Source organism: Callospermophilus lateralis, unplaced genomic scaffold (genome assembly GCF_048772815.1).
Source record: "Callospermophilus lateralis isolate mCalLat2 unplaced genomic scaffold, mCalLat2.hap1 Scaffold_52, whole genome shotgun sequence".
NCBI lineage: Eukaryota > Metazoa > Chordata > Mammalia > Rodentia > Sciuridae > Callospermophilus > Callospermophilus lateralis.
The window spans coordinates 6,004,342-6,076,430 of NW_027514454.1; the positions used below are offsets into that span (position 1 = coordinate 6,004,342).

Consider the following 72,089-nt stretch of genomic DNA (forward strand, 5'->3'; position numbering starts at 1 on the left):
CAGGTCATGCCCCTCCCTGGCTAGTGCTAGAGTCTGGAATATAACCCTTCCCTATTTCCAAAAGGACTGGTGAACCTCATTGCTCTAGTGTTAACTTTTTATTGTTGTTAAAAAGATACGTGTTAATTTCTGCTCTACATCTTTGTTTTGATTTGTGGTCCCACTCAGAATCTGAGAAAAATAGAAATCAAACAAAGAAAATCATTTAAGAACAGAATGAAACCCACAGATAGCAATATAGATAATTTCACAGAACAAGTGGGACACATGGTAAGAGGACACAATGAAAGAAAATGACAGCATTTTCCAGTCTGTGGTAAATGTAGTGCAGGATTATCAGCCCCATCTTGTGACTTTCTTTAGATATTGCTTTTAAATTCAATTTAAAAAAAATACCTATCTTTTAGTTGGACACAATATCTTTATTTATTTATTTTTATGTGGTGCTGAGGATCGAACCCAGGGTCTCACATGTGCTAGGTGAGCACTCTACCATGAAACCACAACCCCAGGCCCTAAGATTCGTTTTTGAACCAGTAACCATCACTGGACACCTAACAATTTGTTGGGTGAGAAGATCTAGAACAATGACTCTCAAACTTTAGTGTGCCTGAGAATTACATGGTGATCAAATGAAAATGCAGATTCCTGGCCAAGACAGGTAAGAAGGATGAAATGGAGTCTGGGAATCTCCATTTACAAAGCTCCCCAGGTGAATATAGATCACAGAAAAGAAATACTGAAGGCAATGAAAATTAGTGATGTGCATTCCCTATGAGGAAAGGGCTATTCTGAAGAAGTTTGGAAGAAAATTATCTAGAACTGTAAAGGGTTTGAAATTTTATCCTACTTGCAAGCAGTTAACTTGATACAGTTTCATGAATGCTGGTAGGAAATATGAGTCCACTGGGTCAGAGACAGAGGACAATTCATAACAGCAGTAAGTGTAGTCAGCATTGTTACTGGGCCAATTTCCTGAGCTTCAATTCCCACAAGTCTTTGTGATGAGGGCCCCAGTAGGTTGCATTATAGAAGAGAAATTCCCAAATTTAGGAAACTGGAATCTATAATGGGGACTAGTTCTGCCAGAACTTTATCTGGAGGAGAAATTATTTCTGCCTTCCAAAGTTATTCACCACAGAAACATCCTTGGAAAATTGAGACAGTGCCTCTGCTCTCAAGACATACAGGCAACAACACCAAGAGTCATTTCTCAGCAGAAACCAGGAATAGAAGCACTGCATGTGAACAGTATCCTACATGTGAAAGCTGCAAAATAATCACACTGATGCAGGAAAGGGGAATCAGAGGGGCTCAGTCTCGCAAACCTTGCAGGAATTCAGCTTGGATTCTAGTTCAAAGAAGTCTTTTATTTCTTTGCTTTAATGGAGACCTGCCTGATGTCAGGAGCACGCTTCACCCTTACCTCACTTTCAGCCTCACATTTCATAGGGACGAGATAGGTTACAGTCATTTTCCTCACAAGCAAACACATCCTGAAACACTAGATTCATTCAACCCCGGGACAAGAACCGTGTCTTCTGTCTTCTCAGAGGTCTTCCCACCACCCGCTTTCCTCGCCTGTTTCCTCCAGGCCAGAAGACTGGCAAAAAGAAGTGATGGAGGATGGCTTGAGTGACAAGCCTTTACGAAGGCACCGCCACTCTAAGCGCGAGCCCACAGAAGCTGCTTTAAGACCCAGCCACGACTTGGGAACCAAGTCAAGATCCTGGGTGTCTCCCATGTCGCTGGCCAGAGGTTTCCAGGACTCAGTTAAGAAAGGGGTTCCTAGACTTCATTTCCCACTTCAATAAGGACGCAGGCGTCCAGTGACACCAGGGCCCGCAGTGCGGCTGGGGGAGGTGCCCATAGGCAGAGGGCGGCTACAGCCAGCTCCGCAGCCGGACAGCTCTTCCCGCCTTCATGCGCAAACAGGAAGTGGGGCGGAACCAGGCAAGCACTCCATTCACCATTGGCCAGCACCACCGCCGCTCACCGCTGGAAGAGGAAGGGGTCGGGCACTGCCTACCGCCCCGCAGTCTGCCGCTTAGCGGTTTGGGAGGGACGCAAGCCAAAGTTACTGGTGCTGGAGCCCGCCGCGTCCCCCGGGCCTTACGGCTCATTCAAAGAGGAGCTGCTCTGTGCCGTCTGCTGCGACCCCTTCCGCCATGCGGTGACACTGCACTGTGGTCACAACTTTGCCGCTGGTGCGTGAGCCTCTAAGGGAAGTGCAAATAGCGCCCACATGCCCAGTGTGCGAGGACCGGGCATCGCCCGCAGACCTGCGCACCAACCACACCCTGAACAAACTGGTGGAGAAGCTGCTGCGCGAGGAGGCCGAGGACGCGGGCTGGACAGGCTCCTCATCCTCGCGCCTCTGCGGCTTGCACCGCGGCCAGTTGAGTCTCTTCTGCCTGGAGGACAAGGAGCTGCTCTGCTGCTCATGCCAGACCGACCCCCGCCACTGGGGACATTGCGTGCAGCCAGTGAAGGACACTGCCCACGATTTTCGGGTAAGAGTGGCGGTGAGCGCCCAGTGATCCAGCACACACGTGGTGGCCGGGGCTGTACCGCATCCCTGCACCCGGGCTCCGCCCTCCAGCTTGCTAGCGCTGCACTTGCTCAGGCCTCCAGGGCTCCCCGCTCCAGCTCCGGGGGCTTCCTTAAGACCCCCACCGCGAATGTGGTTATCTATTGGTCTGCCTTCTTCAAGGCCGGCCCAGGATGGGTCAGAGTGCAAACAGGAAGTGGGATACAGGGTCAGCGACCTTCCCAGACAGCCCTGCCCCTTTTTGAATGGCCTGGCCCAGCCAGCAGAGGTGGCCAGGTCCCACGAACCCTCAGTTTAGAAGTGGGGGAGGAGCCCAGGACCTGGAAAGGGATGTAGAGCCTTAAGGTTTCCGCAGCTCAGTCACTGTCCTCAGCTGATCCCGAAGTTTGTGTAACTGCCAGGAGAAGCCCTTGGCTCAGGCCCACTGGTTGGTTCTTTATCATTCTTTTAGCATCTTAATGCGTAGAGTTCCAATAGGTATAAACCAGGGAACAACTTAGAGGGTAAAAGTAATGTGGAGAAGTCTTTGTTATAGAAAGGAAAAAGTGATTAGGAAATAAGGGTTAACCTAGCTAAGAATTTTTCAGAAATATTTAGACTTTAGCCGTTAGAAACACATTCGTTTTTCGGCTCGTTTGTCTGTGAATGAATGAGTCACACCCTACATCACCTATATATATGTAAAAAAATAAAAGTAAAATTCTGGAAATGTCCATTGTACTTTGGAAGAAGTTACACAATGTGAAAACACTAAAATTTGGAGCTGGGGATGTGGCTCAGTTGTAGAGCTTTTGCCTGGTGTGTATGAGGTCCTGGGTCCCATCCCCAGCACTCAAAAAGGAAAGAAGCAGTAAATTTATTTTATCACCTACTAATGCATGTATCAGAACAACAGTTTGAAGAACATTGGTTAGCTGGCAGGAAGCTGACTGTGCCCAGAAGGAGGTACTCCACACACCCCCTCTCCTTTCTTTGCAGTGCCTTTATTAAGAAATAATTTTAAGTTTGTTATAGTTCCACACACATTTTGGCATAGACAAGTAAAAGAGAACTCAGGAGTGCCATCATTATGCATGTTTAATTGAGTAACCCTGTGACTCCTATGCACTCCCACTAGCAGAAGTGATGGATACTGATTTGAGACAGCTGAAGAAAGTGCTGGACTCACTGGGAATTGGGGTCTAGATAGTGGGACCATGAGTCAAGGTGTAACTAATTCTCATGGGGCTGGCAGAGCTGCAGATCAGGAGATGGGCAGGAGTCAAGGCCAGGAACACTCACAGACCCTCCCCAGTTTGGAGCCAAGCCCCAAGCCAGGATTTAAGAGCAGTGAGCCTGGGGCCAGGAAGCATGAGGGTCCATGACAGCTTTCTTAATTAGCAGATGCTTTGCCCTGCTAGTCCTAGAAGAGCTGCAGGAGATGAGATAGAGAATTCTCACCCTCAAGGAGCTTCCAGGAGAGACCTGAGGGCTCTGGAGGTATTAGCCAGGGGAAGGAATGAGGGAGGGTATATGGCAGAGACAGTAGTGTCTGGAAGGGTCTGGAAGTGAGGAAACCTGACTTTCCAGGCACCTAGAGAATTTCAGTGGTTACAACAGGATGGAGATGCAGATGGAGCCTTGTGTCAGGCCAGTGGGTCCTCAGGGTGATGCCTGAGAGGCAGGGAATAGTCTAGTCCAGGGCCGCCTGAAGCAGGGTGGGACTCATTCATTTACCAGACAAACATGAGCTGAGGGCCTCCTGTGTGCCAAAACCTGTTCTGGATGCCCAGGTCCCTGAGATAGCCCCTTATCTTATGAAGTTCGTGTTTTAGAGGGGGAAGTCAGGAGTTAGTAAACAAGACATGGTTCTGCATGGTTGGACATGCGTGGTGGTTCTGGGGGGAACAGTGTGGGATCCCCCCTCCCATCCCACTGCCATGTGAGAAGGAGCTAGGTCAAAAGTCCTGCTGGCTATGGGGATCCCTGTGGGATTCACAGACGGGGGGTTGTGATGAGATAGTATGTTTTAGAAAAAAGATCTCTTTGGCCACCATCTAAGGATGAAGCAAAACTAAAAATCATGTGGGTGGATACTTGTAGAGAACTTACTATATGTTAAATTCTCTTAAGCATGTACATGTTAGCAAATGTAATGCTCACAAATGTTCAACAAGGCTGGGTGTGTTAGTTTTCTATCATTGATACAGTAAACTGGCACAAACACAGTGGTTTAAAACAGCATAAGTTGATTGTAGTTCTAGAGGTCAGAAGGCCCAAATTAAAGCTGTCTGCACAGCTGCCTTCCTTTTGAAGGTTTCAGGGAAGAACATGTTTCCTTGTCATCTCCATCTTTAAGGAGCATGACTCTGACTTCTGCTTCAGTTGTCTTATTGCCTTCCTTGGCTGACTACCACCTCTCTCATAAGGCCCTCATGATTACAGTGGACCCACTCAGATTATCCAGAGGAATCTCCCTGTATCAAGATCCTTAATTCTGTCATCTGCAGAATCCCTTTTGCCATAACATTCATGGTTGTATTGATTAGAACTTGGGCTTTGCAGGGTTGTGGGACATTTCAGCTTGCTGTAGTTAGTAGCGTTATCCCTATCTTACAGTGTAATGAGGTACAGTATAAAGACAGTCTCAGTTTAAGTAACTGCCAAAGTCACAGAACTCATAGCTAGATTTCCCCTGGGCCTAGTTTGGTCTGTGCTCTGGTCATTGGCTTTGAGAGAGCCTTCTCTCAGTGCTGCTTGTGCTCTGATCCCAGAGCTGTGGGCAGCCAAGTGTGTTTGGATAATCAGGCATCTGGGTGGCTGTTGATCATTGTCAGTGTGCAGAAAGCAGGTAGGTTGAACACCTGCAATGTTCTGGGCACAGTGTGTCCAGCAGAATTCATTCCAGTCTTAGAGACCCTGCCTGGGTGAAGTTGACAGATACAGTTGAATACTCTCACTAACAATTGAAGTTTCAGTGAAGGATGGGACACTCTAAGAGGAAGGCCTACTTTTTTCATCTGTTGAGGCATAGTAAGGAGCCTCTGAACAACTGATTTCACAAGACCTGAAGGCCCAGAGGAGTAAACGAAGGCCAGTAGCAGTAGTGGGGGCATAGGGTGGGGCCTGCAGTGACCAAAGGACATTCTACATGAGGAATGAAGAAGTTTGGGACAGATCCCACAGGACATCGAAGGGCATGTTAAAGAGCTTGCCTGGTGTCCTCAGCACAGGGAGATATGACCAAAAAGACTTAGGAGATTTTGGAATATAACGAAATGTTTAAACAGAGCTCTAGAAAGAACACAAGTGCTTGTGGGACCTTAAGAAGTCCTGGAGCGCAGTGTTTCTCAAACCTGAACAACGTGCTTGCTCTTCTTAAAGGAAAAACTGTTCCAATAATGTGGCTTAAATATGTTACCATGTAGGTGCACACAAACACAAAACATATAAATTGCTCTTGCCTATATCACAGATATGCAATAAACCAAAGGAAGTTGCCAGATTAAGTCCAAGCAAAATTAGGATATGTACAATTCCAGTTAAAATATTAATTACAAGATTTTATTTTGCTGAAACTAAATCTCTACTCTTGGCAGAGATCCTTTTGATTGATTCTCTTTACTGTGTTCCAAGTGCTGGCTTGATTCAGGAGTCAAAGCTTCCCTGTTTGAAGAACTCAGAAACTCAAACTCAGTTGATGCACATGGTTGGCCTGCTTACAGCACCCATACACCCTCTACATGCTGAGTGTATTGCTCTTCCCTCATTAGGCCAAGACCATGACACTCATACAGACTAGTGCCTGGTAATCATTAACACATTTACACATGCTAGTGCTAATGTTGTAGGAACCAAGAGCATGTGTCACACTGTGTATGAGGTAACTCAGGATGGGCTTATCTTGGTGGGTTTTTTTTTTTTTTGGTTCATCATTCAATGAAAACACTATCTCAGAATACTCTTACACTACTTGCAAATCCACAAAATACTCAGACACAGACCCTTCCAGGGGACTTTGAAGATAGTTACATTTACTAATGAGAAAATGGAAACTTGGGAAAATTTATTCATGCACTTCTTGAAGCTTTGGGGTAAACATGATAAAATTCTTGGGTCAGAACTCAAGTTTAGTGTTTTCAATACCAGACACACTCCAAATTCCCTCAGAGGCCCAGGCCTCTAACTGCCTTGTCTGGAACCCTTTCTTATACATGCCTCTGGACTTTGACGTAGGTCCTGAAGCCTTGGTCCCCTGCCTGGGGCTACCTTCTCAGAATCAGCCTGAGAAGTGTCATCTCAGGGATTCCAGTTACTCTTAGCCACATTCAGAGGTCTCCCCACCATGGTTTGCATGTGGTTCATCCTCTCCAAAAACAAAGGTTGACATTTAATCTCCATTGCAAGGTATTAAGAGGGTAGAAACTTAATGTGACTGGTGTTTAGAGGTGAAGCCTTTGAGTAGGATTAGATAGGAGTGTCAGAGCTCCCACCATCCTGGTGGCTTTATGAGAGGGGAAGAATCAGAATTCACATGCACTTCCTATTTCCCACTGCATGATGCCCTCACCCATACTGGAACTCAGCTATCCTGGAAGACTGTCACCAGACATGGCCCTAAGTCTCAGCTCAGAACTCTGAGCCAGAATAGCCTGTTTCCTAATAGCTTATCCTATGCTGTTGTATTACTGCAAATGGAAAATGGACTAAGACATTCCCCTTCTAGTTCTTTCTACCCTTTCCTAACTACTCACTACTTTCTGGGTCCTCAGCTTTCAATTCAAGCCTGGCAGATACCTAGTTTCAATAGAGGATATTCATTGCCTCCTTGTTAAGCCTGTACCCCTGGCAGAGAGGGAGTCTCAGTTGCCCACTGTGGCTCCTGAGTGAAGAGGTCCCAGCAGTAGGCAGCATGGTAAACACCTATTGTGTGACGAGTCTACATATCAAGGGGGAAGAAAGATCTGGAAAACAAATTGGAGTTGGATCTTAGCATTTATGCTGTACATTAAGTAACCTGGAACATCTGGTAGGAGAATTAAATTTCTTGGCTCACAAGTGGCACTTATTGGTACTAAGAGTTAGACCTTGCAGCACGTACTTTGTGCCTGCCCGCTTCTCAGCCCTTGACATGCACTGATTTGTCAACCCATGAACTCTTATAGTGATATCCCTCTAATTGGGTAGGAAACTGGTATTAAGTAATTAGCCCTGTCCCAGCTACATGTAGGTGTTCCATAAATGGTGATGGTAATTTACCAGTACTATTATTAGAATCATTATTATTTTTATTAGAATTAATCTAATATTAGTAATATTAGATTATTATTATTAGAATACTTACTATTTTTCCAAAAGAAAATATATGAAAAGGTTTCTCACAATGTAGATGAAAATGTAGGAATCCAACCTAAAATTTACAGTGTTCTTCAGGGAGTCCAGAAAGTTCAGAAGCAATAATTCAAATTTAAGAAACAAAAACTACTGAAGAGATAAATATTTAGATTTGACAATTAAAGTCTGTCACATCATCTGAGCAATATGAGAATGTCAGGAGAAGGAGGGGTCTGGAGGGAAATGTGTAGAGAAGGCCTTATGGGAAATAACTTCATTTGATGGGAAATGAGGGCGTCAGACCCCCTAAGATTAGTGACTTCAGACCAGTACAGTCTGGAACATTTCAAAGGGAGCCTGTGGTCCCTCCCCCTGCCTTATCCCCACAGCTCAGGGACTCAGCTCAGCCTGGACCAGTCCCAGGCTGAGCAGGATGCCTTTCTGTGCTGTATTATGGCAGCTTGAGAGACAATAGGCCCCTCTACCTCCTCAGCCCTGTTCCCTGTACCAGGCATAGGACAAGGGAGCAGGGCTACAGGACATCTGAGGGCCCTTAGCATTATAAAGAAATGATTTGAAATCAGGACTAACATTCAGCTGTGCCCCAGGGGACTGGCATGGACCAGATTCAGTAAATGCTGTTTTCATGCTCTTATCAAAGTGGAATTCCAGTAATAAATGTGGTGTTTGTCCTCCCTGTCTGGCCTCCAGTCCTAACTTGCCTTCCTGCCTCCTTCTCATTCCCCACATCAGGCCAAGTGTAGAAACATGGAGTACACGCTGCAGGAGAAAGCCAAGGCCTTCTGGGCCATGCGACCCTCCTACGAGGCCATCGCCAAGCACAATCAGGTGAGTGCTTGGACCCAGCGTACAGCCAGGGAGAAGCAGGGGATGGTTGGCCTTGGCTCTGTTGATGCCGCCCGTGGACTAGCTGTGGATTGGAAGTCTCATACAGCCTTGTTCTCAGCTGCTGCCTGGGCTATACTGCCTCACTGAAGACCTGGGCATGGCACACCAGCAGCACACGCATGGCTTAAGAAGCCACCTGTGCCATTGCACTGTCATTTAATAATAACCTCAGTGTGTGTTGCATTTTGCTGTTCACTCAGTGCAAGCCCCTGCGATTCCTGTGATTCTGGGTTTCCTTTCAGTGCCCATGTCCACTCCACCACAGCCCTGTTCCCTGTCTCTGAACCATACATGTCCATCGAACTCCACCTGCATTGCTGCGCCTCCTTCCTGGCTGCTCCCTGCTTCTGTTCTTGGTTTTCTGTTCTTTGTTCTGTTCTTTCCATTCTCCAAGCACTCCAGTGATCTTTTGGAAAAGCACATCGCTGTGTCATTCCTCTGCTTAAAATCGCCTAGTGTAGTTCCATGCCCCAGACTGCGGTCCCGACTCCTTCCCATGGCCAAGGCTGTTGTCTGCCCCTTGCCTGCCCCAAGTTCATCTGCTGTTCTTTGGCTTGGTGCTCTGTGCTTCTGCCACTTCTTTGGCCTTCTCTGTCCCTTAAATGAGCTAAAGCTGTTCCCCTGGCCCTATAGTTAAAGATGCCATTAAAATTTAAGCTTACACGTTCCTTGGGAAGCTTTCCCTGCTGCTACCCAGACTAGCCCTTCCCTTTTACCTGGCTTCAGGTCTCCTTCATTTTCTTCAAGACACTTCATTACATTGTTATTTTGTAGTTTGTCCCCTCTCATCAAAATACAAGGAAAGTGAGCACATTCCCAATGTCTGGAAGTTCTGGGCACCTGCAGGGTACCAGTAATGAGCTTGTGGCTGGTTCCATGGCTAGATATTAGGAGGCTTCCCTGAGCCCAGTCCTTGGCCACTCAGGCACTGTAGGGACTTCAGGGGAGTGCCCAGCAGCCCAAACCAGGTGTGTCAGCTGTGGCTGAGATGAGTGGTAATTACTAGAAGCAGTCATCTCTCAGAAGGTGACAGACCAGAGCCAGGGTCAGCAAGACAGAAACCAGCCTGTCCCAAGCTGGAGGAGCAGAGAAGGAGTCGAGGCTGTGAAATACAGAGTCCAGGGCAGTAAGCTGCAGGCTGACCATGGAAATCCAACCCTGTGTTTACAGGCAGATCCCTCGGCCTCCACCAAACTCATGCACTCACCTGTAGAAAGAAATTCCCTCTTCCTAGGATTTTTGTGAAACTTTGATATAAGGTAATGCATCTGAGTGCCCACAGAGAGAGGCCATTCAATGTTTGTGATGTTTTGGAGACCAAGAAGCTGAGTTGACAGAGTGGCACCATTTGATCATCTTAGGTCAGAGCCATGAGTACAGACCAAGATTCCAGTCCACAAAAGAGATTGCAGCCTGCCGCTGCTAGAGGACACGGTTTGTGGTGTTCTTCTGGTGCTGTCATGGAGTCATTAGGCTTCATTTCTGCCCTGTAACCAATGTCGTCATGGCCAAAGCTGTTTGCCTAGCTTTGTGTGTAAAAAAAATAAGAAAGGGAGACACAGAGATGAGATGCAGAGGCAGGGAAGGTGTCCAAGTGGCCACGTTTATTTATACCAATAGGTTACGTTTGGTTATTAGTACCATAACTACATTATTGTTTAGAGTATCAGTAAGGTTGCTTATTCTGCAAGTAAATTTTACAGTTATAGTATGCAATGTAGGAGCTTTGTGCAGTTCATAAGAAAGTCCATTGTTTAAAGTTACTGTTAGGCAGGCAGCTCCAGGAGCAGCAGAGCTTGGTGAAACATTGCAGTTATCTAGCAAATAAGTTCCTTTATTCCTAGGAACTATGTGCCTGCAATCAAGGTCGAGGTTTGATGAGCCTCTGATGAGCCTCTAACACAGAGGCTTCTCAGGGCGTTGCCATACCAGCTAGACATTGCACATATATTAGCTATGTTACTAGATCCTAAGAGAGATTGCAGGGCATTCTAAAGGTGGGAAACAAGGTGCCTGTTACCCTCCGGGAGTTTGCTAACCAGGGGAATGCTTCCCTGTACACTTCCATGATCAGAATACCTACATTTGTGGGTATGGGGCTGGACTAGGGAGAAGGGGGGTGCATCCATCTCTCCCTGCCAGGCAGCAGAGAGTTCTTAGGCTTCTTGTGGAGGCCAGGGTTCTTAAGGTGGTCAGGTTGAGGCCTCCAGAGTTCTAGCTGGATGGGTGCTTTTCCCTTTAAATTCTCTGAATCCAAGTCGCTGAGTATACATTCTGTTGTTTACCCCTTTACCATGAGGCTGTCCCTGCTGGTGTAACAGTGGCTGGAGTTGCCTTGGCTCTTGCCAAGTTTTCCTCTTTGCTCCATCCTTTCTTGTCCTGTGTGAGAAGAATCAGTAGATTCCACTCTTCCTACGTGGTCCCTTCTCGTTTGCCCATCTTTTCACAGTATAGATTTCTTTTGTGAATGATGTGAATGCCAATTCATATTCTTTTTTTGTTCTTGGAATATTTGTCTTTTCTCCCATTGGATTTTTGGAGCACTTTTGTATATTAAGACTAATACTAGTTTGTTGAATATATTGCAAACATTTTCCCCAGTTTGTCATTTTTTTTTCAATGAATTATTTTCAGGGTTTTTTTTTGGGGGGGGGGTCATTTATATAGTAGTCATTTTGGAATTACATGCATGTATTTAACCCTGCTTATAAGGTCTTGACATTTAAAGCTTATCTTTAATATACATTCATTTATCTCATTGTTTGAGTCTTTTTTGCTTCATATTATGCTAAGCAATTTCTTCCTTATTCTCAGGCAAGAAGTATTTCTTTGCTTTTTCTCTGAGAATTTTTATGGTTTGGGTCTCATTTTCTTAATATTTTTGTGGTTATGATTTGGAATGTGCACAATTTTATGATTGAGTGTTAAATACTTCCCACTGTTTTAGAAAACCTTTTGATCAGACATATTTAAGGGCAAAAGATTTGAAGGCAAACAAGTTTTAAAAATTGTTGCTATTTGAAATAATTCACTTCCGTCACACAGAGTTTTCCATGCTATTGAGAACCCAAATGAGACACAGACTGTTGTGTGTGAGGAGGTTACAGTACTAGGGTTATCATCAATAAGCAATGATTTCTTTTTCTTTTTTTCTAAAGAGGGTCCCACTAAGCTGCTCAGGGCCTTGCTGAGTTGCTGAGGCTGATCTTGAACTTGAAACCCTCCTGCCTTAGTGTTCCCAATCACTGGGATTGCAGGCGTGCACCACCATGCTTGACTAGTGATTTCTAAAAAATTATCAAAACAGCTGCTATGCTCTCCCATTTGAAATTTAAACTTATAAATTTGTGCTAGTCAAGTCTTGCATTGGTGCTTCATCTCTGGGGTTCTACATAGGATTTTTTCTGAAAATCTGAAGGTCACCAGCTTGGGGACAGCAGAGGCTCCCCAGGTCTGAGTCACTGATTCCAGCTCTCTGCTGCCGGTGGAGGCGGCAGGGCTGAAAGGCTGCATCTGGCAGGAGTTCCACAAGCTCTGTGAGTTCCTGAGGGTGGAGGAGCAGGCTGTTCTGGATGCTGTGGCCCAGGAGACCAGGCAGAAGCAGCTCCTGGCTGATGAGAGATGAAGCAACTCATAGAAGAGACAGAGGTGCTGGCCCACGAGATCAAGCGTCTGCAGATGGAACTGAAGGAAGATGACGTCTCTTTTCTTATAGTGAGGAGCGTGGCCCCCACGTTCTGTGATGGGGCCGGATGTTCAGGGACTAGAGTACCATTGTCATCAGCCCCGCCATGCCAGTCTTCCTGTGACCTCTTGGCTTTGGTCCTGAGGGATGACATCTGTGTGCTGCTTGTCAGAGGCCAGGGGCATGACAGGGGTGGCGTCTCCAGCCTCTTCTCTCCCCTGCTCTCCTCATCTCTCTCTCTTGCTCCCCCTGTTCTCTTTGCTTTTGTGCCTTCCTTGGTTTCTTCTCTCTCTACCCCTAGTAAACATGGTCTTTCAAAACCATATTTTTTAATATTTAAATATGGCTTGTTCTCTCTTAAGAATGATTCCATTCTCACTTAAAAAAACAAATGCCATTGAGTTTATTTTTTCTCACTTTGGTTGATTGCATCATTGGGCCCCACAGAGAAGTTTTTGTAACTTGAAGGCTGGTTTGTAAATCAGGATGATCAGGATGACACACTATCCTCTTCACCACCGACAGCTCACCTTCTGGAACGGGGGGCAAATACTGTGTTCCAGCAGTGTGTCCCATTCTGGGGAGGACCTTTGTGGGTTGACCACCTCATGTCAAGCCATGATATGCCTTGTCTCCAGAGGGCACTGATTACAGAATCACTCAAAGGATTTAAATTGTTTCTTTCTTTGACGATTCTGCTAAGGAAATTGTCATCCTGCCAATGATTTTGGTTTGTGATTTTGTTTTTCTAAATAACAGCTTTATTGAGATATAATTTATATATTGCACTGTGTAAATCACCCATTTTTTTTGTTGTTGTTATTTAGTTTTTTCAAAGATAGGATCTCATTCTTGCTTTTGCTGGCTTCAAATTGCTGGGCTCGAGTGACCTTCTTGCTTCCCGAGTAATTGGAACTACAGCCCCACACCACTACACCCAGCTTGTCACTTATTTAAAACATACAGTTCAGTGATTTCAGCACTATACAGTTGTGCAACCATCATGACAATCTGTATTTCAGATCATTTCATCTATCCATAAAGAAGCTCCAAATCCTTCAGCTGTCACTCCCCTATTCCTCCTGTCCTGGTGCCTTTCAGCCACCAATCTCTCTTGTCTACCTAATTTGCCTATTTTACACATTTCACATAAATGGAGTCATATAATATGTACCTTTTGTGACTGGTTTCTTTCACTCAGCATATTTTGCAACTTCATCCATGTCTTAGCAACTAATAGTTCTTTCCTTGTTATGGTGGAATGATACTATTCTATTGTATATTACATTTTATCTGTTCATCAATTTGTGATTATTTGGGTTGTTTTTACTTTTTGCTCTTGTAGGTAATAGGGCTATAAACATTCATATACCAGTGTTTTGGTTTGTTTTGTACTGGGGGTGGAACCCAGGGTGCTTTTACCACTGAGCTATATCCCTAGTGCTAGTTTTTTTCAATCTTGAGACAGAGTCTGGCTGACTTGCTTGAGGTCTAAGTTGCTGAGGCTGGCCTCGAATTTGTGATCCTGTCTCAGCCTTCCAAGTCACTGGGATGACAGGCAAACACCACCACACCCAACTAATGTACCAGCTATATGTACATGTTTTCACTTCTCTTGGATGTTGCTAGCTTCTTTGGTAACTCTGACCCTTTGAAGATCTGCCAGATTCTTTTGCAAGGCAAATGCACTGTTTTATATTGCCATCAGCGGTGAAAAATGATTCTTCTTTCTCTATATCCTTTCCAACTCTCTCTCTCTCTATATATATATGTGTGTGTGTGTGTGTGTGTGTGTGTACATGTGTGTGTGTGTGTGTGTGTGTGTGTGTGTGTGTATATATATATATATATATATATATATATATATATATAAAACGTAAGTAGCCATCCCATTGAGTTTGAAGTGGTATCTCATTATTTTGATTTGCATTTCATGATGGCTAACAATATTTAGCATCTTTTCATGTGCTTATTGGTCATTTGTAGATCTTCTTTGGAGAAGTATCAATTCTACTTTTTTATCCATTTTTACTTAGGTTGTTTCATTGTCCTTTGTAAAAATTCTTTGTGTTCTAGGCACAAGTTCTTTCTCAGTTTTAGCTCTATATTTAGGCCTTTGATGTATTTTATGTCATTTTTTTAATATGGCATCAAGTTAGGGTCCACCTTTAACAATTTAGTGTGTACTTTAATAATTTTTACAATTTGTTGGAAAGACCATTCCTCTCTTAAATGATTTTGCTGTCCTCATAGATAATTGGCTGACAGTGAATGTGAGGGTTTACTTCTGGACTTTCAGTTCTGTTCTTTCCATTGATCTCCCCATCTGCCCACATGTTAGTCCTGCACTCCCTTTACTATTCTTGCTCTATAATAAGCTGTGAAATTGGGGAGTGTGAGTCCTCCAACTTTATTCTTCTTTTTCAAGAATATTTGGCTCTTTGGGGTTCCTTGAATTTCCATATGAAATTTAGAATCAGTTTCTACAAAGAAAGTACCTGGGATTTTGAAAGATCAGCTTGGGGAGAATGGACATCTTAACAATATTAAGTCTTCTGATCCATGAACATGGGGTGCATGGCTCCTCTTGAGGTCAGAAACTTACCATGCTTTCTCTGTGTCTGTGTCTGTGTCTTTTCTTTCAGAAACACAAGCACTGAAAGCGCCAGTAAGTTGACAAGTCTGGTGGAGGGGAGGGGAAGAGCAGGCAGAAACACCAAAGGTGCAAAATCCAGTGGCTCCAGGGCCAGGCAGGTAACGCAGCCAGCTGTTGGGATCCACAGGGAGTGGTGGGGACAGCTAGATGGAGAGACCTTTCTTTGAGGCTCTCCAATTCTGACTGGCATGGAGCGTCTCCAGCCACTGTGAGGGGAGGGAGAGCAGCATGCATCTGCTCATGCTTTTCAGTGGCCATCTAACATTTAAACATCTTTCTTGACCAGCCTTCTCCCTCTGAGAGCTTCAGGACAGGCCCTTGTCCTGCACACTCGTGTGCCTTGATGGCTTTGGGTTCTCTGGGATGAATAATTAAGAATTATGTCCCTGTCTGAGCCGTCCAAAGATAAGAGTGGGATTTGGGAATTAGGGGAAGTAGTGAGTTCCCTGTCACCAGAGGTGCTCAAGCAAAGGACTGTGACCTCTTGGTTTTGTTGGAGTAGAGCACTGTTAAGGTCCCTTCCAATTTGTTACACATGCCACAAGCAGATGTGTAAGTGTGATTTCTGTCCACAAGGATGGCAGCCGTGTTGGAGAACCTCCTATTTCTATTTTTCCCAGCTGGGGCGGGATGAGCCGTCCTACTGAATCCTGAAGGGTGTAGTAGCTCAGTCAGTTCCCTGACCAATCAGGTTTGTCTTGGGAAAGGCGGCCAGGAAACCTAGACCTGAGGCAAGGGAGCAAGGCCTGTTGCCCATTTCCAGTGAACCCAGTTAAGCCTAGGTGCTTTGCTCCAACTACACCCACCATGCCCAGTCCTCCTTCCACAGGCTTTTCTGCACGGTGGAGCTGGAGCCCATCCAGCCTGGCATGCTCATCAACCCCTGCCGGTACCTGGATTCCCTGCAGTACCGTGTGTGGAAGAAGATGATCAGTTCCATCAAATCTGGTAAGGGCTTCTGGGAGGTGTTCGCACCCAGGGAAGGTACTTCATGCTAGCACAGAGCTGCCAAGCTCCACTCTGACAGGCTCTACCCATTCTCTCCACTGACCTCCCAGCAGGACCTTGACCCTGGTCATCTCCCTCCTGCCTGATGGCTGCAGCCCCTCCTGGCAGACCACCTTCCTATACAGGCCCTGACCCTCTGTCCTCTTCAGAAAGAGAAGTACTTCCTCTATTCAGAATTGTAATGTGTATAATGAAAGGCTTTCTCAATCCAAGGTCACCAAAGGACCACACATGGGGTGCTTCAAATGACAGAAACATATTCTCTCATGGTTGTGAAGGCTAGAAGCTCATGTTCAGGTGACATCAGGGCTGTGGTCCTCTGAAACCTGTGGCAGGGGCCCTCTGTGTCGCTTCTAGCTTCTGGTGTTGGCTGGCAGGCGTGGCTGCCCTTGGCCTGCAGCTGCAGCACCTCACCCTCTGCCCTCTGCCGCATGGCTTTTCCCCTCATGTGTTGTCTCCATTCCCCTTTTTATAAGGGCACAGTCAAGGTGGTTCAAGTTCCACCCTGCTCCAGTCTGACTTTGTCTTAACTGTATTTATAGTAATAAATACAGTTAAGTATTTATTACTATAACTGTATTTATAGTAATGCCCATTTCCAAATAAAGGCACATTCTGGGCCACTGGGTGGGGGCTAGGATTTTCACATACATTTTGGCCATTACATTTGAACCCATGATTTCCATCAACCCAGAGCAACTAGAACTGAGGTGGTCATTTTGGGGCCCTGGGGACACCACCTGGTGTGGCAGGTGGGAGAGTATCAGGTTTGCTGACTGTCCCCCTTCTGCCCTAAGTGCCCTTCAGCTTCGATCCCAACACTGCAGCAGTCTGGCTCTTGGTGTCTGATGATCTCACCAGCGTCACCAACCATGGCTACCGCCTGCAGGTGGAAAACCAGAGCGCTTCTCCTCAGCACCCTGCCTGCTGGGATCCTGCACCTTCTCTCAAGGCTCCCATGCTTGGGAGGTGGCCCTGGGTGACCTGCAGAGCTGGCAGGTGGATGTGGTGTGGTTGCAGCCAGATACAGGTGCAGAAGGCCACTCACAAAGCTGCCACCATGACACATGCTCTGGCTTCTGGTACGTGTGCCACACGCACGGTGTGGAGGTGGACCACTGTGTGACCTCGGACCCGGCCACCTCGCCCCTGGTCCTGACCATCCTGTGCTGCCTACATGTGGAGCTGGACTGTGAAGAGGGTGAGCTGTCCTTCTATGATGCTGAACATAACTGCCACCTATACACCTTCCATGCACGCTTCTGGGACGTGCGGCCCTACTTTTACCTTGGGGTTGTGCGGGGTGATGGGCCTCCTGAGCCCTTGAGTATCTGCCCCTTGCGCATCACTATAAAGAAAGAGCTGGACATCTGAACTGGCCCAGGCCTGCTGGATGCTGTGCCGTGGGCCTGCTTTATTCCTACCTCTTCCTGAAGCCCATCCCCGGCCTTGGCACCTCTGCCCACTACCTTGTGAGGTGCCAGCATCCTCTGCCATTCTGTCTTGCCTTTTTCTGTGACTCTAGGCCCTATGCCTCTTCTTTATTTTTGGTCCCTTCTCTGTTCAGTTAAAAGCCATCCAGGAAGTATCTCATTGGATCCAGTCTCTACCCAGGGTGTGAATTTTTAAGTCCTCATTTGAGAATTTCTGGAGAAAATGTTTACTTCTAGAACAGGCCTGTTTTAAAATGTAGGTTTTATTATTTTCCAGGTATGGTTAAACCAATTAATCAGGAGATGACTGCTGTTGGAAAGAGTCTGTCACTCATTTCCCAGCCATGCCACCTGGAGCCACACAGGAAAGCACTAGGGTCAGTCAAGATACAAAGGGAAAGAGGGGGAAGGTGCTGGCAAAGCCTTTGTTGTGGTTTTCCTGGGAAGGAATGGGTGGGGCAGCATAGATCAGGTGGACGCTCACCAGTCTTGAGTAGTTGCAGTGGGTTCTGGTGTGTGAGGACTGCTCCTCGTTTTTTGCACCTGCCTTAGGATGATTAGGACAGGAGATGCTGACTTGGCAGAGAGACTGCTACAGGAATTGGTGTGATTCCATGGCCTAGGTTGGCTGGACTCACGAGACAGGTCTATTGGCTGTTTAGGGATTGGCTAGCTTAAGAGCTGCGGTCACTCGAGTGCCAGAACATCAGGAATTCAGCAAAGAAGCAAACAGTTAGTGCAGGGTTCAGCTTAGCTACTGCTTTATGTTTCTAATTTAAAACTTGCACAGATCTTCCTGGGGGTCCTGTAAGGTAGGAGGCAAAGCTGCCCATCTGTATCCATCAACTCCAGTTTATCTGGTTGTACATCAAGAGCTAATCTCCTGAACCAAGAGCTCCAGAGCACTTAACAAACTTAAAATCATGCTGTGCACCTGTTCCCTCGCTGGGACTCACTTTCCTCATCTGTACAATAGACAGTGGGACTAGAAGACCATTTCCTTCTATAATTCTGTGGGGTGAGTTCCTCTGGTGAAATTATGAGAAGGAAAGGGAAGAGGTGCCCCCTCCAGTTAGGAAGAAAGGAAGGGTGTGATCCGAGGGAGGCCGTTCGGAAGACAGGTGCTGTGCAGTGAGAAGGAAGGCAGTGTCCCTCGTCCTCACTGCCGCGTGTCACTGACCTCAGCCGGCTTGCTCCCTGTTGGGTTCCATCCTGTTTCTCCTCTCCAATGTAAACCTCCACCTTTCCTTTCTCATGCCTGCAAATGCTTTCTAATTTCCAGCTCACCATGTGTGTCCTGGGAACTGGCAACATGAAAGGAGATACTGTCCCGTGGGTACTGTGTTATAGTTTGGGGCACGTTCCAGCCTGGATTCCCCACTTTATAATAGCTGATGTTCTAAACATTAATTAGGAGTCCTGGTTATAAGTGTGTTGTGCACATTGGTTATGTAACTAGTGGGGAGGGACCAAATGTGACATGCCACTGGGGCCAGCTTGGCAGTTGGCAAATGAGTTCGCATGTGTCAGATTCTCAGCCCCCACCGCCCCCCTCCCCCCCCCCGCCAAAAAAAAAAAAAGCTCTAGGCACTTTAGGAACCAAGCCGTTGTGAGTGTGTGTGCTCTGCTGGGGTTGAACCTGTCAAGTACAGATTCTGTATGATCATCCTATCCTAACTTGTTGTTCAGAATAAATGTTTAAAACTATTTTCACCCAAGCTGTTATGAGTTTTTTGTTTGTTTGTTTGTTTTAAGATATAGGATAATTTGGATAGTCTAGGCCTCCTTTTCAAAGAAATAAAAATGATGTGCTTTTTCTTTTGACATATTTTCTTTCCGTGTTTTTGTAAGCCAGAGTTTTTCCATGTTGTGTGTATTCTTATTGTAATATTCCATTGTATGAAATGATGTACTGTGTTTTATTGTTTGCCAGTTGACGGATATTTGGCCTTTTTCCATGTTTTGTTGGTTTTGAGTAGTGCTGCTGGGAACATCTGTGTACAGATTTTTGTGTGGACCTGTCTCTCTTTCTATTTGGGTCCACCCAGGCATAGACATGCTGTGTCTTATGGTGACTCTTCTTAACCTTTTGAGGAACCTCCAAGCTGCTTTTCGATGCAGCTGTACCCCTTTGACTCCCACCAGCAGTGTGTGTGGATTCCGGGTACACAGCACCCTTGTCAGCACTGTGATCTGTGTTCTGACTTAGCCCTTCTGTGATGATAAAGTGGTATGGCTTTGGCTTTGATGTGCATTTCCTTGATGCTGATACTGAGTAGCTTTTTCATGTGGCCATTTATATATCTGTTTGGGGGAACTATCTTGAGTCTTTCCCCATTTTAGCTGGGTTGTCTTTATTGTTAAGTTTAAGGGTTCTCTATGTATTCTAGAGACTAGTCCCTTTGTCAGATATAGAACTTATAAACTTTCCTCTTCATTCTAGGTGCGTCCATTCACTTTCTTGGTGACATCCTTTGAAACCCCCAGTTTTTTAATTTGGATAATGTCTAGTCTGTGTTTTTTTTTTTTTTTTTTTGGTTGCTTACAGATCTTAGGAATCCTCCTTTTGACACTGCCCTTAAGACCATCTGGCCTCGGTTCTGGATATGCTCAGCGTAAGGTGGCTATCCTGTTGCCAGCGAGCCCCTCTCCAAGGGTCTTCCTTGAATACTCTCCCACCTGTGCCTCTTTCTCCCCATTCCAGCATCCACCCTGGAGGCTGCAGCCTACTGTACACTGCCTGTCTTATTCTCCTTTTGAATCCATCTATGTGCTGCCACCAGATGCACCGTCTTTGGTCTCCAGTGGCCACCCAGAGTGGCCCCCACTCCTGACCTGCTCATGTGCATTTCTGCAATGCAGCTTTCAGAGCTCACTGTGGCTGGACTCTGTTCTACTGGGTGTCCTGGCTCCATCTCACATGGCTCCAGGCACACCTGGCTGTTACACACACTGCCTGGTACTCACAGGGCCACTTGTATCGCCTGTGTTAACTGTGTGACCTGCTGTTGGTTACTCGGACTCTTCTGGTTATATTTGCTGCACCACCTGTGTGCACACTCCTTACCTGCCTGGGCTTATGTCCTCATCTGCAGATCTTCCCTAACCCCTAACTGTGTGCCCTTTAGATCGGAGCCTGGGGAGCAGACTTGTGAGTGCCAAGACAAATATCAGGAGAGTCCCCCCTGGCTCCTTGAACTTGCATGTTGGCACCAGTGATCACTTGGTCATAACTCAGTGTGTAATAGTCATTTTCTTCTTTTCTTCTTGCTTCTGAAGGGTGAAGTTTTGGCAGAATGAGATTATTGTTGGTTAACTATCAAAATGGCAGTCTGGTGAGCCCTGTGGTTAGTGATGGTGCCAGGCAGGAGTGTTCCCAACACCTTAGAGAGATATTAACTGAACTCTGTCCAGTAGGCTTCTGCTTGCTTTGCCTCCATTGTTGTAGATCCTGCTCAGGATTCCTGGGGCTGTTATTGCATGTTGCCCCTCCTGCTGGAAGGCACCTGCCTGTCTTCTCTGCTTGAGTGCAGGGACCACCTCATTCTCACCTTTGCTGTCCTAGGTCCAGGGATGTCCTGGGCCTCAGTTGGCGGTTCTTGTGTGGATGCATCATGTCAATGACGGATCATAAATACAAAGTAGGGGCAAGGTAATAATGGGGTGAAAAATTCTGATTAGCATCTTTCTATGCCGTCTCTGTGTTTAGATATATACTGTGTCACGGTGGCCAACAGTGCCACTGCAATAGCATGCACACAGTTTTGCAGCCTTGGAGCAGGGGGCGGTACCACACAGCCCAGGTGTGCAGTAGGCTATGCCCTCGAGGTTTGGTAAGCACACTCACTGTTCACAGTGACAAAGTTGCTGAAGAATGCACGTCACAGAACACATCTCTGTCACTAATCAACATGCAACCTTTTGTAGGTATGACCTGCAGGTCAGGCAAGTTGTCCTCATGTACTCCACAAAACTACCAGTAGCATTTGGTAAGGCACAAGGGTGAGGATCCTGGACCCAAATTCCAACCCTGTGATGGAGAAGCTATCTGAGGCTTTTGGACATCTGTTGCAAGTAGAAAGAGGGTGATAGTACCTGCCTCAGGCTTCTTAGGGATCCAATGAGGCAGACTTTGGAAAATTGCCGAGTATTCTACCCTAAACCTAGTATAGGCTTATTACTGTTGGCTAATTCTTCAGCAAATGGGATGTTCTGCATGTTGAAATTCTGATTCACAGTCACGATGAATCCCAAAGAAAAGTGAGAAGCTGAGATGTGGAAGTTATGTTGGGAACGCTTACTTTCCTTCAGATTTTTGACAAGAGTATGTCTATACAACTTAACATTTGTGAAAAAGTTTCAATAACATGGAAAAGTGGTTGTAGTAACCAAGAAAAATAGGTTTCAGAGTTAAACATTGAGAGCTGAAATGCTCTTACAAAAAAAGGCAAGCAGTAATTTGCCTTTAATTTATGTGTGTGTGTGCGTGGCGCTTGCTCACGTACATGTGTGCTTGTGTATGTTTGATAATCTGTTTACATGGCAGTAATCCCAAAGGTACAAAATGTACTAAAACAATCTCACACCTCTGCACATTCAGCTCTCCTAGTAGGCAGTCCCTCCTATCAGTGTTTTTTCTCTTTACAGAGAGATTTTGTGTATGGCACATAGCCTATAAGAGTATTCTGCCCCTCTCTGCCCAGCACACTATAATTAAAATGTGGATTGTCCCATACTGTATCTGTAAGAAACCCAGCCACGAGGAGAAAACTCCAAGCATGTTATTAAAATAGTTTTCACTTCTCAAGGGGGAGGTTTGTCTGGGATGTTTTCATGCACTCAGTTCAATTGGTGGATTTTACTTTAGGTTTTTGTTTAAATATTGCATTATAATTGGTGTTTAAAACCAAGAGGAGAAAAGCTAAATGGAAACCTTAAACCTAATACTTCAACATAGATTTTTTTAAATCTCTATCCTTCCAAAGGTATCCATTGGTTAAGAGGCTGGATATGGGATTGGACACCCAGAGTTTAAACTGAACACCATTGTGACCGTGGGGAGAGACAACCCCTCTACCTCTTGGTGTCATCATGTGGAAAAGACCTAATAGTTCCTATCTCTTATGGTGGTTATAGACTTTAAGGGAGCAAGTGTGTAAAACTCTGGAAGTTGGGCAAACATTAGTAGCCAAGTTCTCTATCGTTACTCCTGGCTCTGCTCCTTACATAGCTGTGAAGCTTTGGTAGAGCATTGAACTTCTGTAAACAGGGCAACTTGGACACTTGCATGGTTTTCCCCAGGTCAACCCATGTCATTGGCAAGAGCTGTGTGTCCCACAGAAGAGAAGACAGCTGCCTACCAGTATTCAAAAATCTGGGTGTGGTACCAGAGGCTTTGCCTCATGTTTTCAGCCTGGAGAAAAAGAGTCATAATGTTTTAGGCATAGCAGAAAATTCTAGAGAGGAACAGATCTTTATTAGTCATCGTATCATACACAATGAAATTGTGTTGTCAAGTTCCAAAATGGTTCATGTAGCTGTATGCATGAGATTAAAGATGATGTCAAATACTGACTCATGCCCAGAGAAGGTAATCTTAATGATAGTGATTTGGATTGGACAAGACAATCGTTAGTGATAGGAGAAGCTGAGCTTATTAATCTCTCCCTTATGGTTTTAAGAAAGAACAGAACTTTGTGTCCTGGCCTGTCCCACCTGCTCCTTCGAACAGTAACCAGAGGGTGGGAAGACAGGTCAGTAAGGACTGAGTCTGATGACAAGGGAAGCCTTCCTGCTCTGGGGTGTTTGTCCTTGTTTGTGGTTGTTGCTCTGGTAGGTTTCCTTTGCCAGGGAGCAGGCTGAGGAAGATAGGAGATTTGGTTTCTATGGATACTGGCTAGCTGGGATTTGCATAATGTAGTGCAGAGAACAGACAGTCTGGGAACACTGTAGACCAGAGAGGAACACAGAGGCACGTGGAAATGAATTAGAGGGCCAGGGTAGCCAGGCTCCATTCAGCCCTCTTCTAGGGAAGGGAGTCTGTCCCTCCCTGCTCCCTGAACAGCAGCAGCATGGAGCCTGAGGAAGGAGGGAGGCATGTGAACAGTGCCCCCCACAGGGCATGGCACACACTGGGCTCAACCAATCCAGGGCTCTTCTGCTTCCTCCCCTGAACTCCACTACTGGCAAAGGCTGCTCTTCCATGATCACTTGCTGTGCGGACCTCCAGTTTACTCAGAAGGCATTCCAGGTATGTTCTATTTTAATCCTTGCTTCCAGCCAACCACCATGTGAGACAGGTGACGGAAGCTTATCAAAGCTTATCAAAGCTGGGACAATTCAGTTTGACGGTCTGACCCTAGGTAGGGAGTGTGGGATAAAGAGGAGAGATGCTAGAAATACTGAAGGAGGGTGGGATTGCCAGGCTGTGTCATGGACAGAGTGCTGTAGGTGATGAAAGTTGGGAGTCTGGTGGCTGCCAGGCTTCTGGCTTGAGTGACTGGTGGTGGCTACTGAGGTAGGGACTAGAGGAAAGCAGGTAAGTTTGTGCTGTGCTTGTGGAACTTTCTGGTGGAAGCCTGGAGAAGGTCATTGGTCATTAGAGCACTGTAACTCATGGTCTGGATGTGAGGGAACGGGGTCAGGAGCCATTTGTACGTGGTCTTGTTGAGGTCACAGGAGTCTGGGCTCTCACATGGGAAGTTAAATAAGGAGATGGACAAAAACCTGGGGAGCAATGACCCTCTAAGAAGTATGCCAAGGGTTTGGTTAGAGAAATAAATTGAAGGCAGAACTGGAACCCAAAGAAAATGATGTGACAAGGAAAACAAAATGACAGTAATGACAAAAACTATGTTGAAGGTAGAAGGGAGTGAGCTGCCGGAGAGCCACATGAGACAGAGCTGGGAGATACTTCACTGACTCCACTGTAAGGTGGTGTGTGTGGTGGGCGGCCCTGGTGCAGCTGCTCCCGATTCCAATGAAGACAGATGAAAACCCTTGTCCCCCACAAAAGTGGCAGATGTCCAACATATTGGCAGAAATTGGGAGGAATCCCCTAACTATAAAGCCATGGGAGATGGAGTTTTAGCGCCCCACCTGGAAACAGACCCATGCTCACTTCTGCATCTTGAGGAGCGGGTGATACTGAGGTTCTGATGTTGGATTTTGGGGTTCCAGCAAGGTGGTGGTTTTTGTGCTACAGAAATGAATCTATAGGTTAGTCCTTGGAGTCTTCCCTATTGCTCTCAGAGGGCCTGGTCTCAGCAGTGGGAATGAACAGGAAAGGACATCGACACTAGGTGACAGAGAAGCTTGCTGAGATTAATGTCTGTTGAGTGTAAACAAATGAAGCAACCCCTCAGGTTGAAAGTGAATTTGGGAAACAAAAATTTAGGTTGTGGAAACCGGCCATTCTTCTCACTAGAAAGTGACCTCCTGGTGGTTGAGGTTAGGGTCATGGCATCATTTTAATTGGGGGAGTTTTGTACGTGTCCTAACTCTACTGATCTCATGCTATCTTTTTTAAAATCATTTTTTTCACTTTATCTGATACACAAAAGTTCTACCTATTTCTGGGGTGCCAGGTGATGTTCAATAGATGCATACATTGTATTATTTCAAATCAAGGTAGGAATCTCTGTCTCTTCAAACATTTATCATTTCTTTGTGGGAAAACATTCAAACTCCTTTCTTCTAGCTTTTTGAAATGGACATTATACATCATTGTTATCTATGGCCACCCTACTATGCATGGCACAGCAGAGCTTCTTGCTCCTGTCTAACTGTGACTTAGTCCCCCTTGGCCAACCTCTCCCCATCCCCTGCCCCCACTCTCCACAGCCTCTGGTAACCACCTTTATACTCTCCACTTTTATGAGATCAACTTTTTGTCTGAACTGCTTTTTTAAGTTGTCAGGGATACTGTTTCCTTCTCTTTGTCTTGCTGTACCCATTCAGTTACTGCAAGCCCAAAAAAAGGTAGTCAGAGGAGAGAGAACCAACGATCACATCTTGCATCCTTGGAGGTATAATCCCTTCAGTTCCTTTGCCCATTTGTTGATTGGGTTATGTTTTTTGTGTATGTGTGAAGTTATTTGAAATTCTTTATATATCCTGGAGATTAATGCTCTGAGTTGAAGGTGGAAAAGCTTTCTCCCATTCTCTAGGTTCTCTCTTCACATTCTTGATTGTTTCCTTTGCTGTGAATAAGCTTTTTAGTTTGATATCATCCCATTTATTGATTTTTTATTCTACTTCTTGTGCTTTAGGAATCTTGTTGAGGAATTGAGTTCCTAAGCCAACATGATGGAGAGTGGGGCCTACATTTTCTTCTAGTAGGTGCAGGGTCTCTAGTCTAATGCCTAGGTCCTTGATACACTTTGAGTTGAGTTTTGTGCAGGTTGAGAGGTAGGGATTTAATTCCATTTTGCTACATATGGATTTCCAGTTTTCCTAGCACCATTTGTGAAGAGGCTATCTTTTCTCCAATATATGTCTATGGTGCCTTTGTCTAGTATGAGATAACTGTATTTATGTAGGTTTGTCTTTGTATCTTCTACTATAACCATATTGAGACCAGGTCGAGGTATCAATGGCCAGTTTACTCCTTTTTTTTCATTCTGTCCTTAATTCCAGTTTTTGAGCCCCTTCCAGACACTGAGATTCATGCAGAGAGGATGTTGGGTTACAAAGCCACAGTCCTTACTCTTAAAGACCTCATACTCAAATGAGAGAGACAAATAAATAAAATACACGGTGAAAGTGCAGTGTCAACATTGTGTTTAAGCCCTGAGAAGAGGAGTGGGGTGGGGTGGGGTGCTATAAGGAGGAGGAACAGAAATGTAGAAGAGAAGGAGAAGGTGATAACATATGCCTTCTCTGAGTTGCACACTCCTTGAAGGCTGGTGCACAACCCAGTTTCCTTCCACAGCATCCACCTACATAGAATAACACTCCTGGGTATACTGACCACTTCTGCCACATAGCAGTATGACCTTGGCCAAGTTGGTAAATGTTCCTGAGACTCAGTGTCCTCTCCTTTAGGATGGTGATAGTCATTCCCACTAGGTTGGTTTGTCATTAAAATTAAATATGGTGATCTATGTCAAGAACTTAGCAGAGGACCTGATTTGTGTAGGAGTCAGTATGTCTGAGCTCTTAGTGGTGTCATTTCAGGCTGAGATTCTAAGAAAATAAGACCAACCACTTTCTTATTTTAAAGAAAGGAGCAGGACGCTGAAGAATAGTGTCGAAGGGGTGTGGATGACCTCTCTCCTTCAACCCATAACAAGTGGAAAAACAAAAGGAGAGAGCCGAGGTCAGAGGGAGTATTTCTTGAAGGAGCCTTGTTGGTGTGCTGTGGATCCATGTTCCTCCCAAGGCACCACCCTGAGCATGAACAGCCTTGGAGAATGAAGGACATGTTTCTCTCCAGCTCCATGACTAATGAACTACGTCGAACACCTGCTGCGTGACTTCAGGAGCTGCGAGGTTACAGTGGACTGGTGTGACCAAGGCTTGAGAAATCACACCGGAGGGCTGGTGTTTGACTGGCAGTGCCCATGTCAGAGTCTAGGAAGGCTGCCCCAAATGGGTTGTACCTTGCTGGGTTGCACCTGTAAGCTGTGTTAGAGCAACATGTATGCTAAGATTCCCACGGGAATCAGAAGTGGCCTGTGAGTCATGATACTTAGATTCTGCCCCAGGGGGCTGCCCCAAGAGGAGAGGAACCTCATATAAAGAAGCTGAGGTGTACCCCCACCCCAACTCACAGGGACTGCTAGAGAACCTGGCGATTAGCTAGAAGAGATGTACTCACCCCTCTAATTTAGGTTTTTTTTTTTTTTTTTTTTTTTTGGTCACTCTGACCAGATGACTTGGCAAGAACAACATAGAGGAGGAGGAAAAGTTTACTTGGGCTCAAGGTTTCAGAAGTTCCTTCCATGGTTGCTGACTCCATTGCTCTGGGACCAAGTGGGGCAGAACATCATGGCAAAAGGGTGCTGTGGAGGGAAGCACCTCAGAGGGGAGAGAGAAAGAGGTGGGAGGGTGGAGATCTGCTCTCCAGGGATAAACTGTCAACCCCAAAGGCACGTCCTCATTGGCCTGCTTCCTCCGCCCCGCCCCACCTGCCTACAGTAACCACCCGTTCATCCCTGTCAGGGGATTCATGCACTGTTTAGGTCAATGCCTTAGGACCCCATCGTTTCACCTCTGAACTTTCTAGTTTTGTCTCACACAGGAGATTTGGGGGGACACAACACATCTAAACCGTAACACCCCTCTCCGCCTGGCAAGTGACTTGCAAGGGAAGAAAGGTCAGGACATGGGGGAGGACTCTTTGCTCCAAGAAAAATAGTACCTTTAGACACCTGCAAAGCCCAGAGGGTGACAAAGAGTGACAAATTCATTCCCACGAGTGAATCCTTAGATGACCAATACTTTCCCCCTCACCCCCCTACACTGCATCCATCCTGCTACAGAGGGTAGGAGCAGCAGACGCCAAGGCAGAGGGAAGAGAGGGAAGTGCCCCCAACCCCAAATGCTCCAGGGTCAGGGTGGGTGGGACCGGTAAATTCAAAGCTGCAAACCTGGTGGGATGTGTGGGTTGTTGAGCCCTCGTTGTTTGGTGCCCTATTATTTGAGCACAACCCCCAGGCACAAAGGTAAGCCCCCATTACAGTCTGCCCTGTCGACCTCCAGGCCAGGCCCAGGCTGGTCTCAGGGCTTGAATCGCCTCCTTTCCCCGCCAATGAGGAAAGACCCTGCCCCTTATTCTACCTGCAAGCCTTTTGCACATCGTCTGCTTTGGAGAGTCTTTCATTTTTTTTTCTTTATTGAGATATTATTGGCAAATAAAATCATATATAATTAAAGCATAAGATGTGAATTGCTATACATGTCCATTGTCCAATGAGTTCCAAAATCAAGTTAATTATCATGTCCATCACCTGATGTGCGTACCCCCACCCCCCAACACTTAACATCTACTTTCTCATTCTAAGTGTTTTAAATATTAACTATAATAACTGTGCTGTATCACAGACCCTCAGAGCTCATGAATCTTATAACTAACCAAACCTCCCATCCCCACCTGTAGCCCCAGGCCACCATGTGGAGTCTTGTGCCCTGGCCCTGCTACTGTCCTCAATGGATAGAGGGAAGGCACAGCTATTCTGTTTCAGGATGATGGTGCCCGCAGTGCTCCTGGGGCAGCATTCCTTTTCTCATCATAGATCTTGGTCTAGATATAGACACAGACATTGCATTACTGCACAGCGTTTTCTTGTTTTCAAATTAGTTTTATTGAGATATATTCCACCACCACCACCAACAAAAACATTCATTTTAAATTGGAGAGTTTTGACAAATACAGAAACCCATTTAGTCACTACACAGTCAAGATGTGGCATATTTCCATTTCCCCCAAATTCCTTCCTGTTCCACCCTCACCAAAGCCCAACCCTGACCTAGCCCCAAGCTGCCCCTGATAGCTTTTCCATCCCTTCTGATGGGATTCATCACTTTCAGAAGAACCTCACAGAAGTGGATCATATGTGCAAATTCCACATTAATCAAGAACAATCTGTCCAGATAATAAAATGCTGATATTTTTCTAGAAAATCAGCTGAAAATGTGAGTTTTTTTCCTCCTAATGAGAAAACTGATAACCATTCTCTCTGGAAAGCACAATATGAAGCACAGACTTTTTGACCATATTCCAGTGACCTCCAAATCTACCAGGCTCCTCCCTCGTCATGCTTCCTTTAATTTACCTGTTTCTATTTTTCCTCTAATTCCCTACTTATTTGGCTGGAGCACAAGAATGCCACTTGTGTTCTGCTTATGATCATTTCTAATTTTCTTGGATTTTTGCTTATGAATTGATTTTTCAAGGGCAAATATATTTTCAAGATTACTGTGCTTAAATTCACCTATCATTGACCTAAACTGATTTTGGATCCATTGAACAGAAAGGGTCAGATCCTAAACTACACCACTACACCGGAAGATGAGTGAAAGTCACAGTGGCTTTTTGTTAACTTTTTTTTTGTGTGTGTGTGTGTGTTTGTTTCTAACCTGCCCTTTTTGAAACCTGCTTTCATGATCTTCCAATTCTCTGAAGTCCTTACCCTTTATAAGGGAGGATTCCAAGTCGGCCCTTTCCCCATGTTTTCTGTGTACTTCTGAGTAGGGTAGGAAGGGAATGAGTCAGGATGACCCTAGTGCTGATTCCAGCACCCTGATTTTAGCACCCTGTGCATAGAGAAACATGTAAACAGGCAGAACTGGCTGGCTGGGGAGGTGGCCACCTCATGTCCCAGGGCCTGACCCTCTGCTGAAGAGTCACTTGTGGGCTGTCTGCTCTGCATCCTTGGACTGTTCATCCCTTGGAATTTTTGTGTGGGGACAGAGGCAAATCTAGAACTACAGATGAGGGCACAGGTACTGCAAACATTCTTCCCATCCCCAGTTTTCTCAGTCCAACCTAATTCAAGTGTTCTGCAGTGACCTTGTGTTCAAAGACATTTAGATGACATGCACAACATTCCTATTTCATTGGTGGTTGCTAATCCTGAGGCAGCGCACCTACTGCCCTCCACTACCCACTTGGCCTCACCCAGAGCATGACTCCCATTCCATGCAGATTTGCACTAGGATACCAACCCACTGGCCCAAATCCCAGGCACCACACACACATCTGTCCTGAGCTGAACCAGAGAGATTCTGGAGCTCAGATAAAGAGAAGACTGGTCTGTATTTCCAAGCTAGGAAACACAGAATGGTCAGGGCTGGGGAGTCAGTCTGTCATGAGGTAGGAGGAAAAATAGCCTTTTATTTATTTTTTATTTATTTATTTTTATTGGTTGTTCAAAACATTACAAAGCTCTTGACATATCTATTTCATGCCTTTGATTCAAGTGGCTTATGAACTCCCATTTTTAGATACAGAAAGAAAGGGTGCAGGGAGCACAAGTATGGGAGACAGAGCCTGAGACTTCTAGGTTCTGTTAGCTTTCAATTCCTGGCTCCAACCCAGCTGTACTTTGTGTGTTGGTTTCTATGTGATATTCCTTTAAACTTGAATAAATTTTCTGATTTTTCTCATGGTAATTTGGAGTAGTTTCCTGTTCATTTATAGCCAAATGAACTTGGAATAAGGTGCAACCAGGAAATGAAGCTGCACATGACCACATAGCTGACCCATTTCAGGGGTGGGGACACTTGAATTCCATGATGCTGGAACAGAAAGCTGGCCATCAGTGACCTGCAGACTGAAACCACTAGTGAAATGATTGTTGGGTGGGTTTTGGAACTTGGAGAATTTTTCTAATGAGACTGAGGCATTAGGGGCTCAGAAGGTTCAGTTTGAAGGATGTCAGGTTGTGCTGCAGACGCCCTGGGGCTTCAGCAAGTTGCCAGGGGAAGTGTCAAATCTGAGACTGTTGCTGCAAGTGTATATCAACAATCTGGTCAGTTATGCAACCCTGGTCCTGAAGGCCTCTCTGCTCATGATATAGGATCGGAGACCACAGAGAGTCAATCCTAGAAGGTAATCACAGGACCAATTGAGCTGCAGCTGTTACACTCTGCAGCAACCTACATCCAGAACTAAATTTGGCATGTCAATTATGAAACAGGGAGGTTCTGGCAATTGGGAAGCTCACAGAGCCAACCAGGCAGAGGCAGAATTTCTTTGCTGGTGTCCTCCACACCCAAAGGCATAATTCATTAGGCAGAGAACTCGGGCACAGCTCTACAGCTTTCTTCTAAGAACTGAAGCCCACAGGCACAGCCCGGCTCTGGCTGTCCTGCTTAGCAAGCTGTCTGGAGATGGCTTTGAGTAAACGCAGACTCCCTAAATTAAATCAACATGCTGCCAGTTAAGATTTTACAGGTTTTTTGTTGCCAAGAAAACCGTAGCCTGGACAACAGGGTCTTTAGATGGACACAACTGCACTGCCAGTCATCTCGGGCCTTCAGCAGAGCACAGGCCCAATCCTGGAGGCTGCCAGGTCCCCGCAGAAGGTTTCAGGAAACCACAGCCAGTTAATTCTGCCCCAAAGTTGCCCCAGCGTGGCTGTGAAGGACCCTGGAGTAGGGCAATATCTTTATGGACAGAAGATGGACTGGCACAACTGGCTAGCCAAAGGACCAGCTCCAGGTGTCAGCAGGGGTCAACATGCAGATGGCCATGAGCTTTGTCAGGTGTCCGCCAGAGCTAATTTGCACCTCAAGCTGGTGACCAGTGTGTGGCTGTGGGCCTGGAGTTGCCTCTTTTGTTTTTAAGTGGGAAAGCGATATGGCTGTGTCCAGCCTTCCTCCCAGGGTTCCCATCAGGTGGGACTCGAGGATGGATGGTTATCATTTCTTCTACAGGCTGGATGAGTTTCTCCTGGAGGAGAAAGAGGCCTTGCCTGGGACCCGAGCCTCACCTCTGTGTGCAACAGGAGCTGAGGAGGAGCAGGTGTCTGCAGGTAGAAATGCACATGGACTCCCTCTGCCGTGGACCTTGGTATGGAAACCTGGCCCACACAGGGCTGGAAGATTTTATTTTTCTGGGAATTTTGAATCGGATACAGGAGACAGCAAATGGATTTCTCTGTGTGGCCTGACTACAAAGATGCCAGTGCCTCTTCTTAGCAGTGGCAGCCATGGGCACAAACAGCAGAAAGGTGGTCTGCAGAGAAGAAGCAGATGTCTCTGCAAAGCAGGCCGGGGTGGGCTGGGGGGTGAGAGAGATGCAGAGCTGCTTTGTGATTGCTTGCCTGACTCATTTCTGGGATGGAACCATCTTTGGATTCCATGAAATAGTCTTACTCCTTTTTTTACTTTTTTGGTAACTGTCTATATTTAACTAATCATAGATTCAGAAGGACTTGCAAAGATAGTACAGAGCGACCCCATGGTCCCTACTCTCAGTTTCCCCCATGGTTGCAATTTAGGTAACTATAGTACCATGTCAGGACCAGGAGCCCACAGTGGTGGAGTGCATCCTGGGCCATTTCATGCCCCTCATAGATTTGTGTAGACACCGCCACCCTCAAGATGCAAAACTGCTCCATCCTAGGAGGATTCCTTTCTCTGATACCTCTTTAGTCACCCTCCACCCTCATTCCTAAGCCCCGATAATTAACAATCTGTTTCTCAACTCTGTCATGTGGTCTTTTTGTGACTGTTCTATCCATGGAATCATATAGTTGTAACCCTTTGAGACTGGCCATCCTTCCCCCACCCCCAGCATAATTTCCTAGAGATCATTCAAGTCACTGCATCAGGATTCTATTCCTTTTTAACACCCAACAGTAAGTATCCGTGGTGTGGATATACCGGTTTGTGTAGCTGTTCACCTCTTGAGGGCCTTCTTGATTATTTCCTTTTTGGGACTATTATGAATAAAACTGCTCTAACATTTGTACACAGATTTTTGTGTGAATATGAGTTTTCATTTCCCCAGGAACAATGCTGAGGAGAGCAATTGCCTGGCCCCTGGTGTTGTAGTTTGGATCTGGGATGTCCTCTAAAGCTTCCTGTGTGGAAGGCTTGGTCCCAGCTGGTGGCATTATTGGAAGATAGTGGAAATGTTGGGAGGTAGGGCCTAACTGGAAGAGGCAGGTCACCGGGGGCTGCTCTTGAAGTGTGTATTTTGTCCCTGGACCTTACCGCTCACCCCCACTCTGTCTACTTCCCAGCTTCTGCGGGGAGGTAAGTAGCTCTGCTCCACCCTGGCCCTGCACCATGATGATCCACTTCCCCACATGCCCAGAGACAATGTGGCCAGCCAACCATGTATGGAACCTTTTGAAACCATGAGCCAAAGTAAACCTTTCGTTCTTTTAAGTTATCTCATGTATTTTGTCACTGAAATGAAAAGCTGACAAACACATCTGGTAAGTGTGTGTTAAATCTTTTAAGAAACTGCCAAACTGTTTTCTGGAGTACCATTTTCCATTTCTTCCAGCAACGTCTCACTGATCTAGTTTCTCTGCACGCTCACTAGCATTTGGTGTTGCAACTACTTTTATTTTACTCTTTTAATAAGTGTGTCATGACTGCTCACAGAGACTTACACTTGTATTACCCATATATCTAGTATTGTTGAATAACTTCTCATGTGTGTATATGCTATCTGTATATTCTCATTGATAAAACATCTCTTCATATCCACTGTCAATTTTCTAATAGGATTGTGTATTTTTAAATGTTTTACTGTTAAATTTTAATATAAACTTTTCTTAAAAAAACAAGTTTGAAATGGGCTTTTTCACAACTGAGACTTATGGGTTGTCTGTGTTGTAGTTAATGACAATCACAGTAATGACTGACATTTATTAAGCCTGTAGTTGTGCCAGGCACTGTTCTCTAGTGACATCCAGGTCTTAGCTTACTTGATAAATGTTTTGTTTTTCTAAACAGAGTATATTTTGTTATAAACATTAGCTGCCAATACAATTTAGTTTACAAATCTAATCGTTGGCATAAACAAACCGTATGGACAATACAAGTTGCTTAAATTCTAATTGACTGCATTTATTTGTGTCTCAGTTTACTGAGAGAAACGCAAGCCACTGGTGACACAGGGGCTTCTGAGTCAGTCAAATAAGCATTCACATTTTAAAAAGTGATGCCATGCATACATGTTTTTCATTAGTGTTAAGTAAATTCCTGACAATTGTCAGTTCAACTAATTCTACATAAATCTCCCAAACCTTTGTCTCCTTCTGAAGTAAAGGCAGAAAATAAACACCCATTTATGTTATATGTTTTTACAAATCACATTAGTGCAAGTAATACGGACACACGTGTGTTGATCAGGTCTTCTGAAGTGAGGCAAACACCCTATTTTATGAGGTTTAGAAAGAGGTCAGAGGCTTAATGAACTTCCCCAGGGAGACTATCCAATTGGTCTTCAGTAGAACTACTTGGGTCAAAGGCAGGGGTCCCTTTGGAGATGGAGGTGCTCCTTGTGCCCCAGTGGCTGCAAGTGTGTGATTACAGGGTGATCAGGTCATTGGGCAGTGGCTGCCCTTGGATTTTTGGCTAGAGATAAATGAATTGGGTCCCTACGGTGCAGCCTGGCAGTATGTGGAGAGTCAGGGTCTGAATGTTGTTATCACAGTGCAGCCTGAGGTGTGAGGAGCTGTGAGAGTCTGTGCACAGGCAGGGGTGTGGATGCATGTCGTGGGGGGCCACGCACCTTGAATGAGGTCCAGAGGCGTTACCTAGGGAACCAAACACCACCCACCCACCCCACCCCAACACTGACCATTAAACAACTACCCGCCCCACCCAACACTGACAGTGTGCAGGGACAGTCTCTGGTCTTGTCTTCTTCAGCAAGGCTCCTGGGAACTTTGAGCACCAAGGTGTCACGAGCTCAGCCCCTGCCCAGCCTCTCCTCTGTCTTCTCCCTGGTCTCAGTTCCACCCTTCCAAGTTCCTAGCTTTGACCTCGCTGATTCCTTTGGTCTCTCCTCACCCCTTCTCCTTTGGACTCCATGCCTGTTTCCTTTCCTACTAACTGTGCACTTTTCTATTCATCACTGCTGCAGGTGGCTTTGCCTCAGCCCAGGAAACCCCAGGACTCTCCCACTGGGAAGATGCCCAGGCAGTAGCTCGGCCTACCCCTCACTCCCTCTCTTTCCAATGTTATTTTCCCTTCTCTGCCCCAACATTCAAATTGAGGCCTCACCACTGAACAGGTGAGGTTGTTTGCAGAGTGTCTATTTGTTATAAATGGGGTAGATGCTCCCTGTACAGATTGTGTGTGTGTGTGTGTTGCCCACCACAACCTAGTACTCAAACAGCAGCTAGATAGAAATGGAACAGCCCTCCCCACTTCTCCTCTTCCCCCTTGGTCTCTGATCTCAGGTAGTGATGTCCTGCTCCCTCTCACCCCCACTGTCCCCACCCCACCCTCCTCCCCAGTCAACTTTGGGGGGCTCCACCTGGCCTTTCCTCCCCTGGCAGCAGAGAATCTCTTATTGGCTGCCATCACCATGGCAACTCCCTGTCTCCGCTCCCCCTCCCTCACTTTTCAGAGCCAGTAGATCTGTGGAGTTCAGCTTCTCAGGGCTGGGAAGGAAGGCAGGTGGGGAAGGAGGGAGGGCTCCTGACAGCCAGGGCAGCCGTACATTTGAGGTTTGCTTGGATTCTAGATCCTGACTTGGCATGCAGTGCGGCCTCTATTGCCTCCACGCACTGAAGAAAATGCTTCTGCTATCCTCAGGCACTTCAGTTCCCTCTGACATGGGTCAGCTTGGCCTGAGGCTCCTGGGTGGTGACCTGTGACACTCATCGAGAGTGTGTTGTTCAAAGGCACTCACTGAATGTGGAGCAGAATGATGTCTCTCCTGCTGTCCCTGTAGCCCTGTGGGGGGAGTTCAGGAGAGGACAGCTGCATAAGCTGCAAACCCCAAAGTCAGGCATGGCTGTTGGTCATTCTGACACCCCCAGGTTCCCTGACAAGCGTCCTTGAGTCCTGATGAGGAGTTGTCTTGGGAGACATATGACCATGTGGGCCCCCTGCAGAAGCCCGCAGGGCCTGGGCCCCAGCTGTGGGAAGCAGGCCAGGATCTCTGCAGAGCAAACATTCCACACATTCTCTACATTCATCAGGCCACCTTCAGATCCTTGACAATGATGTTGTAGTTAGAAAAAGGATTTCAAAGCATGGGCTGAGTTCAAGGTAACCTTTAATCATTATGTGCAGTCTCAGTGACCAGAGGTGTGGTGGTTGAGGGTGAGGATGATGACATTGATGGGAGGTGATTTCATACCGATCTGAGGTGATGTCATTCTGAAACACACTGCACAGGGATGATCCTCAAAGTCATCAAGTCATGTGCAAGAATCCCGAAACAAAAGGACAAACACTACAGGATGTCACTTATATGATATACTTAGAGTCAGGCAAATTAATAGAGTTGGAAAGTAGATTAGAGGTTAGGGAGAAAAGGATGGTTTTAATGGTCACAGATGAATGTTAGGGAGATGAAAAACTTCAGGAGATGGTTGGTGACAGTCACACAACATTGATTGTATAGAGTGCCACTGAATGGGATACTTAACAATGTCAGTGGGATGGTATGTGGCTCAGTGGTACAGGGCTCGCCTAGCATGTGCAAGGCCCTGGGTTTGATTCCCCACACTGGAAAAGCGCAAAACTTACATTTTGAATGTTTTGCCACCATTAAAAGTGAGTCCTTCCCAAGAAAACTGAGTGAGGAAGGTTGGGTAGTGGAAAGCAAGGATGGTCACATGGAGGTGCCCCCAGGAGGAGTCCTGCTCTGCAGGGCACCTCAATCCTCTTGCTGCACCTGCCCTCTTCTGTCCACAGTCTGACAGTGAGCAGCTGAGCCTCCTGCATCAGGGGCTCCCTGGGTTCCCCAAGGGCATGGAAGGCACTATAGATGACCCAACCCTCCCCCCAGGATCCCACCACATTTAGGAACCTCCAGGGTAAAAGTTAGTCTGGGTTGCTACCTATGGCTCCCCCTGGTAGACCCAGGCTGGTCATGTAGGCCGTGAGGACTCACTGGTCCTGAGCAAATGCCACAACACAGATGTGGCTGACACCTCCTGAGGGTCACCAGGGGGATATTGTGCTCTCCTGGGACCCCTGCATGAAGCCCTTGCCAGCCCCAGGCCTGTCACTCATAGGGACTTGCCATTGAACTTAAGGCCCACTTGGGTAATCAGAGATGATCTCATTTTGGGATCTTTAATGACATCCGAGGAAATCTTTTTTTTTTCCTAATAAGACCACATTCACAGTCATTAGGATTAAGATGTGGATGAATCTTACTCAACTCACTCTACTGAATGGAAATGTCACTTGGCCTCTGTGATCCTCAGTTTCTTCATTCATAAAATGCAGATAGTATTGCTACTTCACACAGTTATGAAAACTAAAGTAAAAGAGTGTGTACGTAGCAAATATTCTATGAGTACCATTTTTATCATGCAGATTCTAATCCCATGGTCATCACTAATTCCTTGACCATGCCCGCTGCTGCTCACCTCTGTGACATCTCCTGTTCCCTCCTTGGTCTTCCTCCTCTGGCTCCTGACATTCTCTATGTTCTCCAAACTCCTAGCACAGTAGCTTCCATGTAGAATGTGCTTAAATACATAGCACATTTTAAAATTAATCCATAGCCCTAGGCCAGACTGGCTTGAGTTCTCAGGACCATGGAGGAAGCAGTAGTGAGAATCTAGTTCCTCCCCTGGCCACTAGGGAGGAACTTAAAATTCACAAGATGGGGATGCTCGACTTGGCTCTGCCACTTCAGAGCTGTGTGACCTTAGTCTAGCATCTTAACTTCTTTGAGCCCAGGGTCCCTTATCTGAAAGTGAAGCTGATGATGTCTCTCTTGTTGGCCTAGCTCTGACTCAGAAAAGCTCAGCTGGGATGCTGTGGGAGTGAAGTGCTCCCTGAGCACAGCCTCATCCTCATTCTGGCTTGGGCCAAGGGCTACATCCTTTGACTCCAAGTGCTTGCCCCTGCTCAGATCCCCTTCTTTTTTCAGGTGGGCTTGTCTGCCTCCTCTTCCATTTCTGATCCATCACCCAGGTTAAGGTCTGAGGCCGCTGCCTCTCCTGGCAAGAGCTTCCTCACTCAGCCTGTCGCCTTCAGATAGCCCAGTCCTGAGCAGATTGTGCAGGCTGCAGATTCATGACCGGGGACTTCACATCCAGGCACTAGGCCTGCCTCCCCGCTCGGGTCCCCCTGGCACCATCAGGACCAGCCTGATACCAGAGAAAGAAGGTCCATTGTGTATCTTAGGAAAGGCCTGGCAGGGGTCTCTGGACATAGCACAATGAGGAGAAAGGAGACTGAGACTGCGTGGGCAGCTAGATCTAGGTCAAGTCTGTGCACTCTCTAGTCACACAGACCCTCTAAGCCTCATTCTCCTCACCTGCGAATGGAGACATCAGTCCTTGCAGGGCTGAGGGGCAGACCACCCTGACACAGAGGGAAGGACCCTGACATTCATAACACATTCTTTGTGCTGGTGCAGGGCGGAGGCTTTTCTCATCTAATTGGTACATCTCTGTGCAGAATTAAGGTCAGAAATGCAAGGTTCGGACATGTGACATGACTAGCCAAGGGTTGATATCACAATCACTCTGCACTGGTCTAGCTCTTACCCCATAGCTGGCCCCACTACTGACACGAGCTCAGACCCTGGCTCCTAGTGGGAAGGCACCTTGGCTCTTGGAGGAAAGGGACTCCAGTTTGGCTTTGGTGTCACTTAGCCTCGTGAGGATGTGAGCAGGCAGCCTGCTGACTTGTGCCACCTTCCACTGGCAGAGTGACCAGTGGTCAAAGATGGAGTGGCCTGGGTGACAAGCACTCTCCGGAGCCAGCCGTTCCTGTCTTCAGTGAGCTCCAGGCAGTGCCTTCACTGCTCCTCCTACCTCCTTTCCTGTCCTGCCTCCTTCTCACCTCTACTCTAGCACCAACCAGCTCAAGGGAGCTCTGAAGGACACTGAGCTTTTTCACCCTGACCCTGACCTGAGCAGTTTCCTGGCAGAATGGCCTCTTCACCAGATTCTGACCTGTCCTTTATGCTCTGACTGGGGTCCCTCCCTGGCTCCCCTGGCTTCATGCTGAGTAGGGAGCCCATCTCTGGCTCCTACAAAGCCCCGACATGTCTATTTGTGTCTCTGAATCAACCAAGTGTGATGACATTGGGCCTTGATCCTTCTTTTTTCGTGGCCCAGGGTTGTTTTTAGTGGGGTCAGGGAGGGCCTGGGCCAGTGGTTCTTGGAGGGCGGGCAAGAGAGAGGCCATCTTGAAAAGGTTTTAACATCTCTCTCCAACTCTCTCTCACCCCGTATCAGAGCTGGCTGGAGACAGGTGGGGTGTGGAGACAGAAGTTCAGAGGGGTGGTTATTTTTAAAAATACCTCTAGACAATTCCTACTGGAGACTGGCCTCTCACCAGCATCCTTGCCTTGGTAAGGCCACTGAGCTGCCCAGAGAGACAGAGGAACACTCCTTGTTCAAAGGGGTTTGGGAAACTCAAGTTCGCACTCAGGCCTTGAAACAAGGAAGCCAACAGCAACATTGGCATTAGTGCCTGAACTTGACCCAGTTAAGTGGAAGGGGGTGGGTATTTGGGATAATCTATCAGTGGTAAACTATTTCTTTTTTGTTTCAGAGTTTGACCATGTCCTGAGCTGGTGAGAGATGCCTTCTGTGACTTTCAGTCAGATCAGCCACCAGATCCCAGCAAACATGACCCTCGCAGGTAGATCTCCACATGGCATGGAAGCATGGGCTATTTCTCTCCACATAATGATTTATGGATGCACAGAGACATGTCTACTTGCAAGGCCAAGTAGAACCTGACCCCAAAGTTAAGCAGAAAATGAGACACACATAATAAGAAAACAGGCCTTCAAGTTTCTGAAAAGTAATGCAGGCCAACATCATCATATAAACTCGGCTGTCAGATAACCCACAACCACACTAGTGGGATACTAATAATGTATTGCCCAGCTGTGCCATCTCCCAAATTAGTAATTTTTATTTTTATTTTTTATTTTTTTTTGTGTGTGTAGTATTGAAGATTGAACCCAGGGTACTGTGTCACTGCTACATATCCAGCCCCTTTTTAATATTCTATTTTGAGGCAAGGTCTCACAAATTTGCCAAGGGTGGCCTTGAACTTGTGATTTTTTGGCCTTAGCCTCTGAAGTCGCTGGGATTACTGAACATGCACCAGTACACCTGGTCTTAAAGTAATGATTTTGAAAGTGAATAAAAATAACTGCAATTAGAGTTTTTTGGCCACCCCTTCTCCGCCCAGTAACAATTTCTTCTTGTGCAAACATTCTGCCTCTGTGCTTTTAGTGGATCTAACCACAGGCCTAGAAAGAGAGCACAGGGGAAGAGCATGGAGATGCCTCCCATGAGAAGGAAGGGCTTTTATTCTCATCCCAGCCTTTGTCCCACCATGGTGGCTCCTGACCATCTCAGTCCCCAGGTGGTGGATGGGATTATAACTGAAGTTTTTCTTCCTTTTGCTCATCAGTGTATTTTTCCTTTTAAAGTTTTTTAAATGCCCATGTGGTATTTCTGCAGTCACTTATGTTTTCAATTGTGAAAGAAAATGAGGGAAGAGCACTTGGCTCTGTGCTGGGCAGATTGCTGCTGAGAAGGCCTGAGAATACTGGACACAAAATCATGTCCACTAGCTTCAGGGAAGTGGGGAGGGATGGACAGAGGTCACCACTGTGGCCTGGGTGGCTCTGAACTGTGACCTCCAAACACAGAGGGAGTTGTTGGTAGTGGAGATACACTCCTGCCTCATGGACACTAGTCATGTTGGCTTTGGCCACTGTGCTGGGAAGGTCAGGAAGAGCAGCCTCACTTAGCACCCAGCAAAAGTGTGGAGCAGAGGGACAGTGAAGACTCCCTGTCCTGTCTTCTTCTCCACATTTTGTGTGGCACTACCCAGTGCTTCTGGTAGAATGGAGCATGGATTTCCTACATCCCAATGCCAAAGAAGTGGCCCATCCAAGGTGGGCATGAGGAGACAGAAAGCTGGGTCCCAGAGTCAAGCTGGGGGCTGGTGGTGGTGCTTGGAGTCTATACCTGAGGGTGCCTGGCATTTGGTGCTAGGAGGGGAGAAATACTGGAGGACAGATGGGGCCACTGGATGCTCTGGAAGGGAACAGATGAGGGGCTGAATCACTCGCCAGAATCCTAAGGAGGTGGCTCCAGACGTGGGAGACGTGGGTGCGGGTGACTTGGGTATATCTCTGGAGCTGAAAACTCCAGGCCAACTCCTTTGGACGTGGGTCTCTGAGGCCACCCAGGGTCCCCAACTTCACCTGCCTGATGTTTACGCAGCCTACAAGGAGAAGATTGAGGAGCTCCCACTGGTGTCCATGTTCTGGTTCTGCTTCCTGGCTGACCTTCTGAATAAGTCATCTTACAAATATGAAGGTCAGTGAGGACTTAGTTGGGGAAGAAAGGAGTTGAGGCTCCCTCCTGTGCATGGGGGTGCAGTCCCCAGCCCCCATTTCATGAAACTCTCCTTCCCGTGCACATGCTCCTACCCAGAGTGCCAGGGTCTGAGCTCCAGGGGTCCAGCCTGGGGCACTAGATCGCAGCTGGGCTCTGAATAAGGCCCTCTCTAGAGCATTCCCTCTTAGTTTCACCTTTGTTCATTTCTTGAACAAACAACACCAAGGGGAACCAGGCAGAGAGTCCACCCTCGGGAACAAACCAGAAGGGAAGAGGGGACACGGGGTGGTTGAGGGGTCTCCTAGGGAAGGTGGAGATGCTCTGAGAGTCTGGAGGTGGGAAGAGGGCTTCCTGCGTGGGCTGTGGTGGCTGTACTGCTCGGGGCCAGTGTCAGAGACAGTTCTCAGGCACTGGAGGTCCAGGTTATCCTGCTGGGTGTGGGGGACAGGTCACCTCCTATTTCCTGTTGAGAGGAAGGGGTGGGGTTGGCCTGGCAGTAGGAGATGGCGGGTTTGGATGTCCTGGGATCGTCTTTTCTGTTTAAGCTGGTGTGGGAGACAGTGTAGGAGGAAAGGTCAAAGCCAGCGGAAAGACAGTGCTGACTGGACAGAAAGAAGAGAACAGGGTAGGAACAGTCAGAGTCCACAGGCCGTGTGGTCAGTGGGTGTCAGGACGAGGAGGGGCCTAAGTGGGCAGTGGGTAAAATGCACCACTGTCTGTCACCAGCAAGGACAATGGGTGCAAGAGCTAATCCTCAGAGGAGGCTGGTGGTAGAGGCAGAAGCCAAGGCAGCTGCTATTGCTGTGGCTGGTGTCAGACATCACATGTCCACAGGGCCCTAATTGAGAAGCCTGGAGCCTTAATGTGGCTATGGACCTTAGGCCCTATCAGCCCTCTGACCTTAGGTAGCAGTGCTCAGGACAGAAACAGGCCCCTGGCCACTGGTTTGCCACGGGGTCCCAGCTCTCCTGGTCTGTGTGGAGTTAGAGAATATCATGCTAAGTGAAGTGAGCCAATCTCCCAAAACCTGAATGTTCTCTCTGATAAGTGGGTGCTGGTCCATAATGGAGGGGGGCTTGGGAAAAATGGAGGAGCTTTGATTGGGCAAAGGCTAGGAAAGTGAGGAAAGGGAAGGAAAGATGGTGGAATGAGATGGACATCATTACCCTAGATACATGTATGAGTGCACATATAGTGCAATGCTACATCTTGTACAACCAGAGAAATGAAAAGTTGTGCTGCAATATCACAGCAGAATGCATTACAACTTACATTATGCATGCATAACACAATGTTTTATATCTTTTGTTGTATACAAAGTATATTCACACCGTTCATGTTTTCATACATGTATTTATGGTAATGATGACAATAACATTCCACCATCTTTTTTACCCCCATTCCCCCTCTCTTTCCCTACCATATCTTTGCCTATCTAGACTTCCTCTAATCCTCCCATGGTCCCCTCCCAAACCCACCATGAATCAGCCCCATTATATCAGAGAAAACATTCAGCATTTTTTTAAATTTTTTGGGGGGGATTGGCTAACTTCACTCAGCATTACATTCTTCAACTCCATTCATTTACCTGCAAATGCCATGATGCTATTCTCTTTTAATGCTGAGTAATATTCCATTGTGTATATATCCACATTTTCTTTATCCATTTATCTACTGATAGGCATCTAGGTTGGTTCCACAGTTTAGCTATTGTGAATTGTGCTGCTATAATCATTAATTATGATTAATGTGGCTGTGTCCCTGTAGTATGCTGTTTTTAAGTCCTCTGGGTATAAACCAAGGAGTGGGATAGCTGTGTCAAATGGGTTCCATTACCAGTTCTCCAAGGCATCTCCATACTTCTTCCATATTGGCTGCACCAATTTGCAATCCCACTAAAAATGTATGAGTGTGCCTTTTTTTCCACATCCTCACCAACACTTACTGTTGTTTGTCTTCATAATAACTGCCATTCTGACAGGAGTGAGATGAAATCTTGAGTAGTTTTGATTTACATTTCTCTGATTGCTAGAGATGATGAGCATTTTTTCGTATATTTGTTGATTGATTATATATCTCCTTCTGAGAGATGTCTGTTCAATTCCTTGGCCCATTTATTGATGGGGCTTTTTTTGGGGGGGTGGGAATTTAGCTTTTTGATTTCTTTATATACCCTAGAGACTAGTGCTCTATTTGATGTGCAAGTGGTAAAAATTTTCTCCCATTCTGTAGGCTCTCTTTTCACCTCACAGATTGTTTCATTTGCTGAAAAGAAGCTCTTTAGTTTGAATCCATCCCATTTATTGATTCTTGATTTTTAAAAAAATCTTGAAGGAAGAAACAAGGATTGTTTTTGTTGGAGATCAGTATCTTTCCTGCTTTCCTTCTCATCCAATGGGTGGGGTCGCTTGTTGTTAGCTGGTATCTCTTCCCTCAGAATGCAAATGTAACCAGGGAGGAAGGATTGGTCCTGGGTAGAGAGTACCTGGAAGTTGGGTATGGGACCTCTCAGTCCCCAAAAGGAGATTGCACCTCAAGGATCTCATTTTGGGCCTGCTCTTGTGCTGTGAAGGCCTGGTCTTATCTCTTTATCTCACCTGAAGACCTTCTTGTTCCTGGTCTCTGTTAGCCTGTAAAATGTATCACACTCACCATCTCCCTTACTGCTTTCTAATAGGAGTCCTTTGTCTCTGGAGCTCTTGTGTGCTGTGTACCTGCCATGCTAAGAGCTGTTTTGTGTTGGGCAGTCACTGTGACAGGTTAGAGACTGCTGGGGAGAGGGGGGAGTTAGTTACTGGTACCTGACCAGCCTGAGTTCCAATGTGGGAGTTGCCCCCACTAAAGGTGGTGATGAAGGTGACCCAAGATGAAGGCAATTGCTTTCAGTGATGGGGTGTCAGTTGGGTGGGGGGAGCCAGGCAATGGCATTGGACGATGAGTTCAGAGACTAGCTCCACCATCCTGAGGGCAGAGATACCAGCGTGTGGCTGTCAGCTGTCTTCAGAGCCTGGGTGAAGTTCCCAGATACAGGCAGGCTACTGCACATAGGGGACTATCTTTGCTGCTGTAGAGTCCCAAGATGAAGGTGACAGGGGAGCTCCACGTTGGTAGATGGGGGTCCACATGGGAGTGCAGGCCAGAGTTCCTGCGTATGGGTAGCAGCCAGGTGTCCTGCATGGGAGCTGAATCTGGGATTTGTGCTTGGGTGGGTGGCCGAAAGCTCTGGCATGTGCTGATGCCAATGGTCTCACTCAGGCACCCATTAGTCCTGCATGAGCAAGTAGTTGGGAGACCTACTCAGACTCTGAGGCCTGGAGCATTGCATGGGCAGGGTGGCCATGATTTCTGTGCAGGGAATAGGAATATTGCATGCAGAAAGCAGTATTCTCACTACTTGAGTCCCAGGTCACAGAGTGACACAGAATGCTGCCTCCCTCTGGCCCGCCATCGTGGATTACCCCAATCTTAATTTTTAATATCTTAAACACTTCATATATATGTCATATACATGATATATATTCGTGTGATGTGAGTGCCTGGTCTTATCTCTTTATCTCACCTGTTCTCTTTAGTCTCCATTTTTCTTCGGCAATATACCTTATTGGGGAATAATTGATTAAATGTTAGTATCCATTCTTTAACTTGTATTTGGCTAGGGTCACTTTGATCCATTTCTCTTTTGATCATGTTCATGGAAAATCCCATGAGAAAACTGAATGTGAATGAAAATATTATTAAGGACGTTTCATTGTTTTGCTAATGTCTCAATTCAGGTTCTGTACTTGCAGCTTCCTCAACCTGGATGTGGTTTTTGCAGATTTTGCCTTTGAATACCCTAAAACACTGAGGCTCCAGGCTGTTTCCCACAAAGACACCTTGGTCCTGTGGGGAGCAGTCCCAGCTGGTCAGGATAAAGACTCTTCAGTTTGGACAAAACGGGGACTTGGTGTTTTCTGAGTGACCTACTCCACAACAGTGGTTTACTTATATAAACAAGATGTGGATTCCTTCTATCTTTGCACCTGTACTCAAAATAGAGTAACTTATAGCAAAGTGCTTCTAACATGGAGTAACTCGGGGTTAGACACAGGCTGAAAACTACTGTTTTATGTATGGTGGAATCTCTCAGGGTGGGGCACAACCTGCTCCTCACCAGCACAAAACAAAACAAGTCAAAACGAAATAACAAAACCCAGGCCCCAATGTGAAATTCAAAATATCTGACATCCAATAAAAATCTATCAAATTTACAAAGAGACAGGATAGAATTACATGTACTTATTAGGATATAATATCCATGGAAGCAAACATAGAAACAACCAATGGAATTGGCAAACACACATTAAACTAGTCACCAGAAACACGCATCCTGTGTTGAAGAAAGTAGAGGAAAAGAAAATGGAAGGAGACAGAAAAATATTTGAAGAAGCAAGGGCTTTTATATTTATAATTTCCAATAGTACAAAAGTATCAGATTTAAAATTTCAACAATTTCTAAGAAGAAAAAATACAGAAAAATAATTCTGGAAGAAACATCTTGGGCAAATTCTTGAAAAACAGTGGCAAACAAAATATTCAAAGAAACTATGGTGGTGTAGCTTGGTGGTAGAGTACCTGCCCAGCATGCACAAAGCCCTGGGTTCAATTCCCAGTACAGGAAAACAAAACAAAACAAACAAACAAAACATTACATACATAGGCTCGAAGCTAAGCATAGTACATTTCTTGTTGCAAAACGATTCTCATGTCTGAATATATACCTCCCAAATTCGTGTGTTAAAGTTCTAAACACAAGTAATTCAGAAAGCATAGACCTTAGAGGTAATTTATTTAAAATGAAGCCATTAGGTTGGGTCCTACTCCATATGACTGGTCTCCTCATAGGAAGAGAATAGAACCCAGCAGCACAGAGGGAAGACCACGTGGAGACAGAGAGACGATGGCCTTTCACAAGCCAAGGAGAGATCTCAGAAGAAACTCACTCTAGTAACACCTTGATCTGGAACTTGTCGTCTCCAAAACTGTGAGAAGATAAATTTCTGTGGAGCTTTGCATGGCAACCTGAAAAATTCTGTGTCTAATAACAGAGCAAAATCTTTAAAGGGCTGAAAAAAATCCTGACAATATTGAACTCCATCTCCAACAAAAATATCTTTCAAGAATGCAGGTGAAGACATTTCAAGGCTGGAATTGTGGTACTAAGTTCAAGGCCAATGTGGGCAACTTAGTTTGACTCTTTCTCAAAAAAAAAAAAAAAAAAAGTGGAGTGGGGAAGGAGCTCAGTTGTAGAGCAGCCAGAATTCAATCCACAGTACTCTAAAAAATATTTTTTAGGCATCAATATCTAAGAGAATTTACTGCCAGCAGACCTGAACTAAAATAAATGATGACAAAAGTTCTTTAAGCAGAAGGAAAAATGCTATTAGATTTGTACAAAAAGCTAAAGAGAATCGTGAATCATAAATATACAAATACATAAAAATTATTTTTTTCCATTTTTAAGTGTTAAAAGCAACATTAATAAAAGTTCACTGTGGGATTTACAATGTAAAACTAAAATGAACTACAGTAAGGCAAAAAGGATGGGATGGGCAACCTGTGACATAGAACTTCCATCTACTGTACACATATGCATGTAACTTCCTTAGATATACTGTTGTAAAGTTGCACACTATAGGTGAAGTGACATTTTATTTTTTGAAGGTAGACTGAAATAAATTGAATATGTATGTTGCAAAACTTAGAGCAATAGCTAAAAAAGCAATGAGAAGGATGACAACAGAAACAAAGAGGTCCAGATAACAAACCATTTTAACTTGAGATAAAATGGAATATTAAAAATATGCCCAACCCCAAACAAGGCAAGTGAAGAAGAGAAAAGGAATAAAGAACAAGTGTAAAAAGCAGGAAACAGGTAGCAAGCTGACATTTAATTATGATTTCATTAAATTTAAGTAGTCTAAATACTCCAGTTAAAAGACATAGACCATCTCACTGGGTCAGGAAGCAAGACTGAGCTATTTGCTAGATTTCAAGTTACACACTTTATATATAAATAGGATGATTGTTTAAAGTAACAGGATGAACAAAGATGTATCATGTAACCACTAATGAAAAGAAAGCTGAGTGTCCATGTTCATATTAGACAAAATATTTCAGAGCAAGAATTATTATCAAGGATTATGAAGGATTATATTTAATCATGAAGATGAATTCATCAAGACAACATAATTCTAATATATGAACAACTAATAATAGAGATTTGAAATACACGAGGCAAAACTTGATAGAACTGAAAGGAGAAGTAGTTAACAAAGGAGAATGTTATGTATATTTTTTCAAATTAATATAGAATAGTCATTAGAAAAGACCATAATGTAGACCATGAAACCACTGTCAAAAGTTTAAGAGGATGAAAATTATATAAATTAAGTTCTTTGATCATGATGGAATTAAGCAAGAAATTAGTAGCAGAAAGGTAGCTGGAAAATCCCAAATATTTGAGAATTAAATAATACACCCTAAATAATACATAGATGAAGCATAGATCACATGAGTGGTTAGAAATGTTTTGAAATGAATTGGAATAAAAATGCAGTGTTTCTAAATTTATGGGATATAGCCAAAAATGCTTAGAGAGGAACGGATATCTTTAAATGCCTTCTTATAATAGAAAGATCTTAAATCCCAAAGATCTTAAAACCCAAAGTTTTCTCCTTAAAAGTTTAGAAAATGAAAAGCAAATTAATATCAAAGTAGAAGAAAGAAAATTATAAAGAGCAGAAATCAATGAAATTTAAAACTGAAAGACATCTTTGAAAACAAACAAAAAACCTATTCGATTGAGAAAATAAAGACAATTGAGAGAATTTTGAAGGCTGAACATGTAAAGCATTAGACACAAATTACCAATATCAGAAGTGAAAGAAGGAATATGACCACAGATATTATTGAAAGAATAATAAGGGACTATCATGACTAACTTGAAGCCAATAATTTGAGATAATTGATAAAATAAACAAGTTCCATTTGTCCAAAAACACAAACTGCAAAGCTTTTCAAAAAGAAAGTTCATAAATAAATATGGAATATATTTATTGGACACTTTTGGATTTTCAATAAAGTCATTAACAAATAATAACATCATTGCTTCTGGAAAAAAACTGGCTCAGGACTGCTCACACACACACCAAGGACAGAGGCAGAAACCAGATTTATTGTTAGGCACCTGATAAGGCTACACTAGCAGACAGTGAGGGAGAGCAGCAGAAACTCCCAAGAGTGTTACTTTTTACAGGCCAGAATCATGGCTGCCCATTAGAGGTAGGTGTAACCCTTGTGATTGGCATAACAAGCTTCACCTGATTTTGCTGAAGGCAAGTATCTGTTTCTTGGGAACAGAGAAGGGCAAGTCTTTATCTCTCAAGGAGAGAACAAGACCAAAGACTGGCAAGTTTCTATCTCAAGGACGGGCAAGTTTCTATTTCCTGAGGATAAGAACAGTATTCATAAAGTGGGGGTGGGAAAAGGAGGATGGCTGTAGTCATTCCAACAACTTTCTTTTGGTTTTAATATTGGGGATTAGGGTGGCTTATGTATGGAGGTTTCTTTTTCTTTGGCTTCTTCCTGCTGGCATGGGGGTGAGCAACAGGGGCAGTGGCAGGTCCTATAGAGGGGTTTCTTCTGTCAGGAGAGTATATTCCCTCAGAAGTGTCTCATTGACCACTTGGTTGGTCAAGGTCTTAGTTCTTTTCATGATGGCTTACTGTAAACATTTAAAAAAACATGATAACAAAAAAGTCAGGCAGAGAAATGGCAGAGAGAGATCCCAGAAGGGGTAAGCCCCAAGTAAGGATGGGTTCCCTAGGCTGTTGAGAGAGGAAGCAGGGAGTGGCCAGAGAACTCGAGTTTGAGCATAGCTGTTAGATTCTGTAAGGTTTCTATGTTTTTTCCACTTTTCCTGATTGGTTGACATAGTAATAACATTGTTCTCCAAGGAAAAGGCCAGTGTCTCCCTTTTTGGCTATTATTAGGTCTATTGCCCTCCTTTTTTGTAGGGTGACTTCTGCCAGGGACAGGAGCTGAGCCTGTAGAAGGCAGATAGCCTCAATTGAAGTGTCCGTGGATATGACTACTTCCTAGCCAAGTAGGTCAAGTTGGGAGGCCAAGTAAAGACTATGTCCAACAGCTCCCTCTTCTGTCCCCAGGGTTACCAGTGAGGATGTTAGACTAATGACTAGGAGGACTGGAAGGACGACTGCCCACTTAGATTGTGTTGTCATGATGGAGGGAAAATGAATACAGCCATCTCTGCTGAAGTATAGAGAGTGAGGTGGGAGAAAGGACAATCAAGACACAAAGGCCTGGGGTGGAAGTATTGATGCACATTGTGAGGGAACTATTTTGGCATAAGAAGTGAGTTCCTAGGGGGCTCATGGAAGAGTCTGACCCCATGATGATATGGTGTAGAGAGCAAGGGGGCTGGTGTGGGTGTTAGCTGGGGGTGTTCCAGCAATACCTGTTTAGCCCTGCTGTATGAAAGGGCAGGTGTCAATAAATTTTTGTAAAATGGGGATACAAGAGTTGATGGGTAGGGCCATATTGGATAGGAGAATGGCTGATATAGGTTGATCATTCATTGGGCCACATATGAAACAGTCTTGTTTATAAAGGGACTGATTTACTATATGGTGTAAGACGGAGAGAGAATAATATATGATTTAGAGCTAGGAAGTCTGAGGGTGTCTCTTTTGTAAGTTTTGGGAGATTTCACGGGAGCTGTCCTTTACAATATCAATGACCTATATCTAATGGTGTGTGTGGAATTTGGTCATAGGTTCAGATTATCTGAATGGATCCATGAGGGTCTGAGTTTCCTACATAAAGGTCTATGGAGCCAGTTACTCCTTTTTCTCATTTTGTGTCCCAGGATCATCAATCCTGAAAGTAAGTAAAGGCAGGACCCTATCATAGGGATTTGGAGAAGGAGGGGGTTTGTCTGTTGGAAAGAAACAGTCTGTTGGAAAGAGCCATATCTTCTATCCATATAATGGTCATTGCAGGACCATTTGGAACATCCCTTCCAATCCATGTCATTGCATGTATTGGAGTTATCAGAAGTTAACCAGAGATAGAAATTATGATAGGAAAAGCTTGTTTGGGTATATTTGGCCCAGTAAAACAGTTGGTGATGCAGATCTGCACAAAGTTGAATGTGAGGGAGAGGGCCTTTTGACAGCCCTTAATGGGACAGAAGGTGGAGATGATTGAAAGTGGAGGTTTTCTGCCCATTGCATATATCTTAAACTGCCAAGCATAATAAGTTCAGGAGGATTCTAGGAGCTGTGGGAGGGAAGAAGAGAAGGAGGGGTAATAGGATGATCATGGCATATGGAAGAAGGAAAGGGCATAGAGGAGAGAGTGAGGAAAGAGGTTAGTTTCAGTTGGGGTGAAGTCAATGAAGGATCCCTGAAAATGTAAGTACTGAAGGGGCTGGAAGTGAGAGGACTTGAAGCCTTGGGTCAGAGGCCAGCTCTGTCCATAGGATGAAAAGAAATTGATAGTAACGAGAAGGAGAGAGTTCCTGGAGGAATTTGGTATGTTCAGCAGGTGAGGATTAGAGATTGTATGGGAAAGTCCCTTAGAGAAGACAGGTTAGGGGGAAGTAAGTGGTGTAGATAGTAAGGATGTAATGGGTACCTTGGGTAGTGTTGGGGGTGTAGATGTGATTTGGACAATGTCTGGGGGTGTAAAATGAAGAATGGTGTTCGATTCTTTGTTGGGGAGGTAGAATAGAGCTGCCTGCTGGACCATTTGGTCTGGAAGGTTGTTGCCTGCTGTCATAATAGAATTATCTGTCTGATGGGCTTTGCAGTGTACTCTGCCAATAGAAGAGGAAGGAGGGAGCCTTTAGGACTACACTGATGTATGAAGCATTGGAGATGGAGGAGCCTTTGGTAGTCATGGGTCCCCATTCTTTCCATATTGCTGTGTGAGCTAATAATATATGAAAGGCATATTTAGAATCTGTGTAAATGTTAGAGACATACTCTTTGCTAGAATAAAGGCTTGGGTTAGAGCTATTAGTTCTGCTTGTTGATTGGTGGTGTTAGGGAGTAGGGGGTTATTCTCTATCACTTCTATTTTTTTTTTTTTACATGAAGCCCTGCTATTCTAAGGCCTTCATGTAAAAAGGGACTCCCAACCATGAACCAGGTATATGAGGGAGTTGGCAAGGGTCCTTCCTGAATATGGGAGGGATGGGGAGCAATTGTTCTAAGGTCTCTGTACAGGAATGGAGAAGTTGATATGGATTGAAGTCACTAGGAGGAGGAAGCAGAGTTGAGGGATGGGCAAGTTTTGAAGGTTGGAGCGGGTTCGTCAATCATTGAGATCTGAAGGGAGAGAATGCGGGAAAGGGGCAGGGTCTCAAGACCCTTACAGGAGAGTAATCCAGTTAAGGGGTCGGGGAGAGGACAGTTAGAGGTGACCCAAATGTTAGTTTCTTTGACTCCTGGATCAGGATGCCTGAGGAGGCCAATACTCAGAGGTAAGGTGCCTGTCCCCATATTGCTGGGTCAAGACGCTCTGAGAGAAATGCCACTGCTGCACAGGATGGTCCCACCTGGTGGCCTTGAGCTCCCGGACGAATCCTTGGTTTTCTGTTACATACATAAAAAAGGGGTGAGACGGATCAGGCAAGTGAAGGCCTGAGGCCTGTAGGAAGGCTTGTTGGAGGCCGAGAGGAGTTTTGATGGGTGTGATGAGGGGCTCCATGACGGGCGCCCTTTGTGCTGACATAAAGGGGTTGAGCCATCAAAGAGTGATTGGGTATCCATGCCCAAAAGTATCCTGTTAATTCCAGGAATGAGAGATCTTCAGCCTTGGTAGTGGAAACAGGAAGGTGAGAAATGAGTTTTTTTCAATCCATCGTAATGGCCTTGTGGGACAGGGTTAGTTGGAAGCCCAAATAAATGACTACAGTAAGAGAGGGAGACACAATATCCTTGCAAGGCCAAGGAGTCTTAGAGAATCTTAGAGAGGGAGACACAATATCCTTGCAAGGCCAAGAAGTTCAGTAATTTGGCTGTGTGGGTTTTACTTTGATATAGGAGGGACTGCAGAGAAGAAGGTCATCCACATATTGGAGGAGGAATGATGGTGACAAGTATAGGCAGGTGGGATTATCTCTAAAGTCCTGAGGAAGGACTGTCCATGCAAGTTTAGTGGACACCTGGATATCTGGATCAGGCCAGGTAAGAGCAAAGGGGTCTTGAGAATCTTTGTGCAAGGGAATGAAGAAGGAGGCATCCTAAAGGTCTAAAATTAAATAGTGTGCTGTGCAGGTGGCGATGGAGGACAAGAGAGTACATGGACTTGGAGCAATGGGGTGTACAGGACCACTGCTCAGTTGGTGAGGCAGAGGTCTTGGACCAGACAGAAGGTGCCTGAGGGTTTCTTGACATGGAGAATGGGTGTGTTATAAGGGGCATCTGTACAAAGTGAAAGCAATAGGCCTTTGGTTAGGAGGCCATAAATGATAGGTCTGAGTCTCCTGAGGCTCTTTAGAGGTAGGGGGTATTGGGATTGGGATGAGAAGAGAGAAGGGTTTTTGGGTGTGATGAGGATCGGATCTTGGTGTGTGGCTACAGAGGGGTTGTGTATGTCCCAAATCTGGGATTGACCAAGGATGGGGGCCAGGAAATTGATGAAGGGGTGGTGGTAGGTGCTAGAAGGAGGAGGAGTTTGAGTGGGGAAAGAGTCTGGGAGAGAGCCCCTCCTGGGAAAAAATGGAAGAGCCAAATTTACTTAGGAGATGTCGACCTAGAAAGGGAATGGGGCTTGGGGAATAATGAGGAAAGAGTGGGAGAAAGGGATCTCATGAATGGAGCATGTGAGAGGTGGGGTTCATAATGGTTGATATGGTTTGCCTTCTACCCCAACAGTGGAGGTTGTGGAGGTAGAAGTGGGTCCCCCAAATTGGACAAGTACTGAGAATATAGCCCAGGTGTCCAAGAGGAAAGAGATGAGCCTACCTGCTACCACAATGGTTACCCTGCATCCCTGTGATGGTGATCTTTGGGTGCTGGGATCCTGGACCCTGTTAGTTGTCTGTAGCCAGTCCCAGAAGGTCTGTCTGTGGTGAGGTGGGGCTGTGTGACCTCCTGTTTCTCTGGGCAAGAGGGCAATCAATGGCCCGCCTGGGATATTTAGGACAGGGAGTGGGAGGTTAGTGAGGATTAGAGCAAAATTTTGCCCAGTTGCCCAGCTGACCATACCTATAGCATGTTCTGGAATGTTTTCTGTGGGTTGTAGGGGCAGTGTTAGCAGCGGGAGATTGCAGAAATGCTTTGGTTAGCATTTGATATTCAACCTTGCAGAACTTTCCATGTCTACCATTGAAGGCTTCCTCAAGTACTTGAGTCTGTGGGGTGAGGGGACCTTGCTCCAGCTTTTAAGTTTGGCTTTAATGTCAGGGAAGCTATAGGAGAAGTACATCATGAGTAAGTTTTGACCATTAGGTGACTTGGGATCTAAGTTGGTAAATTGGAGTAGGGCTTCAGTCAGGTGGTTTAAATGGGAGGAAGGGTTTTCATTTTTATCCTGAATGACCTCTTAGAGATGATCATAACTGATGGCTTTATGAGCTGCCCTGTCAGTAGGCAGGTGATGAATTTGTCCCTTCTTGTATGACCTTCTGGAGAATTATAATCCCAATTGGGTTTTGGTTAGGGACCTACTCAGTGCTCATGGGCAGGTGTAGTTTGGTGGACTTCATCAGCATAGTTGTGGGCTTGTTTCCAGACTCGTCTTTGCTCCTCTGTAAGGAGGGTGTTGGATAGGAGCATGTGCATATCATGAAAGGTGAGGTTGTAGGCCGGTGTTATGGATTGTAACTCCTTGGTATATATGTGGCAGAGTTGAAGGTCAAGGACCCTACTGCTGAGAATGAGGGTTACATCTCACTCATCCTTGGCACAGAGCCCGGGATATGCTAGGATTTTAATATGTTTATTGAATGAAAGAGTGAGTAGGTTTTCCAAACTAAATATTAATAATGTCCCTTTGGCTACAAAAATTGATTTATTACAAATCCTTTGCATTCTCTCAAGTTATTTGGTCATCTGGGCTTGTTCTATTGTTTCTTTGATTTATCTAACACATGCTTTGTTCCTTCCATGTACAGATACTGAGCTGGGCTCTGGTGAATGAAACAGACAAGAACTGACTTATGGGTCTGATATTATTATCTGACATTTGAGGAGTAAAATTATTTTTATGAAGATCTGTTAAGTGAGGGCTGGCAGAAACTAATTTTAATATTTAATGTGAAGTCTGACCTTGAAGAACAGTAGAACTCCACTCTTCTTTCTTCTCTAAATGCTGTTTTTCCTTTATAAATTGGCTTTTGTTTCAAAAGTTTAAAGGAGAACATCCTGGGGGTGAGTTAAAATGTGTAGAAAACATTTATGCTAAAGCATATAGCCTTATGGTTGCTTATAAAGAAATTTAAAAAGAAATTGATTGCTTCTTCCTGATCTTCATTATGGCTACTTCAAGAAACATCTTGGAGATTGTCAAATTATGGAAAGCCCTGAGATTTCTTATTATTACCTAATAAGCATTATTTAAGAGTCCTTGAGTAAATAATTACAAGTCCTATACTTAACATGAATAAATACAGAGGAAAGCACACATCCAGTTAGCTGTCCATATGGCTTTGACACTCATTTGCTGGTTAGTTTTCAAGAAAGTCAGCAGACACTTAATATGTTTCTTCACCAGCAAAATACACATGATACCCACTTCCCTCATGTGGTACCCTGAAGATTAAATGTAACAATGGACACGTAAATGCATAAAATTATTTTGTATCAAAATAATCTGTGATTACAAAGTCCAGACTTAAGTCTTATAAAAATGAAATATTTTGTCTTCCTTTTGACAGAAAATAATTCTATCAGGTCAGATAGTCCAGGTGATTTACCTTTTTTTTTTTCCTTTTAAGAGTGCTTTGATCAATATACATTTGCTGTGTTATGTGTCAGCATAAGTTAGAAACTTTTTTATTAGACTGTAAACACAAGATATTTTAGGAATTATCTAATGACTTCCTATTACTGTAACTGAAAAGTTCTTTTGACAGCCTATCTTCCTTACTTCCTCTACTGACACAAGTCACATGACAATATTTTGTAATTCCATTAATATGACTATGCAAATATCATTCACCGCTACATAATATATTATGATTATATTTCCTTTATTCTGAAATCTGTTTTTCCTGAGGTTAATAATTGCCCTGTTTTATTTGCTGCATTTTCTTCAATCCTTTGATCAAATATTTACAACCCTCCCAAGAAACTGGCTAAACATTCTTAATATAGCTTTCCAGGTGGCAGCTGTGCAGGAGTCTGGTGGTGCCTCCCCTCTCCTGGCATTGCTCTTGAAATTGTCTGGAGGTTTTTCTCTTCAGGACTACCACCATGCTGTTCTCACCTTGAAATTGTTTGCTTTTTTCTGGGAATTCCTTTTGCCTCTCACATGTATTGAATACCCTGCTTCCCGGGTGTTACGATTTCTTTCTCTCTTGATGGTGTATTTTGCTAGGGAATCATGAGTAATATTTTTGAGTCTTTACCAGCCTGAAAATGCCTTGATATAAACCTAACAGTTCAGTAATAGTCTTGTTGAATATAGTTTTAGTCATTTTCACTCTTTTGAAGGCATTTCTTTATTGTTATTTATCTACATACATTTGTTTTTAAAGAATTCCCTTTTTGAGATCTATTTTTGTTTGTTTGTTTTCTCTCTGAAAGTTTCTAGGGTCTTCTCTTTATCACTGATGTTCTGAAGTTTCATTTGTCTTGGGTGGAACTTGAAAAAATTCATTTTGCAGGGCACTGTGTAAACCTTTTAATCTGGAGGCTAATCCTGATATTTCTTTTTCTTATATTATTTCTGTGGTATGTTCCTACTTTCAATTTTTTCTTCTCTAATTTGAAATCGTATGAATCAGATGTTGAGCTTCTTGAATTGATCTAATTTTTTTATCATTTATTCTCGTTCAACTTTTTTGTCTCTTTCTTCTACTTTCTGGATAATATCCTTAATTTATTGTTTGCATTTTGAAGTAACATTTTTGTTTCAGTAATTATATCTTTAAAAGTTAAGAAAAATACTTTTTTCATACTTTCTTATTTCTAAATGTTACATTTTATTTTTATAATATTTTGATGTTGTCCCTGCCAACTCTTTCAGGAGATTATTTATTGTTTTTTGAAGTTATCTTTTTTCCCATTCATTGTGTCTTTTTTTCCTTTTGATTTGCTGTGCTCCCTTACTTCTCTGATAGATTCTCATCAGATGTGTTGACTTTTGTTCACAGATTCATATTTTAAAATGAGTTCATAGAACAGTGACTGAAAGCTCTGTTTGTTAGCTAGTAACTTTTATGGTAGAGCAGTATAAAACAAACTTCACACATGACTAAATCCCTAATGTTTTTCTCTGAGTTGTTTAGTTCTTCCACACATAGATCCACTGATACTTTGTTTGAGTGTACTCCTAGGAACTGCAGTGTGGGAGCTAGTTGAAGACAGAGTGCATGGAGGGTGATGTCTTGTAATTTGGGATACAGATTTCACCCCCAGCTTTTTCTGACTCTGAACCCTCTTCAGCTATACTTTTCTTACAATTCTCTCTCTCTCTCCCTTGGGTGGTGGTAGAGATGGTGGCCTAACTCTGCAAGATGTGACAGGGACTTGGGTGTATTAAGACCCATTTAGTCAGATTCTCAGCTCACACCTTGCCTACCTTATAATTTAACTTCCTGAAAGTTTCAGGCACATGGTGAATTGCTTCTCTTTGCTTTGGTTCTAAGACTTGACCTCCTCCAATTCCCTAAGAATTTACCATTGTTCTCAGTATATTTTCACATATTAAAGATCAAGATTATGTTAGCTTACTGGTCTCTTTGTAGATGGAATTAGTGTCTTGTTTTTGTTCTTGTTTTAGATGACTTTGAAAAGAGGAGAAGAAATGGCATAGTTCTGCTATTTTGAAAATTTAAGTCCAGTGGAAACACATGTATTTGCTTATTTTGCCATCAATAAGAAATTTCCTTATTTAAAAATATCCAAATGCTGGCATTGTCCAGAAAAATTTAACAGTTTTATTTATAATTATTATAAAGTTGAACTGGTAAAACTTATTTGCTGAAACATTTTGACTTGCATTACTTCTTTATATTCCACATTTATATTAAAAATTCATACACAAATCAAAATGTAAAAATAGCTAATACTTGATTTCTTTTCACTATTTTCCCACAAACAGTCATATACCTAGGTACCTTTTGACCCGATGAGGGGGGGTATCTTACCATTCAAAACTATGAGTAACAAGAAGAAGAGAAAAAAAATTGAGAATGAAATGTTTACCATCATAGTGGATTCTTAAGCAAGTTATCCACATATGCAGTGTTCTAGTTGGATGTCTTTTGGCATAATTGTCACACATTTGGTATGGATAGCACACATTTTAGTGTCTTCAAAAAGGTCAAACATCTCATTGGCAAATAGGAATAGTTTGTGCTCTACTTTTCCTATTTATATCCCTTAAATTTCTTTCTTTTGCCTAATTTTTTTGACTAGAGTTTCAAGGACAGTGTTAAATAGAAGTCGTTAAAGAAGGCATTCCTGTCTGCTTTCAGTTTTTAGAAGGAATGCTTTCAGGTTTTCTGTATTCAGAATGATATTGGTCTTGGGTTTAACATATATAGCTTTTAAAATTTTGAGGTATGTTTCTGCTATCCCTAGTTTTTCTAATGTTATGAATGAGTATGGATGCTCTATTTTATCAAATGATTTTTCTGCAAAATCTCTACCAGAAAACTGCTAGAACTCACAAATGTACTCAGCAAAATAAGAGAATATAAAATTAACACCCATAAATCAATTGCATTTCTATTCACCAATGATGAATCAGCTGAAAGAGAAATTAGTAAAACAATCCCATTCATTAACAACAACCTAAAAAGAGAAAACAAAAACAAAAAACAATAAAGAAAGAAGGAAACCTGGGAATCAATCTAAGAGGTGAAAGACCTTTACAAGAAAACTACAAAATACTAAAGAAAGAAATTGAAGCAAACCTTAGAAGATAGAAAGATGCCCCATGTCTGTGGAAAAGCAGAATTAATATTGTCAAAATGGCCATACTACCTAAAGCAATTCTTGTTAAAATTCCAATGACATTCTTCATAGAAATAGAAAAGGTAGACATGAAATTCATCTGGAAAAATAAGAGGCCCAGAATAGCCAAAGCAATCCTTAGTGAGAAAAGTGAAGCAGGAAGCATCACAATACCAAACCTTAAATTATACTACAGAGCTATAGTAACAAAAATGGCATGATTTTGGCACAAAACCAGACATGAAGCCCAATGGAACAGACAAGAAGACACAGAGGAAATCCACATAAATACAGTTACCTCATAAGAGGCAAAGGCACCATAAATATACATAGGAGAAAAGATAGCCTATTCAACAAATGGTGCTGGGAAAACTGGAAATCCATATGTGGCAGAATGAAAGTTAACTCCTTTCTCTCACCTGCACAAAACTCAACTCAAAATAGATTAAGGACTTAGGCATTAGACCAGAGACTCTGTGCCTACTAAAAAAAAAAGAAAAGAAATAAAAACAAAAAACAAGGCACAACTCTCCAGCATGTCAGCTTAGGAACTGACTTCCTCAACAAAGGGCAAGAAGTAAAATCAAGAATCAATAAATGGGATGCTATCGAACTAAAAAGCAAAGGAAACAATCAAGAGCCAGAAGAGAAAGCCTACAGAATGGGAGAAAATGTTTGGAATCTGCACCTCAGATAGAGCATGAATCTCCTAAATATATAACAATATCAAAAAACTTAAACAAAAACCCAAATAACTTAGTCAGTAAATGGGCAAACGAAGTGAACAGATACTTCACAGAAGAATAAATATGAATGGTCAACAAATATATGAAAAAATGTTCAATATCTCTATCAATTAGAGAAATGTAAATTAAAACTACACTGAGATTTCATCTCACTCCAATCAGAATGGCAATTATAAAGAATACAAGCAAAAGTAAATGTTGGTGAGGATGATGAGAAAAAGGTACACTCATACACTGCTGGAGGCACTGCAAATTGGTGCAACCACTGTGGAAAGCAGTATGAAGATTCCTCAGAATACTCGAAATGGAACCACCATTTGACCCAACTCAGTTATATCCAAAGGTCTTAAAAATCAGCATACTACAGTGACACAGCCACATCAGTGTTTATAGCAGCTCAACTCAGAATAGCTAAACTATGGAACTAATGTAGGTGCTCTTCAACAGATAAATGGATAAGGAAAATGAGGTATATATACACAATGAAATTTCACTCAGCTGTTAAAAAGAGTGACTTTATAACATTTTCTGGTAAATGGATGCAACTGGAGGGAGACTCTAAGGCTGAGTGAAATAAGCTAATCCCAAAAAACTAGAGATCTAAAGTTTGTTCTTATATGTGGATGCTAACACACATCAGGGATAGGAGGGCAAGAATAGACATTCATTGGATTAAACAAAGAGGAATTAAAGGAAGGGAAGGTTGATAGAAAAGACAAGACAGTGGAATGAATCTGTCATAACTATCCTATTTATGTGTATGAATGCACCACAATGAATCTCCACATCATGTACAGCCACAAGACTGGGATCCTACTCAGAATATGATCTACTCTATGTTTGTATAAATATGTCAAAATAGACTTTACTGTTATAAATAACTAAAAAGAACAAATAAAAAATAAAGTTGCATTTCCCCTCACCAAAAATAAATAAATGACAACCAGAAAAGTCTCAGTTGCTGCCTGCAAAGCACCAACAGCTGAGCTCTGGAAGCACAGATCTGTTCTGAAGTCTTGAGTAGTTTCGCATGAAACGTTGGAAGGGAATTTGTGAATCACAAATTCAGTGGACTCTTGATAACATCTGATTTCACCAAATGCTACAATACCAGGCCTGTAATAATGAGCTTTCTGTACCCCTCCATTAGAGGGCGCACCTTGAAAGAAGCTTTTGTAGCCAGTTGTTTCCTAGGTGCTTTGCTCCATTGGATTTGTCAGCATTCTGCTTTTTAGGTGCCACAGTAGGAAGACCTCCTTAATTACCCCACTCTCCTCCTACACAGGGGCTAGTGGCAGTGCTGGCATTGGAGAGTGACTATAAGTAGTGTCTGTTAACACTTACTTTAGTTTTTAATTTTACTTTTTAATAGGTAAAAAATAAAGTTTATAGAATTAACAACATAAAAATTACTCTTTGAAAGTCTTCACTCCCATTCTTATGCATCTTCCCATTATACCTCCCTCGGTCTATGTAGAGACTCACTAATGACCTTTTATTCATCCTCATGTATTATATAAATATTAATAGCTATAAGCATACATCTCTTTGTCTCTTTATAATTTATCAATATCCTTATATAACAGCACTTTAAAAAATACAGACCATTTACAGTAATTCTCCCTTACCTGAGGTTTTGCTTTCTATAGTTTCAGTTACTTGAGTCAGTTTTGACCTAAAAATATTAAATAAAAATTCCAGAAATAGACAGTTCATTCGTTTTAAAGTGCATGCTGTGCTAAGTGGCATGATGAAAATCTCACTCTCTAGCTTGGGATGTGAATCATCCCTTTGAACAGTGTATCCACACTGAATATATTCCCTGACCCATTAGCCATTTAACAATGTTTCAATTATCATGTTGACTGTTTAGGTAACAATTCAAGTAACCTTTATGCAATATCCTAATTCTACCTAGCAGTTCCTGTGTCATGCACTTTATCTCATCACACAGGTTATATCATCTCTTATCACTGCAAGAAAAAGGAAACTACAGCACAATAAAAAATTTGCTTGAGATACCATATTTACATAGATTTTATTATACTGTGTTACTATTGTTCTGTTTTATTATTAGTTATTATTAATTTCTTACTCATCCCATTTATAAATTAAACTTTATCATATGTTTATATGTGTAGAAGAAACAGGATATATAGAGTTCAGTACTACGCTCAATTACAGGCATACACTGGGAGTTTGATAAATGGGGACCACTGTATAAGTTAAAATAATTTGCATTAATTATAATTTAGGATATTTTTTTTGCACTTGCAATCACATATTTTTTTTAAACTCAAGGCTTATCAAGGGGGAATTAAAAAGATTGAGGAATAAAAGATCAAAGAGGTAAGGATATGGAGACATAGTAGAGATGCAGAGAGGAAAGCATAGCAACCCTGAAAAGAAAGAAACACTGAGGTAGATATTTACACTAGTGTTCATAAATACTATTTCCATATGTGTAAAAATTGTCTATGTAGCACCATGTTCTATATTCAAAGCATATACAAAGTGAACAAAGAGAAGCGAGCCCGTCTTTGTTCTCTGTTATTCTGGGAATCTCAGCAGACACTTCTCGAATGGTCCAGAGACTGCCTATAGTCTATTGATCTCAGTGAGACCTTTGGGTCCCAACCCTGAATAAGCTGCCTCTGAGCTGGAGGCCCTATCTCCTGGGCATCACAGACTGAGATGCCAGTCATAGCTGATATCAGCCAGTACTCATATTTTGTTCATGTAGCCTCTGTCCACGTGGTTTTCAATTCACGTGCATGGCATCCTGCTCACAATATGAAAAACTAAAAGAGGAATTGGACCATGACTCAGTGACACTATATAAGTGGGTGTGCATGTGCTCTCGTTTTCTCTCTCTCTCTCTCTCTCTCTCTCTCTCTCTCTCTCTCTCTCTCTCTCTCCTTTCTTACTGTTGTCTAGGAATTGCAAAATAACAGGACAATGATGTTAGTTGCTGTTGGACCTGAGTTGAACAGCCTTTTTCCTTGACCTCTTTTTATTCATTAATTATTTTATTTATTTTTGGATATGGGAGGTCTCATTGTATTGCCCAGACTAGACTTGGACTTGTAGTCCTTAAGCCTCAGTCTCTCAAATAGCTGGGCACATGCCAACACTCCTGGATGATCACTTTTATTCAAGATTATAAGGAACACTAAAGAACCAGACGACTGAGCCTCAGAATGAGGTGTGATTAGTTAGGGGAATGTGAGGGAAATTGTGATTTTTCTTTTTGGTTTTGAAGCTTTTAAAGACTTTTGTCACTGAGTGAGTAATTTCAATGCAATGTTTCAGTCAAAACCTTTACTTAACAGGCTGGGATGGAAGGTATCTTGATGAGAAGATGACAATGGAAATAAATGCTATGTCATCTTCCCATGTGCTCTTTTCTCCATTCCTACTCTTACAAAGACTTTACATTCTACATATAAGTTTGTGTGAGCTAAGCATTTTTAACTGCCAATTTATTTGTTTAGCTTCTGGGCTTGGAAAAAACTCTTAGATAAATACACACAAAAAAATTTCTGTGCATTATTGTCTCCAACAAGCTTAATATTAGAACTGAAAGCAGTTTCTTGAGGCTGATAGAAATTCATCAGATTGAATAATTTTACTGTATTATAAACAACACAATTGATAATGGATTACAGCCAAATATTGGCATATTATATACACATGTGATTTAACTGTTTTCAAAATAAAGCAAGTCTTGCTTTGCAAATTTAAGTTAGAATATTGGGACCAGTGCAGTTGTATGTTCAAAGCACTTCGAATCAAAATAATGAAGTTAATATTTTCTGCTTATTCAGTGAAGAACATGATTAAATCTTGTTTGTGAAACTTTACAAAATGTGAAATCACTTTTACAAAGCACATTGAATTAGTTTCAGCCATAGGTTAGTGGAAATAATTATGTAGAGGACACAGGTTTTGTGTTATAGGATTCATTTGATATCAGGGCACTTGCTTTGTGCTGTATATAGAGCATAATTTAATGTCAGTTTGTGCTAGTTTAAAATCTAAATAATGATTTTTATCTCAAAACTGTTGGGTTTTCTTCGTCTGAGTGAGGCTTAAGGTCATCTTATTAATTTACTTGTTTCATATCAGAATTGATACATCCAAAATGAACATGGTCTCATTCAAGGTAGTCACCGGGAAATGATTCTAATGATTACGTTACTACTCAGAGTTTAGAATAACTATTTTTTTTTAGAGATTAATAATAATACTTTAAGCATTCCCACTGGTGACTGATCTTAATTCCTTGAAATTTTCTGCTTTTGAGAAAAAGTAAAAAAACGGTTTAAAGCCAATTCTATAGAATGAGCATTCAACTGGGGAATATGTGACAAAGATAATGAGACCTGAGTTTCTTGAATGACCTGAATACCTTGGTTTTCTCAAGTAAGAGTATATAAATTGCTTGTGTTGGGGGAATATTATGGGCTTAATTTTTGGTGCCTCCTAAATTCATGTTGAAATTCTAAGTCCCAATATGGTGGTATCAGGAGATAAAGCCTTTGGGAAGTAATTAGGTCATAAGCAAGGAACCCTTATGACTGATTTGTGCCCTCATAAAAGGGACTCAGAGAGCTAGTTAGCAAGGTTTCTGCCTCCTAAGGACCAATGATTAGTTGTGTGGGTCCCATATTAGGCCCTTGTCAGAACCTGACCATGCTGTCCTCCTGAGTTTGGTCTCTCAGTCTACAGAACGGTGAGAAATGACTTTTCATTGTTTCTAAACTACCCAGCCTGTAGGTAATAGCAGTCCAAACTGATTAGGACAGGAACATTTTTAGAATAATGATTTAAGATGCGTAAAACTTTTTCTATAGAACCACATGGATAGTATTTTTCCAAAGCATAACATATTATAGTTGTGATTTTAACTAAATACATCCTAGTAAAATGGTTTCCTATAAGCAAAAATATAATAACTAAAACCTTCTATAAATAGCAGTTGAGTACTGATCTTATATTTTTAACACTTATAAAATGTCTGTAAATGTACACATTGACCACAGGAGACCTCCATGTACTGTGGTGTCAACATACAAAAACTATAATTCTACCTCATCAATTTTGACTTGCAACTAATATGCCAGATTTATAGTAACAACTACTACTGTAAATGAATGTTATCCAAAAGAAATTTCTGGAATGGTTTTTCTGAATTAGGAATTCTAATAAAATTTTCTTGGAAGTTTAAACAGAAGCCATCTTTTCTTAAAATAAACCTTCCATGCAGCCAACTGAGCATTCAAAATTTATTGCATTGATTTTTAGAACCATTTAACTAAAAATAGCTGGCAGTTTATCCCCACTTATGACAGAAGGTAATGGTCTTCCCTTTGTTGATAAACTATCAAATGGATAAAGATGCCTGAAATTTGAAAAAAAAATAGGTTTATTTTAAACAACTTGGAATGAAGCAGCACATGATGAAATCTACCCAAATAACTTCTGTGACAGTCACTTCTGAAGGATTTCAGGCATCTGCTGCACTCATATATTCTAGTGTATTTGTTAAATCACTATCGTTATCACATAGTCACACCTTATCAATAGTTGAACTTGAGGTCAAAAAGTACATAATCTCCCACAACTACAGTTAAGAATACGTTTTCTCTCCACCTACATACAACTCTATAATGATGTCCACATTTGTGTTTTCAAAGTTTTTGCTGTGACCACTGGCAGAAACAGCATAGCAGACAAGATGGTCTGTTGATTTGAGTACAGAAATTCTTTGGCCCTTGTTTAATTCAGTAGTTCTAGTCAATCTGCTCAGGAGAGTCTAATGAGAGAACATAAAGATGCTGCTGTTAAGATGAGGTACATTGGTAACATTTATGCATTTCTTGTCCACCCTTGGCTGGGCATTGCTGTTAGTTTTCTTTTCTTTATGAAACCGTTAAATGAACCACTGAAGTAATCAAATATTTTTCCATGTGGCATAATGTTTTAAAGAGGTGGCTACAGGTTTAAATCCTGTTACCTATAAAGAGTTTAACAAAAGTGGGAACACAGATTTACCTGTTAATAATAGATCAGAGGTTGACTTTTCCATTTGGCTTAAGTATTTTGATGATCAGCATGGTTCTGGTGTGGAAGGACAGGAATGAGTGGGTTGGAAGGCCTAAAGGAGTGCAGGGATTCTCTTCTTAATTGGAGTTTTACTTCAGAAATTGACATTATGAACACCACCTTTGGAAAGGTCCTTCTGTGCTCTAGTAGTATGCGGACTGCAGAGGCTGCTCCTATCCCCCATGTAATATTTTTACTTCTGGAAGAAAAGTTGTAAGTCTAGGCAATTTTTCTTTCCCATTTGTCCCTATATCTAGATGAATATTGCTTAGGAAGATCATCTTAAATGTCAGTTTCTAATTGGTAAGGTTAATAGACTGGGGAAAATTAAAATGAGTGAAGACCTTTGTCTTGAACTTCTTATTGGATTTAAACTAATTGATTAACTGAACACCTCCTTCCCTCTTTTCCTTTATTGGCAATAATGTTGTTAGTCTGCGTTATGAGATTTGACAGATATAAACAATATAGCATTATGTCAATATCTATATTAAAGATAATTCCCTATATTAAAGACAATTACTATAGAGATACTGCAGTTAAACATGTTTGGGGAATGCAGCTTTCCAATCAAGGGATTTAAAAAAAATGTATATTAGCTCAAGGACACCTCTCTTATGCAGAGAAACTAACTTGGACAATGTAATCTACCCAAGATAGTTAGTGCCTGGCACAGAGTCTGAAGTAGGGTGTTCATTAGTGATTGGGTCTTTTTTTTTTCCAAAAAAATGTCACTCGCCCTTCACTTTTGTTTAATTATTTGGCTTGATATAGAATTCTAGGCTCAAAATAATTTTACTTACAGAACTTTAAAGATATGAGTTTATTGTCATCCAGTGTCCAGTTTTGCAGGTTAAAAGTTTATAATCTGATTCTTGTTTGTTTTGTTTATTAGTTTTTAATATTCTCTTTTGAAGATCTGCAGTTTTTCTCTTGTTGGTATTATGGTAGTTTATTACAATATGTTAAAACTTGTCTTATAAAAACTATTCCTGCTTTGTACTTGGTAGGCTTATTTAATCTCAAACCTACATTATTTTTTATTCAGCTAAGGGTACATAATATGTTTCATTATTTTCTCTCTTCTGTTTTCTCCTTGCCAAGCATTATGTCAGCCTTGTGGTTTTAAGCAAGTTAACTTCTAACATCTTTGATCATCAATTGCATTATTATAAAATGGAAATTATAAACCCAGGGAAGTCAGTAGCCAATATGGTAATTATTTTCTCTCCTTCAGAAGTCTTGCTTCTGTAAGCTTATCATTCTGATCAAAGCACTTGAATCTAAATATAGACTTCTGGCTCTTAAAGTGATGACTAGGCTGTTTTTAGCATGAAGGTTATTGAACATGACTCTGGTCTTCCCCAAGGTAGCACTGGATCATTTTTGAAAACTTCTTTGGATATTGTAGCCTGTGTGTTAAATGTCAAATACAGAGGTCAGCATCTAGAAATGGGTCAAACAAAGTATACATAGAAATGGAGGTAGAATATTACACAAAAGGGTGACTCCTAGGTTTGCTTTAAGGTAGAGTATATCAAAGAAAACAGTGGCATCTATAAGATTTCTATGTGGCTTCATCTGATGAATGGCTTCCACATTAATCTTTCCAGAAAAACAGTCTGGTCAGGTCACATTGCTTTTAAAAATCTTAAGTGGCTCTCCATTGGTTAGAAAGTAAATATCAGATTTCTCAGCTTACTTGTCAAGTTGTTCAAAAAATTAGCTCCAATTAAACTTTCCTACTTTTTATCCCCTTCTCTACATACTCCTTCAATCTAATCCAAATATATTATTCTGTTTTTCAGATCTATCTTACACTGTTGCTTTAGACTGGAATTTTCCCCACCTCCCATTTCTAACAGTAAAATTCTTCTAATTCTTCTAAAATTCTTCTAAAATTATGATTGATCTTCTCTTATATATTAGAAGGACCAACATTTTTCAAAGGCCCAACTCCATGGCCTCTTCTTTTACAAAGCCTTTGCCAATCTCTGTCACTTCATATTCTACTTCTCTTTATGTTCCAAAGCACATTATTTGTGCATTTCTTATAGCAACTAACCTAACCCATTTAAGTGACATTAGGCAGGACTGGTGCCACACTCCTCTGTGATCTCCAAGACCCAGTAGTACCTTTTATGTAAGCTGTGCTCAGTGAATGTGGTTGAATGAATGAAGAACTGGAGACATTGCAGCCATTGCTGCATTGAAAAGTTTTGTGAAAATTTAGAATTTTTTTTTAATGGAGCTGACTGATAATCAAATTTACTTTGTTGACCCTTGACTTTAAAGGTTTTTTTTTATTATCTATATGGTCATTTCCTGATATTTCTTGTTTTCAGCATTGATGGGGTATAATTAACAAAAATTGTGTACACTAAAGATGTACAACATGATGTTTTTGTAAGTATTTATTGTGACATGTTTGTTACAACATCATGTCACATAGTTATTATTTGTGTGTGTGATGGGAACCCATAAAACCTCCTCTCAGCAGATTTTAAGTATTGATTTTTATGAATAGCTATGAGGGCTTGCTAGTGATATAGGATTACTGCCAGAGTTTGGGGAAATATTGGCTCAGCTTTCAGTCCTTTTCCTGTCAAGCATTTATATGAAAAAAAGACAATCAACTGTAATGCTGCTTGTGACTGAAAATATTGTGCATTTTAATGAAATTTCTTATACCATTAAACTTGTTTTTTCTTTGGAAATAATTTGAAAATAAATTGACATCACTCAGAATCACGACCTATCCAAATCCTACTAGTCCTAGAGGGAAGAAGGGAAATCTTTCTAATTTAACTGATAAGAAGGAAGGTGAAAGACACACAAAATAGGATGGTAGTATGTCTGGTAGTGCAAACAAAATGTTTTTCTTATTTCCTCTTTATAAAATAGAGTTTGCTTCAGTTTCTTGAAGAATTAAGCACAGCTAGGGGATTCACAGGAGAAAGAGCACACCTTCATCTAGCCAATGGAAGAGCTGTCATGGGACAAGAATCCAGTGGTTACAGGGTACAGAGATATTCAACACAAGGCCATACTTAACCTTTCTGTTACTGGAAGTTTTCAAGGCATGTCAAATGACCATTTGACAGAGTTTACAAAGTACACAGTTTAGAAAGTAACTAGGTACACAGTTACATGAGAGGACCCTATAAACAATTCTCATATTTGTTGATTACATAAGTGCTGCTTTCCTACATAGAAAATATATTTTTTAAAAAAATGGGTACTATAGAACATTAAATGCGAATACCATAGGTAATTGTTCAGGAGCAAAGAATACAGTGAGAATTCCTAACAGGTCATTGTGGGTCATTTAGCAGTCTGAGATCATGGAACTCTGCTTTTTTTTTTTTTTTTAAGTATTCACCATTTAACTTGAGTGATCTTAAGACTTTTTAAAGTTTAGTTTTACCATGAATAATAAATGACATAAAATGAAAATAGATACATTAAAATTAGCCACATCATAATCATATCTTTTCTCAATCTCATTTTCCCCCTAGGGATCAAGATTGTTAAAACTTTGGTATGGATTCTACTAGCTCTTTTTCTATGGGTTTATCTACACTTTTGTGTATATGTAAAAACATACAGTGTTTTGTTTGATTTTACACAAATGTTGTAATACTTAAGAAGTATTCAAAAATTTTTTTATGTAATAATACATTTGACACTCTTTTCTGTTAGTTTATCCTTAGTTCTTTCAATTGTCACCTAATATCTCATAGTTGGAATGCTCTACATTTTATTGACATGTGCCCATTAGCCCATTAATTAATGTGCCCAATATATTAATTGTTGTTAAATTTTTCTCTTGTAAGCAATGATATGGTGAACATTATTTATTCCAGATACCTTTCTAAATATGATTGTTAATAGGTCGAGAAGAAAATCAGAAAAGGAGTGATAATATGAAAGGGCAGGGCTTCTCAAGACACACATAGTTGCTGCTAAATTTCCTTCCATAATGTCTGTTATATCCTTTTTATGAGTTTTGAAGAATACCACTGTCACTTGGCACTTGGACCAGCATTTAACATTATCATCATTGAACTTTTGTCCCAACTAGGAAAGATGTGTTCAGTGGTATATTGTATGTGTGTGTGTGTGTGTGTGTGTGTGTGTGTGTGTGTGAGAGAGAGAGAGAGAGAGAGAGAGAGAGAGAGAGAGAGAGAGAGAGAGATTCGTTTATTATCCATTCATTTTCCTTTTGGGTTAATTATTTTCTGCATATTTTTAAGAATGCTTGGATTTTCTGACTATTAGTTCTTTCTTTTCTCAATCTGCTTTGCATTTAAATTTTATGGATTTTCTGACTATTAGTTCTTTCTTTTCTCAATCTGCTTTGCATTTAAATTTTATGTTTGGGTTTTTAATGCTCTATACATTTAAATATTTATAAGTTAAGTTTTTGATTTTTTTAAATGTATTTTAGATCTTAGGTAAAGTGTTTAACAATTTTCCACTACAAACTTATCAAAGAATCCTGAATTATATCTTCTTACATGTTTATAAATTAGTTAATTTTTAGAAATTTCATTATAATTTTCAAATATTGGAGGCTATTTTTAGTGTATAGTGATAGGTCAAAAGTCTGAAGCTTTAGCTTACTTAAATGGCTACAGTAAGACTTTTTGGAATGCTTTATTCTTTTTCCATTAATTTTCAGTACCAACTGTTGAGCTTTGTATACACACACACACACACACACACACACACACACACACACTTTCCTTTACAACCACCACATGCCCAAGTCTGTCAGAAACTTTATTTTATTTTTAAAAATTTAAAAATATTTTATTGATTGATTTTACTGACAAATTAAGTTGTATTTACCATGTGTAGAATGATGTTTTAAAGTATATATACAAGATGTAATGACCAAATATAGCTAATTGACACATGTATTCTTTCATGTAACTATCATTTTGTATTTAGAATATGTTAGAACGCTTTAAATCCATTCTATTAGCATTTCTCAAGAATACAATATACTAGTTACTCTCACCATGTTGTGAGTAGAACTCTGACCTTCTTATACCTATGAAATTACAATTTTTTTTTGTTTTGGAGCAACATTACATCTGCACCCCAACCAGCACAGCCCTAGTAACCATCATTTTACTCTGTTCATCTCGAAGTTCACCTTCTTCAGATTCTTCATGTGAGTAAGACGTAGCAGTCAATGATTCATTGTGTCTGCCTTAGAGCACTTAACATAAACTCCTGCATGTTCATCCATGTGGTTTGAAAGACAAGCTTTTCTATTTTCTTTAAATCAACAAGAATTTATTTGGAGAGTATGTGAGGTGAAACAGAAGAGTGTGTATTCATTTCATGATTACTTAAATGGGTACATTTTCATTAAACACAGAGAAAAGGCATATGCAAAAGCAAGCCTTTCTGTGTCCCATTCTTCAGTTTCTAAAGTTGGATTTTTTAAAGAATTTATTTAAGATATAGATTAACACAATACCTTCATTCCATTCATTTATTTATTTATCTGCATAATGCTGAGGATCAAACCCAGTTCCTCACACATACTAGGTTAGTGCTCTACCACTGAGTCACAACCCCAGCCCTTGGATCTTAATATACTAATTGCTGATTGCTTTTTTTGGTGCATATTGATTGTACACAACAGTAGATTTCACTCTGGTATATTATACTTGAATACATCATAATTTGATCAATTTCACTCCCCATTACCACTCTTTCCTTTCCCTACCCTGGTCCTCTTCCTCTTCCCTAATGATCTCAATTCTACATTCATTCTGTCCTTCCCACAGTCCCCACAGCTTCCACATATAAACAGGATACTTGTCATTCTGAGTCTGGCTTATTTAACTTAATGTGATTATCTATAGTTCCATCCATTTTCCTGCAAATTACATAATTTTGTTTATATTCATGACTGAATATTGCTCCTTGTTTCAAATATAGTACATTTTCTTTATTCATCTGTGACAACTAGGATGATTACATAACTTGGATGTTGTGAATTGTGCCATGTTGTACATGAATATGCTAGTATCTTTATAGTATGCTAACTTTAATTCTTGCCACTAAAATACTGACAAGTGATTTAGCAGAATCATATAGTAGTTTAATTTTTAGTTTTTTGAGGAACCTCTGTACTCATTTCCATAGTGACTGTACTAATATATATTCCCAGCAGAAGTGTGTAAGAGTTCCTTTTACCCTGTATCCTCTCCAGCAGTAATTATTTGTTTTCTTGATGATTGGCATTCCGACTGGGGTGAAATGGAAATTCAATGTAGTTTTGATTTGCATTTCCCTAATGATTAAAGATTATTAATACTTTTTGTAATTAATGGACATTTGTACTTTTTTTATTTTTTAAAAATGGTTGTATTAGTGCATTGTAGTTATACATGATATTGGGGTTCATTTTGACATACTATATATATGTATGTATTATTTGCTCCATTTCAAGTCCCTAGTAATTCTCTTTCCTTCCTA

At 42.7% G+C, this 72,089-nt stretch overlaps 1 pseudogene; it reads left to right on the forward strand.

Annotated features, from left to right (window-relative positions):
* The first annotated feature begins 1,923 nt into the window (after positions 1-1,923).
* Positions 1,924-17,496, forward strand: LOC143390298 (E3 ubiquitin-protein ligase TRIM35-like; annotated as a pseudogene).
* Positions 17,497-72,089: the final 54,593 nt, after the last annotated feature.